The 69,051-nt window shown below is 38.2% G+C and overlaps 8 protein-coding genes across 15 annotated transcripts in view; 1 reads left to right on the forward strand and 7 right to left on the reverse strand.

The window, feature by feature from the left end:
* Positions 1-3,666: 3,666 nt before the first annotated feature.
* Positions 3,667-4,828, reverse strand: LOC121653457 (transmembrane protein 275-like). Its single transcript, XM_042006969.1, has 2 exons — positions 4,305-4,828; positions 3,667-3,949 (listed from the first exon to the last, which is right to left on the reverse strand). The coding sequence occupies exons 1-2, from the start codon at positions 4,791-4,793 to the stop codon at positions 3,851-3,853; spliced, it is 588 nt and encodes a 195-aa protein (XP_041862903.1). The 5' UTR covers positions 4,794-4,828; the 3' UTR covers positions 3,667-3,850.
* Positions 4,829-6,841: 2,013 nt separating this feature from the next.
* Positions 6,842-13,202, reverse strand: mknk1 (MAPK interacting serine/threonine kinase 1). The gene is made up of 14 exons (XM_042005464.1): positions 12,927-13,202; positions 12,252-12,314; positions 11,677-11,767; positions 11,461-11,559; positions 11,249-11,346; positions 11,055-11,134; positions 10,892-10,965; positions 10,669-10,773; positions 10,531-10,586; positions 9,957-10,052; positions 9,664-9,858; positions 8,392-8,556; positions 8,213-8,256; positions 6,842-7,957 (listed from the first exon to the last, which is right to left on the reverse strand). The coding sequence occupies exons 2-14, from the start codon at positions 12,303-12,305 to the stop codon at positions 7,738-7,740; spliced, it is 1,377 nt and encodes a 458-aa protein (XP_041861398.1). The 5' UTR covers positions 12,306-12,314; positions 12,927-13,202; the 3' UTR covers positions 6,842-7,737.
* A 506-nt stretch (positions 13,203-13,708) lies between these two features.
* On the reverse strand, positions 13,709-21,705 carry mob3c (MOB kinase activator 3C). 6 transcript variants are annotated; one of them, XM_042005470.1, is made up of 6 exons: positions 20,836-21,241; positions 20,595-20,728; positions 19,562-19,601; positions 18,531-19,117; positions 16,893-17,095; positions 13,709-14,143 (listed from the first exon to the last, which is right to left on the reverse strand). In XM_042005470.1, exons 4-6 carry the CDS (start codon positions 18,946-18,948, stop codon positions 14,114-14,116), a joined length of 651 nt encoding a protein of 216 aa, XP_041861404.1. In that variant the 5' UTR covers positions 18,949-19,117; positions 19,562-19,601; positions 20,595-20,728; positions 20,836-21,241; the 3' UTR covers positions 13,709-14,113. The 6 variants fall into 6 exon arrangements, with proteins under 6 accessions (XP_041861404.1, XP_041861406.1, XP_041861402.1 ...); XM_042005472.1 differs by lacking the exon at positions 19,562-19,601 and having other exon boundaries at positions 13,709-14,139; positions 20,836-21,247; XM_042005468.1 differs by lacking the exon at positions 19,562-19,601.
* A 2,178-nt stretch (positions 21,706-23,883) lies between these two features.
* Positions 23,884-37,616, forward strand: elovl1b (ELOVL fatty acid elongase 1b). Of its 2 annotated transcripts, XM_042005465.1 has the most exons (9): positions 23,884-24,136; positions 32,161-32,241; positions 35,122-35,224; positions 35,321-35,511; positions 35,673-35,753; positions 35,858-35,914; positions 36,008-36,113; positions 36,421-36,557; positions 36,759-37,616. In XM_042005465.1, the coding sequence occupies exons 3-9, from the start codon at positions 35,146-35,148 to the stop codon at positions 37,107-37,109; spliced, it is 1,002 nt and encodes a 333-aa protein (XP_041861399.1). In that variant the 5' UTR covers positions 23,884-24,136; positions 32,161-32,241; positions 35,122-35,145; the 3' UTR covers positions 37,110-37,616. The 2 variants fall into 2 exon arrangements, with proteins under 2 accessions (XP_041861399.1, XP_041861400.1); XM_042005466.1 differs by lacking the exon at positions 32,161-32,241 and having other exon boundaries at positions 23,885-24,136.
* An 855-nt stretch (positions 37,617-38,471) lies between these two features.
* Positions 38,472-48,689, reverse strand: zfyve9b (zinc finger, FYVE domain containing 9b). Its single transcript, XM_042005463.1, has 16 exons — positions 48,481-48,689; positions 46,357-47,147; positions 46,121-46,220; positions 45,775-45,977; positions 45,509-45,620; positions 43,567-43,689; positions 43,239-43,394; positions 42,902-43,126; positions 42,733-42,815; positions 42,496-42,600; positions 42,119-42,269; positions 40,601-40,681; positions 40,180-40,342; positions 39,779-39,884; positions 39,504-39,683; positions 38,472-39,166 (listed from the first exon to the last, which is right to left on the reverse strand). Exons 1-16 carry the CDS (start codon positions 48,542-48,544, stop codon positions 39,005-39,007), a joined length of 2,805 nt encoding a protein of 934 aa, XP_041861397.1. The 5' UTR covers positions 48,545-48,689; the 3' UTR covers positions 38,472-39,004.
* A 232-nt stretch (positions 48,690-48,921) lies between these two features.
* Positions 48,922-52,692, reverse strand: btf3l4 (basic transcription factor 3-like 4). 2 transcript variants are annotated; one of them, XM_042007333.1, is made up of 6 exons: positions 52,587-52,692; positions 52,122-52,183; positions 51,839-51,952; positions 51,536-51,737; positions 49,439-49,498; positions 48,922-49,259 (listed from the first exon to the last, which is right to left on the reverse strand). In XM_042007333.1, the coding sequence occupies exons 2-6, from the start codon at positions 52,173-52,175 to the stop codon at positions 49,213-49,215; spliced, it is 477 nt and encodes a 158-aa protein (XP_041863267.1). In that variant the 5' UTR covers positions 52,176-52,183; positions 52,587-52,692; the 3' UTR covers positions 48,922-49,212. The 2 variants fall into 2 exon arrangements, with proteins under 2 accessions (XP_041863267.1, XP_041863268.1); XM_042007334.1 differs by lacking the exon at positions 52,587-52,692 and having other exon boundaries at positions 51,839-52,013; positions 52,122-52,175.
* Positions 52,693-53,872: 1,180 nt separating this feature from the next.
* ptgfr (prostaglandin F receptor (FP)) lies at positions 53,873-56,752 on the reverse strand. The gene is made up of 2 exons (XM_042006777.1): positions 55,958-56,752; positions 53,873-54,368 (listed from the first exon to the last, which is right to left on the reverse strand). Exons 1-2 carry the CDS (start codon positions 56,750-56,752, stop codon positions 54,069-54,071), a joined length of 1,095 nt encoding a protein of 364 aa, XP_041862711.1. The 3' UTR covers positions 53,873-54,068.
* Positions 56,753-66,426: 9,674 nt separating this feature from the next.
* The window catches only part of st6galnac5b (ST6 (alpha-N-acetyl-neuraminyl-2,3-beta-galactosyl-1,3)-N-acetylgalactosaminide alpha-2,6-sialyltransferase 5b), an 18,705-nt gene continuing 16,080 nt past the window's right edge, over positions 66,427-69,051 (reverse strand). Inside the window, exon 5 of the mRNA XM_042007368.1 lies at positions 66,427-67,939. Within this exon, the coding sequence (XP_041863302.1) occupies positions 67,696-67,939 (244 nt within the window). The 3' untranslated portion in view covers positions 66,427-67,695. The remainder of the gene's footprint in view (positions 67,940-69,051) is intronic.

Genomic DNA, 69,051 nt, shown 5'->3' on the forward strand with positions numbered 1-69,051 from the left:
ATTTTTATACAATAATGAAACAATTATTAAACACAGCAATGCAACCACATTACTCTGTAATATTTTCCTCTTGTTTAAATTCAGAAATAATCTCATAAATTTAAAAACATTTTTATCAGTATGGGAGTCATTTCTTACAGAGGACAATTAGTCGTCTGATGTCTATGAAAATATATTCTAACCCATTTAGAAGATGATGGTCCACTATTTTCCACCACCAACATTCAAACATTTACCCAACAAAGAAGCAAATATCTTTTGCAGGAATGAGGTTCAATTATTCAGATAAGAGTTCAACAGACTTGCAGTCAGTACTTCAGCCACCATTTGTATGAATTTGTTAATACTTATTTTCCCCCTTTGGATTGTTTTTTATCTGTATAAGGCTGACCATGCAAGACATATTACAATAATCAAAACGTGTTGAAGTAAATGAACATTAAATGAACATTTTATTAATAAATTGTTAGTTTCAAAGACTAAAATTCAATATATACTTTCTTTTTCAACAATAATAATAATCACCCATCGTATTTACACCAGGTAGAGAAGAAGGACCTCTCCGCTGTAATTTGTTGGTATTTTGCTTTGGTTGGGTGTATCTGTTAAGTGGCAGAGTTTCCAAAGAAGGAAATTACTGAAGTATAGAATGATAGAAACAATGGATGAAAAGGTGTTCGGCTACTTTTCCGTTTAAAATTAAATAGGAAAGCGGAAAACTACACCAAATCAAACCAATCAAGTTGTCTCACTTATAAATAATCGTCAACCATCTGAGTATGAAATATGAATGACGATACTGCCCCCTGGTGTCTGAACACAGCAATGCACAATACACGTTAATATTTTCCTCTAGTTTGAATTCGGAAATAATCAGATAAATTGATATTTAATAATATACAAAATGTTGATTAGAGTATAATACAAAAAAACTTTACTATCAGTGCACATTCAAAACGCAAAAAGGGGACTGTTTCTTAAGGATTTATAGCTGTAAGGAGAGACATTTCTTGTGTGATGATCCATGCTGTTTTCTCTCCACAAGGTGGAGTCATAACATCAACTAGTCCACGCTGATTTGTCTGAAATCCTTTGGGGACATTTTTTTATCTTTGAATCAAATGAGTAGGTCCCTCAAACAGTAAGATATAGTTATAGTTCATTGTTTGAACTAGTGAACATGCACGTCTTTCTAATGGGATCTAGTTTCATTAGCCTGCACAATAGTCTTTTGTGAGTCGCTAGCTCAGTGACACATACGTGATTACTTGCCTTGTATCCACATTTTAAACATTATTAGATTCAGACATCATTACTTTAATGGGAGGTTGGAATTATATGAAAATTACAGCTCAAATTACAGTTATTTTATGTGTTTGCCAAATATCAAGAAGGTTTTACCTGACAGTGATATTGAATGCACTGTATGATTAACCAGGGAGGAAGAAAGACTGGTTAGGCCCCAGCATTATGAAACAGGTTCAAAGGATTACATCACCCTAACAGAAAATTGTAAAATTATGTCAAATTATCAGGAAGGTTCTTTCTTCAGTTTTTACTTACTTATTTAAAATTAACTATACATTTTACACTTGTTATAAGGATTTTGTGTTGACTGTATCTCTGATTAATCTGATTGCGTAATCTAATTACATACCCTGATGAAGCTTTGGTGTCATGAGGTGTCACCAATCGTGGTGAGTGATGCCTCTGGTATTCAGCCCTGTTGCTGTTGCAATGTGAAGAAACTGCTTGCAGCTTTGTTGCCGCAGTGTTATTGGAAGTTTTAAGCACAAGACAGACATATACAGCTCAGGATCTCACTTTGTGTTGCTTCCAAAAGGAGGCAATTTTCTTCTTTTTCGGTTAATTTAGTTTTTTACAGAACTATTAAGATACTATATTTTTGTCTAGTGGTTTACTGATGATTTGTTTCAAGTTAATGCGAGGTGGTTTATACAAGTTCATCACATCATACTTGCCACAAAACAGTGTTATTCATATTAAGTCACTTCTCTGCAACAAAACTAGATTATTAACAGAAAGAGCTTTTGATGCCCAGAACACAGTAAAAAATTATTTTACATTTAAACTCTAACATTTCAACATTTGAATTTTATTTTTGTGTGTGTGTGAGAAAGATGGCTTGTTCCCTGGCTATTTTCTCAGAGGTAAGTAGTAACAAACAAATGGCAGCCCAACATGGAGGCTGAGAAGCATCCCCTGGAGGCTGTTTCAATTCTGAAGACTTTCCATGGAAATCTCTCCCCAATGATTCCACATGATGGCCAGCAGGCTGCCAGCTGTGTGCAGGGGTTGGAGCCAGCTCTAGGTTTAGGAATAATTTCATCACTGGCTCACATAAAGCAAGAACAAAACACCAAACCTAAATAACTTGATCACCAAATATGTGAATTTAGGTAAATAATAAATAACAGTGATTAGTAAGATGGATAACAAGCATAATTGTAAATCAACACTTTTTATGCTACATATCTAAGAATGAAAAAGAAAAACAAAATCTGTACAATGTATGTACAACCATTACTAAAGTTATTTTTACACATGACATTTGTCACCGTAAAATGTTGCACGTAAGTAAGACTTGATGAACTAAATTTACCTGAATCGACAACAGATGCTAAATGAGTATCATTTATCAGATTTTCAGGTGGATCCAGTGGCCTCAGGTGCAGCGATGCCTGCACTACAGGAAACTTCAAACTTGTGGCACAAATATGGCAGCTGCCATGTACGTGGACCTATGGCATGTAGAAAAACAACATAACAGCTATTTTAGTAAAGTAATTAGATGCTGCCTGGGGGATCATATGTCCAGTTTTGGTCCAAAAATTCCTTTAGATTCCTTGAATAGTTTAATAATATTGAGCTCTGTAAAGGGGGATTTGTGGAAATCCCTAGCAAGCTTTCTTTAAGAACTGTTTTTGTTTTTCTCTCACATTGGTTGACAAACTGGAGATCCTCTACCCATCTATGAGCCTTTTCTCTACTTTTCATGGATGCTTTTGCACCAAATCATAAATACAATCATCTATTGACATCACATTTTAATTAACATATTTTATTACCTCATGAGCAGCACTTAATCTGAAACATTTTTATATCAATTAATTAAAAAAAATCTTACAGATGGAGACAATCTGTTTGAAAAACAAGAAGAAACTATATGAGCACAAGTGAAATACATCTTGTGTAAAAATTGCTGCAGTTTCCAGCACGCTGCCAAAGTTAACTATTTTCTGAATGAATCCCTTTAACACTCAGAGCAGCATGACCTCATTACTAGTTGAGTAAAATTGAGTTCAGGTTACCAAGACATGTCATCTTCCTCACACAAACACTATCAGTTGTATTTCTAAGTGATTTGACACTCACAGAGCCTCAGTAGCATTTCATTCAGCTTGATCCATAAATACAAAAAAAGACTCCAACAACAGCAGGCAGTGGGGTTTGTCTTCTTATCCAGCAGTTGACTTGTGTGAGGAAATCACGTGGTTAATTTTGCTCTGTGTGTGAACAGCAGATGATGAGTAAACAGGTCTCTTCCTTTTGTCAGCAGCTGTTGGGTCTGATGCCAAGTAATGGGCAACATTTGGCTTGTAAGGAGAAACAAAAAACTTTATTTAAATGGCACAGTAACACAAGTGTTACACAGCTCAGCACACAGCAACAATTATGTCACGGTTTTGTGAGAAAATGAAGCAGAGGTTTGTACAGGAGCAGCTTTTACCACTCAGAGAGGTTTGGTGGAATCTCTTCTCTCTGCAGTGTAGTCCTGCAAACACTAACCACATTCAGTCCAGGGGATACTAATACAGGAGAATCTCTTTTAAATGGATGCTGCTTTTTTTCCGTTTGGTTTTTTGCCCTTTACATAAATAATTATACGAACAAGCTGCCATTTCCTTTCCTGGCCCTGGAACATATCCTGGAACAAAGCAATAAACACATAACAATATCCTGTAACACAATAATAGTCACAAGGGTTGTAGAACACATTTCAGTCTTCAATAAAGTGGCCCTGATGTGTGCAATTCAATAAAGCCAAAAGCCCAGAGAGATTTTAGAAATTCAGAATGACGTTTTTGTGTGTGTAGTGCACCTTAAAGCCACCATACTATTGTCTGTTGGTCATTTATTAGTGTTTAAAAATATCAATAGGTCCTGTCATTTCTATCAGACATATCCATTCTGTAAATAGATAAACATATTCATTCCATGCTACGAATCAGCTGTGTGGAAGTAGTCTCCTTGATTTCAGAAGTGACACACAAGTCAGACACCTCTGATATTTGCAGTTCATCGGCTTCATCCTGACAGGAAGGAGGAGCGGCGGCAGCCCCGTAGATGGAGCCAGACTCATGAAAGGAGTTAAGGGAGTTTGTAGGGCTCAGCTGAACAGCTGTCGTGTCCTGAAGAGTGTGCTCACTGGTTTCCATCTCAAAAGCTGCTGTCCCCACACCCATCAGTCCCCATGTTTCCCCACCTTTGGTTTTATTAACCATGTGAGCCGGGCGTCTTCTGCCAACCACACAGCATGCTGTAAAGAAAGCCAGCGCTACTAGTAAGAGAAGAGGCCCTATGATGATGGGGGGGTTGAAGGTGCCAAAGGCAAAAGCTCCCACCAAGGTGATGTTGATGCCAGCCAGCATGATACAAAGGCCGCAAGCACAGCACAGAGCCGGGGAGGGCAGGTTCTGGTGCCTTAGGGCATGCTGCTCTCGGATCTTCTTGGGAGCAGATGCTCTGGAGGTTTTGTCAGGCAGCACCATGTCTCATCAAAAGCCACAGATCAGACGATGAGAAGGGGGCTGAAGAGGAAGGGGTAACATGAGAGATTTTACAAGCTGAATATCTTGTCACTTAAATGTCTCAGACATTCAACTGTGGCTAAAATTCTTTACAACTATTTATTTTAATAATCTATTGAATATTTCATAAAATATTTAAGCTCTAGACATGAATAAAGAGCAGTTATTGAAAACAAAGTGTGCTGAATACATAAACTATAAATGTTTTTAGATTCTTATATGGCCATGCTGGCAGTTGTGCACAAAAAAGAAAGAAAAAGAGGACACAACCATTAACAAAACGTTTTAAAGCAACCAGTCAACAGTATTATTAGCATTATTTTGAATAACTTACCTTTTTTTCAGACTCGTAATCCTGTAGATTGTTTTACCGCGTTTCGTCCCTCCATCGTGGTAACAGGAGCCTCAGGGTGGATGTGATGTCTCCCTCCTGCAGGTGAACAGCAGCGAGCTGCTGCTGCACCGCTCATCACTGACCGCTAGGGGCACTATAGACTTTCACCAACGTAGACACTTTTAAATCGAGGTTAAAAACATTTCTTTTCTCATGCGTGAAATCTGCACGGTAACTTTTAAGTTATTTAGTTTTTAAACATTTTAATTTAATTTCTGATTTTATTGTGATTTCTAATTGTTGCTGCCTTTTACTACTTTTTTAATGCTATCATTGCACCATTTGTAATGCTCTTAATGTAAGTTCAAAGCACTTTGAACTGTCTTGTGTATGAAATGTGCTATACAAATAAACTTGCCTTGTTTAGGGACCGTTCAGAAAAACAGCCCCAACAAAACGGGCCTATGAACTGATTAAGTTCAGCTTATTTGTATTCAACAAATCAGCATCTGACACTAAAAATATTTGGATAAAAGATGGGTAACAGTGCATGTGACGAAGTACTACTTCATTAATATACATTATCTAATTATTTAAGAAACTCATCATTCTGGGTATTTTGTCAAGAGGCCATCTGCTGATAAGACGCTTCACACATGCATAACTCTTTTCTTTCAAATCTTAACAAGGACAAAGCATGTCAGGTTATCGCCATCGTCTGTGCTTATCTAGAATAAAATTATCCTTACTGTATAAAGTTATTAATCAAACCATTCTATAATGGAAAAATAGTGTTTTGAGTGAGAGTTGGTCATAAATGGAAATTGTCTGAAAAGAAGCAACACAAATAAGACAAGATGCAACATTTCAATTTTTTTTTTCTTTTAATTGAGAACACAGCATGCCAATGAAATTTTGCTCCACATGACAGCTTTATGTATGTGACCCCATTAGAGCTTAGGACTCCATAATTGCATACCAATTATGTATCTCATTTGATGCCATCACAAGCTGACAGGCGAACAAACAAGTTCTTTTATGATTCATAATAGCAGTGCAAAGGCTTTAACATAACAAGTGGCTGTCTTCTGATGTGGTCTCTCAGCAAATCTCTGACAATTCCCGCCAGACTATGAAGGCCCTTAGTTGCTATAGGGATGGGTGTCCATGGCAACAAGGTGAGGTAAGGGGATGTGTTTTTTAAGACATAAAGATAACAGGGTTAAAGGAACTAGAACCCAAACACACTGCTATCAGAGACCTAGTTAAAACACAGGCTGGTTCCTCAAGTGATGAAACTAGAAAAAAAAACAAAGAAAAAGAAAAAAAAAAAGCCTTGGTTGTTCATCATTCTTTCTATTGGCACATTCACAGAACTAAATACAAAACTAAAAATACAAATACTCTTATAAAAATAAATCCAATCCCAGTATAGAATACTATTTCCTTGTTATCAAGTGTAACATCAGCTATTAACAAATCTGAGACCCCTTTAAGTTAAAGCACCAACAAATTTAAGTCATCCAGACTGAAAATTCTCTGCGATACCAAATCACAAAGACAACAAGCAAGTCCTCTTCCAGCTGTAATTTTAAAGTAAAAACTTAAGTTCAGTGAGAACTAGTGTTACCTCTAAAAAGGAGAAATATTACTATAATTGTCTAATTCATATTGTTGGACTAAAACAGATGCTTTAAATTATAAGATTCTTCGCATTCAGGTAAAAAAAAAAAACATTTTAAAGTACTTCAGTGCTACAGGTAGCTTGTGTTGAAGTGAAAGCTAGATATAGTAAGATCATCAATATCCCTTCTCCTTCCTAAACTTTATATTAGTTCTACCCGTGCTTTCAGGTAGTTGTGTAGTATATCATATAATCACTTTAAAAGATATGAATTTAAAAAAATATAAAAAAGCCCAGTCTCCTCCAAGTGTCATCCATCTCTATCTTTTAAATACACCCACATGCATTAAATCACATACACAAATATGCTTGTAAAAAGCAAAGATAATCCCTTTTTATCAGTAACTAAATAGCATTTAAGCTACAAAAAACCAATTCACAGCTTCACAAAGAGAGAAATAAAACCCATAAAAAAAAATGGATGTTGCATTTGGACAGCAAACGTTGCACAACTGTTCAAAACCTCTAAAATGCTGTTCTGGTAATGATATGTACTTTAATACAACCTGCTGGCATTGAGAGGTTTTTGTTGTTCTGGATCATCATAAGCCATAAATAAATCTGTACATAATTTTATATTCATTTTAAAAAGCCAATGGCTGCTCTCACATGAGACAGTTGTTGCTTAAACTCAGGCAGCTTAAAACTGTTTTCAATTAGGAAGTGGTAGCTGAGGATTAACGGTCTTGCTGGTGCCCAAATGCCATCTAGATGATAAGATTACTGGCCATGAAGAAGAGCTTTAGCACCAGAAACGGTCTGTCACCTCTGATAAAGTGTGGCTGATCCTACAAGGCTCCCTGTGAAGACAAAAAAAACACTCAAAGAGGTGCAGGTGGAAGCTGAAATCCCTCAGAAAACAAGATGGGCAAAGTTGTGCCGATATGCTAGGCTGCGGGGTCATCAGAAGTGGGTACGAAGTCCCTGCTGCGTAGAGCATTTGACTGTGCCCGTCTGCGGGCCAGTCTGGAGTTGGAAGGAGGAGACAGCCTCATGGAGCAAACAATAGCACCGACGTCCTCCTGCTGCTCGTCATGCTGGGATAGCTGCCGGTTAAAGGCAATGGCTTCTGCCGCAAACTGTGTCAGGTCTTTGGTGCTGCTATTCCTAGAAAACAAAAGAAGAAGAAATAGAAGATGCAATGTAATATATATCTACCAATTTTTTGCAGCATGTTTTCTTAATCCTACCTGGTCTTATGTGCTAATTAGAAATGTAATCAGCAAAATTCAAAAGAATGATTGTTAGCTCCTCTCAAATAAAAAATGGCTTATTAGAAAGTTCTGCAGAACTACTTCCTCAATTTGAAATGCATTTTTGTTTTTAAAGCACATTATAAACCTACAACTGTATAAGACAAACCTCTGTAGAACACGAGGAGTTGGAAGACCTCTCTCTGGTGCATTCTGTATGAAAATGGAAGAATAATTTAATGCTCACAGCTTAGAATAATGTAAAAGCAACATCAGATTAGTAGAAGGAATGCAAATAGAAAAGTCACAAAACAAATATTTTGACAAACAAATGCAGTGATAACCCACCCCCTGCACCCAAGGGTGCTTGAGAACCTGAGCAGCACTGAGGCGTAGAGTAGAATCCCGAACCAAAAGCTTGGAGATTAGATCTTTGGCTCCCTCTGTGATATGGGCCCAGTCCTTCTCTGGAAACTCATATTTTCCCTGCTGAATGCTGTCAAACAGGTGACTCTGAGAAAAGAGTCAGACAACATGCGGTGTAAGCGGCCAGCATCGCTGTAATGTACTTATATTACAGCAATGCAGAATCACAGATGTAGCCTTCTGCAAGTAAACATATGGATTAAAATGAAAGTCTCAGATTGTCAGGTGAGTAACATCTAACCTGAAGGCTACCAACAAATAAGAGCTGACATGCACAAATCCTGACATAACAAAAATGATTTAGCCAGGGTAGTGGGCATGAGATTATTTGAAGCCCATTTACCATCTATGAATGTACAATCTACACTCAATTCTTGTTTCCCTCTATTGATTATAATACATGTGTTTATTTCTACAGAGCATCAAGATTAAGATTATTTTGATTGTTTACTCCACCCATCATTTTCTGATTACACAAAAAGCAAAGGGGAAAAAGCCAATGCATGAACCCAGAACCCTTGCGTTACTCTGAAAACATATTGATTTGTTATGCAATCATTCCAAAAGTCACTGATATATCATTTGTTTTCATTTAAGATTAGGAAAACCTGAAAAAATTCCTGCTGTAAAAGCTGCAACCAAATGCATGGCAACACATGCATGCACACAAACCATTTCAGATACTTTCCTTTCAACCACCAGGAGTGGTCCAAACGTAAGGATGACATAACAATAATACTGATAGGGAGAAATATCACAATTATAATATTCTGATTCTGTTTAAACTGTAGCATTGTTCCAAAATTGTAGATGTGAATTTCTCAATATTTTGGTTTTTCTTCCGTTGTGAAATATAAATAAATCAGATTTGATTAGACTCTTCTTCCCTGTTTCAACCCTTAAAAATAATAATAACAATTGGAAAATTAGCCTCTGTTTTACCTATCTCTCTTACTAGAAGGCAATATTTTAGCACCCACTACTCAGCGCAGGTTAAGTCTTGCTCAGGGTTCACCTTCATTGCCAGGCCAGGGACTTGAACCTGGGTACTACAGCCCAAAGTCCACCTCTCTAACCACTAGATCACCACTCACCTCATTTGAGATAACTGAACAGTGTAGAGTTTCAGGATTGGATTATGAACATTTAATCTGGGAAACATGGAGCACAAAGAAGCTAATGGAGCAAGCATACCTGACACGCTCTGCATGTTTCTCCACGGTCCCAGCCACAGTCCGTGCCACAGTGGCCTGTGAAGGGGGGGCTTCCACTCAACAGGATGTAGAGGATGACACCAAGACTCCACAAGTCACAGCGCTTGTCATAAAAGGAGGCTTCATCGGTGAACACTTCCACTACTTCTGGAGCCATATACTCTGCTGAGCCACACTAAGAAAATGAGAAAAAACATTAGTGTGTGGAAGCAGCAAGTCAGTTTTTGCCAATAAGATTGGGTCTGTGTGGAATTTTATGCTGTAATATGTTACCGGTGTGGTGAGCTCTGGAGTTGTTATGGGAGTACAAGCACTGCTGAGCTTTACACCACTTCCCAGATCAAAGTCACAGATCTTTACTGGTGACACCTGAGTAGAGAGATGGAGGAAACAAACAAATTTTATTCTGTTATAATCTATACCTTAAAGCAAACTTTATGATCCTTTACCCCCAAGATAACATAACTGGTGTTGGCTGTGGCAAAGCACCCAGATGCTGAAAATCAGCTTTTCTCGCCAAGATCGGGACAAATTTGTGTTTTTAAAAAAAGACACCATAACTTTGGTTCTGGTCACCTGATGATAAAAAAAAATACTAAACATAAAGCTTTATTTCACAAATAAAGAAAATAAAAATGTTTTTTTTTAGTTTATTCAGTTCACCACTGTAACAAAGCACCTACATGCCCCAAATCTGCTTTTTCTGTGACATAATGCCAAATCTAGATTTTTAATATTTTTTACAATGATCTGGCAACCCCCTGAAATTATTATGAAACTCTCAGTCTGGGAAAGGCTGCCTTAAGGAATAACTAAAGGTTTCCTGAAAACTTTAAATGCCACTTACTTGATCAGTGTATTCACAGAGTATGTTTTCCAGCTTAAGGTCTCTGTGGGCAATACCTGTTGAAAATAAAACAGTAATCCCAAGAAAAAAAACAACAACAACAACTTTGGTAAAATAGTTGTTTGTAACTCAACCTACCCTTTGTGTGTAGAAAGTCAAGAGCTAGGGCAATGTCCCTGACTACCTTGCTGGCCTCCAGTTCATCAAAGTGCTTACGGTTCTGAATGTGTGTAAGAATGGAGCCTGTAGGAATAAAAGAGTCACCTGTTGTAACCTTTCCACTTTTATAGTAAATTATTAAAAAACATATATCTAAGTGAATGTGTAAAGATGGCATAATTGCTGCTTCATTCATACTTGCCTCCACGCAGCTTTTCAAATACCAAATAAAAGCAGGAGTTGTCTTCAAAGAACTGGATCAGCTCCAAAATGTTTCTGTAAAAAGTTTTTTTTTTAAATCTATTTAAAATCTACGCTTTTAGTTTTATGGGGAAAAAAAAGAAGCTCAGATCAAAGACACTCACTTGTTTCCTTGACACTGGTAGAGAGTCTCCACTTCTCGAAATACTCTGCTGCGACTGTGCCCCGCACTTTTTTCTATGATCTTTGTAAGATATAACACAGAAATAATGACTGCATAAAAAGTATCTCAATCTTACTTATCAATAAGAAAAAAGTACAAGTTTAAATCTTTAGAAACACAAGCATCCCCATATACCTTCACTGCAAACTCCTGTCCATTCTGCAGGCTCACACATCCTTGAACTTTAGCATATGCTCCTTGACCAAGCACCTCATCTGTCAATTTGTAGAGATCTGAAAAATAGTGCATGAGAGCTCAGTTGATGTTTATTAAGTAATAAATAAAGATAGATTTATCTTTCTTTTGCACACGCTGCCCATTTCCTGCTATAATCTCAGCTTTATTACCATCAAAAGTGCCTGTGGAGCTGTCTGTCGCTCTAGTTCGTTTCTTCTTCTTTCTTTTCGCTGCATCTGGGATGTTCACTGGCTGGCTTGTCGCCATCTCTGCAATAGCAAAGAAGAATACACATGCAAACAAGTTAGTTTCAAACTGCACACATTTTGACAGTGTCTTCTACAACAGTAAGTTGCATAACTGCACAAATAACACAGCTGGTGTACCTGCTGGGCCTTGGGAGATGTGCTGTTGTTCCTCTGTGGTGTTCCCATTCTCCTGTTTTCCCCCTACTTGGCCCATACCCAGGGAGTTACCCTGTAACAGAAAGGAGGCCGCATGAGAGGGACAGAGAGGAAGGGAAAGTGCCAGAGTAGCCAGAGGGATCAAGTGGTGGTGAAGCAGAGAAAGCACAAGAAACTGTGCAAAATTTTGGACTGACTGTTCACTACTGATAATTTAGCAATGTTTTTTTTATATTCTGAAAAGAGCCTTTAGGGTTGTAACAGAATCTTCAAAACAGGCCTGGATTTTAAAAAAAAAGATCAAAAACACTCCAATTATATGGTTGAATTTCTATTATAAAAACGTTTGTCTTTATCTTCCTCTTTCGCAAAATGCTATAACCGTGGGCTGATGGGAATCCAGGAAACACCATTTCAGGCCTTATCTAACCCTGGACAATACCAGAAGCCTTTACAAGCAGCGCATGACTCATGGAAAATGATGAAACATCCAAGTTTCAAAGCAGATAACATTGGCAGTATGTCAACAATTCTGGTAATAAGAGAGCAGATCAAACCTGGAGAGACTGCTGGATGGTTTGAAGCTCCGTCATTACGCTGTGCCTCACCATATCTACCAACTGAGAGTACAGCACAAAAATACTCAGTCACTAACACATTACAGAGGTTTCGTTGTAGGCAATAATAAACCCGTGAAAAGCGGTGGTAAGTCAAAGGATCAGAGTATAATACTACCAGGCTAATAATCACCCACGTACGTATCCTGGCGTATGTGTTTTTTATTATTATTATTATTATTATTTTACAATAATATTTTGTTTAATTTTGACTGTAGTCACAGAGAAATAAAACAGTCTACATACCAAACAGCTGATTAAATGTGTGGTTTAGCATCATACAAAGTAAATGTTAGCGAAAGCACTAGAAAATCAGTTACCAAACACGAAACCGCATCAAATCCAAGCTGTACTGACAGCTGGGTACTCAACAAGTATCTAGTCCTTAACTTAAGTAATGTTGCAAAGACCTAAATTTACCGTCGAGGAATAATGTGTTTAAAAATCACAATAAGGGTAGGTTTGCGTTAGCTTCTTTCTGAAGAATTATTGTCGTTAGCCCCAGCTAGCTAAATAGCTAGCTAGCATGAACACTTGTTAGCTTGTCCGATTATTGTCCATTAGCTTGACTGCATTTAGACTGCGCGGAAAGTCTAAACAATAAACTAGTCTAACCTGGGTTCCACACCAGCCAAATCCCTTCTGTCACAGCCTCTGCCAGCTGATGTAAGCTCCCATTGCTAACTGAGATCAGTCAGACAGCCAGTGACGTACAGGGCGGGAAAACACATAGAGTTTTGCTCCGCCTGTTTCTGCATTCCTGTTTTTTCCATTGGCTTAAAAGTCACGTGATTTGATTCGTCACGCTTCACGCCACGCAGTTGGGAATTTTAAAGCATGACGATGGCCTTTATTTACCCACATGCGCTCATTTAAGACGTTACTTATATACTTAACATTATTATTATTATTATTTAGTAATAACAGTAGTAGTAGTATTCATTAAAATCATTCATTGTCTGCACCAAAATGTTGCATATCTTTTACAAGTTTGTTGTGGAAAGTGCAATCAGCTTTCGCAGCCATCTGCTGGGGCAGCAGCATTAGTAGCACAGACTTACAGAGCTGAACCAACTGCTCAAGAAGGCTGGTTTTGTGCTGGGGATAAATCTGGAGTCAGAAAAAAAAAGAATGCTGCACAAGCTGCTGAAAATAATAGACAATTCTTCACATCCTCTACACAACACTGTGAAGAAACAGCAGCGTGTGTTCAGTAAGAGGCTTCATCAAGTCCATTGCAACACAGAAAGATACGGGAGATCATTCCTGCCAGTAATCATCACCCGTCGGAAAATAATAATAATAATAATAATAACTTTTTGAGTTTTCAGATTTTGAGTTCGAGATGTCTGACATTTGATACTACTGCAAATCAAAGTCTAATGCACAATATTATGTCCATTTAAAAGCATTTAAACAAGAAAAACTCATAAAATACTAACACACAGTAATCAAGCACTGTATGTCAAAACACATATAAGATCAAACCAAGCCACATGCACAAGGGAAAGGACAATATACAAGTACAGAAAATGCAGGATGGTGTCATAAACTAACACAAAGATGTATAAAGACATCACAGCACCATAATGAGTGAAGTAAAACCTTCCGTAAAGGTACAATGCCACCATCTGAAGAAGAGTGGTTATTTGATGGTCCTTCTGGGTATATATAGGAACCCATCCAAACAAATAGATATAAAGCTGTTTGCCTGGAGTATATTTTGTTTGTCTGGAGTGTTTTGAAGCTGATGTTTTCTCATTGGTCTCAGATAACAACATCTTGGAAACTCTTGGCTCTGTTCAGTTGCATATCTTCTCTGTCATTTCTTTCTGAAAAAAAGAACATATAGGATAAGTTAACTCATCAAATCTACACACACACACACACACACACACACACACACACACACACACACACACACACACACACACACACACACACACACATAAATATATATATTTATATCAGTGGTGTAGTCTTGGTGATACGCAGGTATACGCCGTATACCCACTAGAAAAGGTCACAAGTTTCCGTATAACTACTAAAAAATGTTCAAAGATACGTCACATGTTTTGTGACATAACTTTCACTTTCTCGGTCATAAATTAGCCACAAAGCTGGCCAGTTTAGACCATGAGGAATTCCGTCAAAAGTGACGTTGAGCCACCGCAGAGAGAAAGCAGCTTGGCCATCTGTCCTGATCCTGCCCTGCGTTCCTTAACAGCTGGTGGCTGGTTGCTAGACAACCACGAATTAAAGAGTGGCGGATGAGAGGAAGAAGAAGATGCAGCAGCAGCAGAAAAAGAAGAGGAAGATTTTTTGGGCAGTACGAGTAGTTAATGGAGAGGGAATGCAGAGAAAAAAAATGATAAGAAAGCAAAGTCAAATCACACTGTTTCAGTGTGTCAGTGAGTGTGTTGCTACTGGTTCTGTTTCCACTGTCGATTCGGGGGACACTACAGTTACACAGTTACAGGCAGGGAGGAGAGCCTGACGCTGTCGTCCAACCTGGGCCCCGTTTCAGAAAGCGGGTTTAGTGAAAACTCAGAATTGATCAACCCAGAGTTGCGCTTTAAACTCAGTTTGTTTAACCCGGTTTCTGAAATGGGGCCCCCGTGAGTGGAATTCGCGTGTTAAACAGCAGGTGATTGGCATATTAAATTATATAAAACTAGCTAACTAAAATGGTGGTTTCATACTGCTGTTCTCTCTCTCTCTGTGTGTGTGTGCTCGTAGAAGAGACTTCGACCTGGCCGGTCTTGTGGAGTGAGAATCAGGTAGGGGAATTTAAAAACAGGCATCTTTGGTTGGAGTGGAGAAATGGAAAGTTAGGTAAATGTTGGACATTTAAAGCTGGCAGAAACTATTTAAATGTACAAAGTTAATGCTATATTAGCCTGTTATTATGGTTATTATGGCATGGCTCAGCAAGGTAGAGCGGTCGTCTTGTAACCCGAGGGTTGCCGGTTCGATCCTCGGCCAAGTCAGGTTCATGTCGAGGTGTCCTTGGGCAAGACACCGAACCCCTAATTGCTCCTGATGGGTCGTGGTCGAGCGCCTTGCATGGCAGCTTCCGCCATCAGTGTGTGAATGTGTGTGTGAATGGGTGAATGTGATGTATAATGTAAAGCGCTTTGGGTATCATCCCAGGTACAGTAAAGCGCTATATAAATACGGACCATTTACCATTTACCATTTAAATAAAAATGAAGACAATTCATAGTCATCCTAAATGTCCATTAATAAGGACACCATCAAATAAATAACTTACGTGTGTTATGTGTAGTTGTCTCATTATTCAAGCTATTTCAAGAGTGGAATGTTTGCCTCTATATGTTTTCATGAATTTTTATTTATTGAAAATGGATTTATCTTGTTCTGTCAGTGGCTATTCAGTGGTTAATTAAAGTGCAGCTGTTAATCAGTTCACATCAAACTTAATTTATAAAGCATTTTTCTTGCCAAAGGCAACACAAAGTGCTTTACATGATGAAAAAAATGTATGCATATTAAAGTAAAACAAGCCTTCACACACTATATGACATAGCAATTTAAAAATACACCCATCATTGTCTCTCTCACAATCACACAGACGTCCACATGTATGACCAAAAAGAGCCATCCCCCCTCCCTACATTATACATAAACATGAACTCCCTCATTTCTGTTTCTTAGTACAAAAATAATAAAAGTAATAAACATCTGGCTTGACGCCGCTGTGAGGAAACAATATCTTGGGGATCTGATCACACCAAGAGCCAGCCCACCCATTTCCACAGAGGCCAGCACAGCAACCACCCAGATCAGGGCAGACCAGAGTCCACATCACAGCTGTAGGACTGCAGTGCAAACACCCCAGCCACTGGGACAAGGGCAATCACCGTGGCAACAACCCCCAGTCCAAAGCTCCTGGGGCGAAGGATCCCGATGAGGAAAGGAATGGCTGTTAAACATCTTGTGTTGTTTACATTTAGATAACACATAACCAATCTTTCATGATCTCAGTTATGTGTGGATGCAAACTTTAATAATTACTGTGGTGCTCATAAGCAAAGTATACATTTATGAGCAGTTGCTGCTTTGGGAAGGGTGCAGTGGGACAGAAGTTACACCAGGACATGATGTATGAGGGTGGGATGGTGGGGGGGGATCAGAGTATACCCACTAGAATAAACTAGACTACACCACTGATATATACATATATATTGTGGCTCGGTTTGCTGACATGATGGAAAATTGAGGGGAACAAATGAACATTAAATCCATTCCCAGTATCAGAAAAAGTAGTTGGAAATTTATTGTTGTGGGTACACATTTCACGTTTTGTAACCTCACAATGAAGCAGAGTGACTGTTTAGTCAGGGTGGGAAATTACTGTTATTTTCTTCACTTTGTACATACATAAAAACCTAACCCCATCTCGCATGCACAAGGTTATAAATGACAGGATGGCAGATATTCCCTGACTGGAGAAGGGCTATAAGAGTGATTCTGATAATTCTCCCATTTGGTAATGTTCATTTTTCTCATGCCCCATTACCTCTCACTCAAACATCTGAAGTCGCACTGATGACTCACCAGGGGCTCCAGTTCAGAGTTTTCGATGAGGCTGAACTCTGAAATGAAGTAGTAGTAATGCTTGTAACAGGTATTGATGTGGGCCTCTGCACCCATACTGCAGATGCTGTCAAAGTGATGGATGTAAACATGCACAAACACCCTGAAGAGACGACTCAGGATCTTCTTGCACACCTGTTGGAAATTCTTAGGAAAAGGGACTCCTAAAGTGAAGAAGGGAAACAGAAATCAAGGCTTCAGTGTATGAGTTCCACTCCTGTAACCAGCCAATACTTTGCAGCACACTGAGAAAAAGGTAGGGTCTATAACATAATACTTTACTGTTATTTTAAATTTCTTATAGGTCCTATCTAGTCATTTATACCCGTTTCATTGTTCTTTTTGATCATTAATTTGCACTGTTTTTATGCTTTTTTTTCCTCTCTTTTTTACATTTATTGTGCAGCACTTTGTTCAGCTGTTATGTTGTTTTTAAAATGCTTTAGTGGGACAGGTACTTTTACCAAAATTAAAGTTAAATCAATATTTTAATTGTGAGACCTCTCAGTTGATAGGCTTATCTCTGTGCTTTGTGTTGAAGAATTGACAAACGCCCTTTTTAGAGAAATATTATTACAAATATCTCTGTACAGGTGCAGTAGCCCAAAAGGTGTTATAGCCCATGTCCCTGCTCTGGCGTGTGGCTATGGTGGGATTACCTCTCTGTTTCCCTGCTAACTGAGATCTACACCTGCACCTCATCATTCCAATCTGGGCAGTATTTATTCCTGCTTGGCCTTCCAGTCATTGCCAGACTGCTGGTTTACCCAGGTGGTAAAAGCACTCGACCATTCTAAAATCAGTTTGTCTCAGTCCAGAATTTTTGCTAATCATTTGATTGTTCTTCTCAGGAACCTACAGTAAACCTGCCTCCCTATCACAGCCACTCCTTTCTTCTGCTCAGCTCTAGCAGAGAATAGTTTCCCCAGGTAGAATCCAATAAAACTGTTCACCTGTGCTCAGCACTGTCTGCACTTGGATCCTGGTATACCCCTTAACTGACAACAAGTGGTACATAAAGTCCTTATTTATACAATTAATATAATTAATCTAGCACAAAAAGGGTTATGAGAATTACTGGACTCTAGCATGCTGGTGTTGCTCATTCTACCTCAGGCTTAAGGTGGAAAGTGAGAATAATAAGCAAAAGGAGCTGAAACAACTTGCCAGGGGTTAATTAACACACAAAATCTACTCATATCTGTGGGAAGATTTATCTCACCTGACCCTTGTGTTGCCACAATGTTCAAAGGAAACCTGGGTCCTCTTATAAAAAAGTCGTACAAAATATCTGTAGATAGGTACTAGATTGTTGCAGACACAGGATATGTTTTTTTTAGTGCGAACTTCTGAGTTACACCTCCCATTATGTAGATAATTCTCATTCTAATAGCTGATTATTGTCACTGAAATAAAAATAATGGCATTGTTATCGATTCCACTCTAAATGTCAGCAGCATTGTTTAATTAACCGCTCATCATTGTTTTTGAAAGCTTAATGAAGAAGAACGGCACTGATGCAGCACAACATTAATGGAGATAGTCATTACTGAGGTTAAGCACTCAATAGCAGCATCATTTTACACTCCTCACACACACCTACTCTGGTGGGGAAGATGTCCTCATTATTGATGAGCGACTCTATCCAGTCCATCAGCAGATTCATGTACTTGAGAGCTGGCAGCTTGGTGGGTTTTTTGTAGTCATCACCATCCTGCCATCTGTACTCATACCTGAGTCCCCCGGACATGATGGGACATGTGCGCTCTGTGCAGTACTCACTCACGGTGCCATAGATTAGGTTGATCCTATTGAAAAAATCCACCACATGAACCGCTACCCAGTCATTCATGTTTTCTCCCTCCGGCAGCTGAACCACTTTCCTCAGGTCCAAGCCAGACTTGAGAGAAGCCTGAGCCTTCTTGTAGAGTTCGAAGCGCTGCGTGCCGGGCTCAAACCGCTTCCTTGGCCTGAATGTTTTGTCTTTGCTGAATACTTGGCCAAGACACAGTGCCATTGACTCAGTCGTTTCCCCTAAGATAAGGGGAAAATAGCTTCTCCAGAATAAAAATTAGGTTGAGTATGATAAAGAGAGGGAAACGGGCTGGCTGAAAGCAGGTCACAGGAGGTCAGTGTCTGTCATTTAAAGATTGCAGGGAGTCCTTGCTTTTGCTGGTGGGATGTCTCTGTTGAAGCAGAACAACAGAGATGTTAGTTATCCATTTCCTGTCAGCCCTCTGGTTAATTCTGTCACTGTCAAACCAAAAGATGTTTTAAAGAGAAAACCCTGCAAACCATAGAAACCATGAAATATGTTAACCTGAGTCATGCAGGCCTAAGTATAGTCCTGCACATTACTGAAGTTTGATATGTTTTGAATGTGTCTTTGCTCTATAAAAAAAATTAACCACTTACAGAGGACAAACCAAAAAAATGTGCCTTTATTGGCTCTTATGGTATTATGGTGTGACCAAGATGATTTTATCACAAGACTTTCATCACTAAAAATAGAAACAATTTTCTGGAGCAAGAACCAGGCAACTAAAATGAAGCATAACTTAAAAAGAAAAAAGAAAAAAATGTCTGCCACATTGTGACTCACTGTAAAAGAATCAGAGAAATCTCCTCACCTGAAAGAAATATCACTGTTTAATTTAGTCAGAGAACAATCTAAAGTTGGTGGAAAAAGAATAAAATTTACAAAAACAAGAGTCAATTTCAACCAAAACAAAACATATTACTAATTTTTCCCCCTAAATCCCTCATTGGTATTAAAATATAAACTAAATATAAGCATAAACTCAATGGCTAATTCCATAAAACTATCAAAATAATAAATAATCTTAATAAGATAGAAAGAGAAGATGAATGGATTAAAATTAAGGTTTGATTTTGTTCTGGCACCAAAGCAACATTTTGTTGAAACATGCATTTCAGTTAATTGTTTTGAGAACACATTTTGCCTTTACAGATGTGACGCAAAGTCACACTGAAGACTATGGTTGCAACATGATACTGTATCCGCATTTGTGTCATGTGTCCCATTTTGAACAACAGATCTCATTGTTTCCTGTGGTTGGTTGCTTTAATGTAGCTACTGTGACCTAAGTAAGCAGAAGTTTCTGTCTTTTAATAATCAGCTGTGCAAAAATTATACACCAAGCACTGTTGATAGTTTTTGTTGATGATTTTTCCAGAAGTCACACTCCACAGTGATGTTGCATGTCTCTTCAGTTTATGCTTGCCTGGGTTTTGTTCTGTACTGAGACTAAATGCAAACAGCAAAATTATAGACAAGGGGTGTGTTTTCCCGTCCAGCTTTCATAGTGTGTGATTGGAGTTAAAACTCACCACTGGGGGAGCATGAATACGTGGTCATAAGATGGTTCATAACAAAAAGGCTTCAGAAAGGCCACAGTTACACAGATTTGTTTGACAACTCAGGAAAACAACGCTCCAATCAATCATGAAACAATGTCAATGAGATTGACAGACAGAGCAACTTAACTTTGTTTAAATAGCACTTTTCAAGCTGAAATGAAACTCAAAATGGTTTACAGAGCAAAAGCAAAGCTTAAAAAGGACAAAGGGGAGGAATTAAACAGAATAAGGAAGATTAGCAATGACAAAATGACTTAAAGAAAAGGTGTGGGATAAATTTACTTGAGTTTTCCTTTCGTTGCATCTCTGCACGTAGCCTCAGGCTGAAGCATGTCTGATCACATACTCTGACTGGCAGATTCTTCATGCATGTTTTCCTGGTCTTTATGGAATTCACCATTGGACACTTAAAAGTCCTTATTCAAATGACAAAAGAATAGCAGCTCATAAAGATGGGATTCAGTAACCCGACAAAAAGAAAGAGCTGGAGGTTACAGAATGGAAAAAGCTTTCTGCACTGTACCTGATTTGAAATCCTACAGCAGAGAGCTGGAATGTGGTGGAAAGTTGTGAGGAGTTCAGGGAGGATTAAACTCCCAGGAGAGGTCAGGACCAACTCTTCTGTCTCCTATAGTTCCTTTGAATCTTCTCTGTGCTGATCACCAGCAGTCCGAGAGACTCCAAAATTACTCAGCAGCACAGACAACACAGTTACAAAAGAAAAAAAAATGTGTTTGGCTTCTCTTCCTGTAACTGATGTCACATCCTGACTTTGTCTACTGGGATCTGCTATTGTGTGTATGCGTGTCCACGTGTGGGTGTGTTTGTGGGGAACCTATAAACTGAAAGAGAAGAAGGACTGGAAAAAAAGGCCTTCCCAAATCCAGACTCTGCCCTCCCTCCTCAGTTTTTTTTTTTCTTTTTTTTTCCTTCCCTGTCATCATGTGAGCAGAGCAGCCATCTCACCAAAGCCCAGCCCTCTGGTAAAGGTCCTGAGAAAACAACCTCTTTTCTTGAGCCACATGCAGGACAGAGAGAGCAAGAGATCTCATAAACATTTCTGTATGTCTCGCGGTCCACATGGCCACCCCCCCCCCCCCCCCCCCCCCTCCTTTTTTTCTTGTCTTTTTTTTTTTTTTTTTTGCAGTGCCTTAGTAGTATATTATTAAAATTCCTGGCTTTTTAAAGACTCTGCTGTTGAACTTACAAGCGTACCCTTAAAAAGAAAAGCACCACTCACCACTGCATTTCTACTGAACATACACAAAAACTATTTTTCAAATCATGAACAAACAAGGCGTGTTTGACTGAAACTGTCTACTTACCCTTAGGGGGTTAAGTTGTTCCCAGGATAGCTGACTGTTCCCTTTGTCTTGAAGTGAATGAGTCCCACCGAAGAGTGGAGGATGTCTGTTTTCTCTGCTGTAAAATGAAACCCAACTTGGAAAAATAAGCTCTCTGAAGTCATTGTGTATGGATTCCCTTCTGTTCAGGCAGGATAGAGCTGTGGATAAACATGTAGCCTATATCATAGCTTGAGTTTCAAGCTGTTTCTGCAATGTCTGAAGTATTATCACATAAACTGAGCTTAGATATTTAAGTTTAGTGGGAAAATAGCAAAAATGACCATTAATCAACCTTCATATCCGCAGGCAGGTATTCTTATATTTTGTTATAAAAGTTCTTTAACATTTATGGGTATATTGTCCGTACAGTTCCCATCAATATGCAGTCTAAAATGAATGGGTTTATATGTCCAAACAAACACTGCATATCATGTCTTCTTAAAAAAAAAAAAAAGTAGATCTAAATTGCAGTAATTCAATATATCCACTAGAGGTCACCATAACAATCACTATACATTGTTTTTTTCTCTGGCTCTTTTTTTTAAATGACACCACAGTATAGTCTGGGCTATCAGGAAGTTATCAGTTTTGGGGGGCGGGGGGGGGACTTTACAGAGGCAAGCTGTTTCATATCCTTAGGACGTTTCACCATGAGGATCAAATAACAATAACTTACAGTAAAATTTGTGAAAGAAGTAGCCTAAGGGTTGGGCGGAAGTGGCCAGATTGCAATACTGCTACTATATTACAACACATCTGTCGCTAAGAAACTGAACTTCCACATCCGCTTCAGTATAATTCATTGTTCAAAGAAACTGTTCATTTCCATTGTCCCAGGAGCCTTTTAACTCTGGAACAACACAAGCTCGGAAGAATGCTAACATGATAAATTTATGCCTAATTTAAGTAAAAGAAAAAAAAGAAAGAAAGAAATAAAACATTTAGTGACTCCATTAAATTACTGAGTGATGTTTCACTGTAAACATACAACACTATTTATAGTTTGAGAAATCTCTTAACAGCAATGACACGTATATGATAACTCTATGCTTACGTTTTTTTCCTCTTTAATGCTTCTGTCAGCTTAAAAAAATGTGACACCATAGGAAGTAGAACCAGTCAGGCATTTTTTTTTGCGTATGACTGTCCCTCTGCAGGGTACTATGCCCTGCTTTGTCATTATTCACTGAAACCACGCTTCTTGAAATTATGAGTAAACTAACTTGGATTGCAGCTGTAATGTAAACCTTGAAATAAATCAATTATTTCCCTTAATACGTGCATACAAATGCACACACCACTGTAAAACATTTTGTCATCTTTCACCAATTTAGGGTACATTTAACACTTGCTTGAGTTTCTTTAAAGATAATTTTGCATATGTTTTTTTGTATTGAAACAAAGCATTTATGCTGTGTAACATATTGTAACATAAGTGACACTGGAGGAGTTTTCCTGTCCAGGCAAAAGTTCACCTTGTTTCCCAGGGAGTGCAAGGACGCAGCAACTTTAGTTGTTTACAGGTGGATGATTTATAATTCCACAAGCAGAGTAGGTGTCTGACACTTGTTGCACTTTTGCTGTAGGCACACTACACCTGAACTATCACTATAATCTCCCTGTATCAATAGACTAACCAGCAGGACAGCATCAATCAACCCTGACAGAAATACCTGTCCACTTACGTCACCTTAAAAGTCTGAGTGTGGAACTGCTTTACGTCACCTGTCAGGTCCCCTTCTTTAGATTTAACATGTGTTACAGAAACTGAAACAAACCTGACACGAAGAATGGTTTCCGGCTTTGTATGTAACACTTAAAATTGCTTTTGTTTGACAGACAGAAACAAGAGATTTTATCTTATCACATTGTGTTGAATGAGACACAGATATTTCTGAAAACTTTGTCCAACAGTGAGCATGATGAATTATAATGACTGTTAAAAGTGGAGGTTTGTGCTTCTTGTTTGCTATATTGTGCCATATGTATTATAATTGATTTTAGTATCAAAAGTCAGTTATTATTATTTTCAATTTAACTGGCCTCTTTGCTTTAACATAGGAATAAATTGGAACTAATTCTGTTTCATTCTTTTCTTTTGCAGTTGCTTTTTAACTGTTTTTTCTTGTCAATTTAAAAAAAAAAAAAAAAAAAAAAAGAAGCTAGCAACCCTTTGACATCACTAACTGTAGGCAAAGTGAAACTTCCAAAAAATCTTTCACTACCAAATACCATTGATAGATTTTGAGTTTGAGATGCCTGACATTTGATACAGTGGGTTGATTACGTCCATATTAAGCGACTGGATCACAGCAGTGTAGAGATGACTCCACCTTTTTCCAGCTCCATCAAAGGGTTGGGTCCGGAGGAAGATTTAAGCGGTTAGTAGGAGGAAGCTGAGCTAACTTCTAACTGACACGCGTTTCCTCACTTTATCAGCCATCTTTCGACAAACTCTGGAGTTTTATTTGAACATAAGTGAGTAACCTTTGACATCGTTTCAAGTACTTTAACAGTTGGCTAAATGTTGACTTCGTTTACTTTCAGGTGCGTTTCTTTGTTTTTTCTTTCTTTCTTTCTTCCCTTTTTTTTTTTTTTTTTCTGAAGTAGGGGAGTACGCGCACTGTCGGTTTCCTTCAACGTCTTAATGATTTATTCATTCATTCAGGCGGCTAAATGTTTTATGTTGTCTTATATATCAAAGTCCTGCCTGTAGCTTTTAACAGATATTAACTGTAAATCTGTTTTATGAATAAAAAAAGACGTCATCCTTGAGCTCATATCCGGTGTTGTGTCAAAACGTGTATCCCATCACAAAGTGTGCTTGTATGGTTGAATTTGCCATTTACCATTTACTCTTTTATATTTATATACTATTTCCTTTCTGAGTTTGCCTGATGCTTTGTTGTCTTCTTAACGGTTCCTAACGGTGAATTTACCGTTTATCTATAAAAGTATACCTCATGCCACTAGGTTTATTATTTTTTATGTCTAAGGACATATTTCCACAATATGGTGTACAAATGTTGTTGACCTCAGTAGAATAAAACCTGGCTGTGTGTGTGTGTGTGTGTGTGGTGGGGGGGGGGGGGGGGGGGGTGTAAGGAACATGCACTATATGTTTTTAACTCGTTTCCCAGATGTAAATGTATTTTAGCATTTCTGTTCTATGTAAAAAAAAAAAGTATGAACTACTCATTGATACTGCAGTTGTTGCATTAGTTTAGATAATAAAATCATATTTTTGTTTAAAAATAACAGTGAAGGTGAAAATGGCGAAGATGATTAATAGACACATAAATGACAATAAAATGTCTTTTTGTCTCTAAGTAGCCCTCATTAATGCCTTTTGTTTTCACATAATTATCTGCTCAGTTAGCCCACAGACCACTGACTATTGACAATGCAAACATTAGCCAATAGCAACAATGTTACTATAAAGACAAGGTCAACCATTTCAGGTGTGTCTCTTCCAGTAATGTAAACTCTATGGCAGTATTGTGATAGTTTCCATTAGTGTCCCTTTCTGTTATCGCTTCTCTGGTCTCTAATGTCAACATCCTGTCCGAATGGCTTTTATATTGAGGAGAAGATCGCGATCATGTTAAAGTAAAATGCTCAGAAAGTAGAAATGACTTTGGCTGGTTTGCTTGCTTGTTTGTTTGTTTGTTTGTTTATTTATGTATTTATTTATGTGCAGTTTGAGTTTGGTTTGATTATGCTATAGTTATATTTTCCACAGTCGGTCACAGACCTATCCATATGGTCACTTTAGTAGGTGCTGTAAAGTGTTTTGCAAAGTAAATTGAAATAATTCTTTTTATTTAACACAAATTATTAGCTGCTGTTTTTTATATTTTACGACCCTGCTACAACAAGAGTGTTATCAATATATTTCTGTATTTTAGATCAGTTAACTCGAGGCCCTGGTTAGCTTTTTAACAGATGGTATAATAAGACTTTGAACATTTTGAATCTTAAATAATAAATAACATACGTTATTTCCATAATGCTTATTGATTGAAATGACCTAAAGCAATGCAAATATGTTTTACTTCTTAGTTCTCCAAATGGGAGTTAGAGGTTGTTCTGCATATACATTTTAAGTAGCCCTTTTCAAACAAAATACTCAACAAAACATTTTGTGAGATGGATGGTGTCTTGTTTAAATTTTAAGGATTTTTGCATACATGTGTAAACATTACCATCAGCAGTCAGGGTTAACACTATCAGTTGCAGGTAGGGAATGGCTTATTGATGGTTATTCTTCCACAGGAAGAAGTGTGAAGTTTTCCAGTAACACTGACCTGCAGTCTGTCTGGTTAATGTTTGTTGTAACACCTCTTTGTTTAAATATTGTTCATAACGTTCTCATGTTTCAGTTTAGACCCATGTAAAGTAAGTAGTTAAATGCAGCATGTCACTTTTTTTTAAAAGGTATAGCTTCAGTTGGACTAACCTGTCTACATGTATCAACTCAAGTTCTTGTTCTTGTTTTTTTATTATATTTATTATTAATTATGTCATGTAAACTGGATATTTGAAGGAAAAGGGGGGAAAAAAGTGGTAAATGGACTGAACTTAGATAGGATTTTTTTTTTTTTTTTAAACCACTCAAAGCGCTTTTACACTGCGAGTCACATTCAATCATTCACGCACACACTCATGCGGTACCTCCTAGGAATGATCTATAAAGTTTTTTCACTATCACAAAAATTCACACACGAATGACCACATTGGTTGTGATGTTGGTTTCAGTATCTTGCCCAAGGATTTTAGTGCAAAGTGTATTAATACAATAAGGCTGCAAAAATAAGTTAGCTGTATTTATTATCAGGAGCAGTCCGATGCAGTGTGATAACTTTGGTACCATCTTTTTTTTTTTTTTTTTTATACAAAATGCATCATGTAGTCGATATGAGTTTGACGTAATTTGTCTTATTTATCAGATAGCTATGCAAACAGTTCCTGTGTTATTATGCAATCAAGGAATGATCCTTCTAAGTTATGATTTAATATCTTATCCTTCCTGTAAAGGGCCCCTTGTATAGCAACAACTATTTGTTTTGATTCGTTTATCAGGTCTGTAATAGTTTTCTGTTTTTTAAAAAGTAAAAACAAAAGTGACTGAGCAGTGTAATCATAAACACAGTGAGTGGCATAGACTGCTCATACTGCAGTAGACAGTAGAAGTATATTCAGACAGCCTGGGATTCATGTAACATCTCCTCGGCTTGTGGGGTGGAACTTGTCAAAGCTGGTGATTGGGAACAACACATTTTAAACAGCTTGCAAATGCAGTAAAGTTGAAGCGTTAAAGGGTTTGAGCTGCTGCAACACAAATGTTCTACTCTGAATTAAGTATAGTAAAAGCCAACCTTCTGTCAGGGATAACAAGTATTACAACAGCAGAGTTCAGCCTATTACCTCTCCAGGTTAAAAGAAACTTAGCTTTCAGACCCCTCTCATTTTCAGATTAACATAACTCACCAAAACTAAGCCACTAATCTCATTTTGTAGTTACACCCCTCATGCCAGCAGTGACCATAGAGGTTTTACTAATTTGTGGCTACACATATATATATGCTATGAATTGTTGCAGATTAAATGATGCAAAGATGCATGTTTTGGCATGTAAGGGTTTTTTTCATGCTTTTTAGGGGTTTTATTTGCATTTATACATTTCTTACTGTGAGGAGTCAATTTCCCACTTGGTAGTTCATTCAATCCATTAAATGCTAGTTTTAAGGGAATTGGGCTAAAGGTCAAAATGTAAAAAATGCTGAAATGAGAAGAAAACATGGTTTATTTGGCTTCCTGCTCTCTGCAGCATAAAGATTCACATCAGAAAAGTACTGTTTACAGCAGTTTTTAAGCTCTGAATGTGGAAGTTATCATAAGTGTCTAGGTATTGTTGACAGACATGGAGAGTTTCATTCCTGTGATCAATCTTTGATCATCGTAACCTGTCTACCAGGTTGGTTTTTCACTTATTTTGACAAGTGTGTGTGTGGGTTTTTTTTTTTTGGTTTTTTTTTCTTAGTCTTATTAAACATGTAGGGTATAAAAGATGGTTTTCAATCTATATCCACCCTCTTAGTTCCCTGGTGTGTGGATATATTCATAATACCAGTTTATTTCTGTTGTTCTTCTGGCCCCTGCAGAGGTGTTCAGCAATCTGAATGGCATTGTGCACGTTCATAAGGAGATGATACAATTATGGTTGGTTGTGGAAAGTTTCAGAAATCCGAGTCATTTGCGGCTGAGACCTGCCAAGAGAAGCAGGCAGAGGGAGGGGCATGAAAAGAGAGAACAAGATTAGTGTTGATAGTAGGTCTTGCCAAAAATGTGTTGTCCCTACATGCCCACCAGCCCTTCCAACTATGAACATCCAAAGAAAATAGGGAGGGATCAAGATGGTGGTGTAGACATGTCATTCCTGAGGCAAGTTTGGCAACATTCTCTTGTTGGTGTGGGGGGATTTTTTCTTTCTTTCTTTCATTTTGTTTTTTTTTTTAATCAATGCACCATGTCCTTTTTTGATCATCATGTCACCATAATTGCTTTTTTATTTAACAGGAATATCAAATGCATACTCCGAAAATTAGTTGGGAATTTGTAAGGTCATGGTTAGTGCCTCTATATTGTAATATGTCTTCATCTCAGAACTCTAAGCTGCTCATCATGCTACCTGATCTAATCCTAGATGTTATCACGTTTTAGAGCATCCATGTGAGGCAATATGGTCAATGGAAAATTAAATTCTGCATCTACTGCAGATACATTTGATACAGAACTAAATGCTGATTAACACTTTCACATTTCCCCGAACTAGATGTTGGTGGGTATATCAGATGTTACATGTGATGCAAAGTTAAGGTTGACCTCCCTGATTATGCAATAATGGTAGATAGTCCTTGCATGACTTCCCTGTTTTGGAAAATAAGTGTAGGGTATACCTGTGTACAAGCTTTGCAAGTGTTGAATGAATGTGTATCTTGATGACAAGGCTGCAGAACAAGTTGAAATGAGACTGAGTTGTAACCTGTGTGGAGTGAAACAAACTTATTTCAAGACACTTAGCAGATGCAACATGACCGAGAAGGCCTGGGCCCTCACTTCTGTCCCTGGGGGATGGGAAGCACACACACTACTAAATCTTTTGTGGCTGTTCGTTTGTCCCTGTGTAAGCATGACTGGCACGTGTGTTCTTGACTTTTATGTAACCATTTTATGCAACAGCTGTATAGCTTAACTTCCTTTTAACACAGTGGCAAGGCCCTTGGCACCAAGTCAGACTTATCACACTGATGTGTGAAATGCTGGTGGAAATTTAGGAAGACTGTTATAATGCCTTTTGCTGCACAAACACACATTTATACCTTCCACTTGGAAACTAACATTAGTTTACATTGTATTAATTAATCAATGTCACTATTTACGTTTGGATATCTTAAATATGATGGTTACAGATTAAACTTTATCACTGCATGGTCTAACACACTTTGAAATGAATATTCAGTCAAGTTAATGATTTAATATATCTTGTGCATATTCGTTGTAGGTGTGTGTTCAGTCAGTCTTTAGTTAATTGATTCGCAGGTTAAACTGTGCAGATATTTCTTTTGGCACATTGCCTAGGAAATATCTTTGCATATGCATGACACTTGAGTGTGGAATTTTACTAACTTTTGTTGTTCCTTTTTCCTGTCTCATTATTATCTCTGCCAAGGCCAAGGTTATGTTTTGTCAGCTTTGTTTTTGTCGGTCTGTCTGTCTGTTAACGTAGCTCAAAAAGTGATAAACAGATTTTGATTAAGTTTTCAGACAATCTAAAAAATGGCATCAGGAACAACTGATTAGATTTTGGGGTTAATCTGGATCAATGCCTGGATTCAGGATTTTTTTTAATTTTTTTATTTAACTAAAACTGCCATAGGCGGTCATGTTGACCCTTTTCCGATGAAGCATTAGAACAAAAGATGAACGTGATGTTTTCTTTTTTTTTTTTGTATTGTTTTTTAGTTCTGCATTCATTCTTCCGCTTTTGTTAATTTTTTTTTTTTTTTTTTTTATGTTTATGGAGACATTGGTTTGTCTGTCTGGTTTTTTAGCAACATAACTCAAAGTTATGGATAGATTTTAATTAAATTTTCAGGAAATGTCAGAAATGGAGTGAAGGAACAAGTGATTAGATTTTAGGACTGATCTGGATCACCTTCTGGATCCAGGAATTTTTTTAAGAATTTTTCACTATTGGGAGATTGGGATCATTTTGTCATTACACCTTATAACTCATCAGATAATGCCCAGAATCACTGGCAAAAAAATAAAATAAAATAAAATAAATTTTTTTTACAAATGACATCATGGTAGATGTTATAATCTAACATTGTTTGACCTGGATCATGTTAATATTCTATATCCGGTGATCCAGGAGGTTCACAGTATAGGGGATTCTGGGTGGGCTGTTGGGCCTTATGGGGTTTTTCTCAGGTGAGTGACCCTGTGGCTTTGTGGAGGTCTGCGCTCTAGTGCGCTCTAGTGCTTCTAGTTTTAAATTCTTACCACACATACTATAAATACAATCTAAAAAAATCTAAATTAAAATTTAATGGAGTATTTCTTTGTGTTTTCTCAGTTGTTGATGATGGGGATAGTATGAAAATCTTGCATTTATTCTCTCTGGTAAAATAGCCCATAGTTTTGTTTGATTTTTTTATTTATTTATTTTTTTCCCCAGTCACACACTAGCATAGTCTGAACGATGGCGACTTTAATCACCATCACATTTATAAATGAATCATATCAGCAGTAGGGAGTTTACTACTTTTGTAAACTGCCATAATTGGCATTTCTTTATTCTTCCATTTTCACTTTGTCTAGTTGCTCATTTTGGATGGTGTAAAGGGATTATCGCCTTTACAGAGCCAGATACCATCTTAGGTAAAAATAGTTAAGACAGTGACTGGTGCCTGAGATTATTTATTTTGTCGGGTGTGTTTTGGTATTCGGAGGAGGGTCTGAAGTGCACTGGAATGCTACTACCACCGCCCCCCACCCCCGGCCCAAGGGCCAGTGTTACAGGTAAAACCTGCTCTGGCAGACAACAACACGGAAGAGGGCATTTACATTACAAACTCATGTGTACCAGATTTTCATGTGTGATTGGAGCACCCAAGTTCAGCTCTTATCTAATGAAATGGGAGGGAGGGAAAAAAAAAGCTTTTTTCTTTGTTTAACAAAGACTTTAGGGGGTATTGTAGATGCTGCTGGTTTGTATTTCAACTTTTTATCTTTTTGTCTCTGTTGCAAAAGCCTAATAATTGTTAAATGTATTAACAAAACTGAAGATATTGTGAATGGAAACATGACTTCCCCATTTTTTTAAATTAATTTAGTATGCAAGTTATTGTTGGCAGAATTAAGAAGCTGTCATCAAAGAATGTGTCTAAATACTATTAATATTTTTTTCCGGATTGTAATGCTGGGTGTGGCTGTGACATCCAAGTGATTTTTATATTTTCTTTTTATCAAATGGAACAAAACCCCCTAGAACATCAAACACTGAAGAATTTTAGGCGTTATCGTATGAGTTACATTTGCCTTTCACCACAATCCTTTTTACTATCCAACCCTCAGTAAACATCAGTTTTATCTTGTCTTCCAGCTAAGATGAACTAGATTTTTCTGTGGAAGACAGTCATATTGTACTTATTGTTTTCAGTACATACTGTACACAATGCTTGGAGTAGACAAAGCCGTAATGTAAAGATTAAACTGAAAGTGTAGTACTAGTACAGAAAATATGAGGTTCTTAATCAAGCAAGAAAATGTCTCATAGACTGGAGCAAATGATGCGTTGTGCACCAGCTACTTGACGTTTTGCTCATATCGATTGTTCCTCACTGCAGAGAAAGAAATGGAAGCTAGTTTATCTTTATGGGTGTCGGCCGGGTAGAGGGTCAGGAAAGGCGTAACAATGGCCCCTTTATAATAACAGAGTCTCCACTGATTTCTCGCCCGCTCCCTGTGAATAATATCATCAGCCCACCCTGAGAGAAAACTTAGAGGGCGACTCCAGAGCCGTGTGTTTCAGTGAATGAGTGCAGGGTGTGACCATGAGACCAAAAAGGGTGGTGAACGATGGTCGTTGAGGTGAGGGTGGAGGTCATTTACAAATCAGCAAGTTGCTTTTTCATTTTGAGATATTATTTGTAGTGTGGGTTTAAATAGGGGCTCTCTCTGTCCCTCTAACCCCAGTTGTTGCTATCTCTCGAGGATGCGCTCACACACACTCTTTCCCCCTTCTCTCCCTCCCTCTCCTTCTGAGAGCTAGTTATTCATCCACAGTGTGAGTCAGGGAGGGTGGGGATTTGGAAGACTGCTGTACCAGTCACACTTTGTCAGTTTACTTTCTCATTCCTTACCCTGTCTCCATCTGTCTTTCTCTTCTTTCTTTGCTGTTTTCTCTTTTTGCTGCCGCCTGCCTGCCCTTCTAGCTGGAGAAGCTTTCCCACACTGACAAGGAAGAATCCGCTTGGCTTTTGATGATTTAAGGGAAGAAATTTGTTCTCAAACAGGTAAGTTTCTTAATGTTAAATGGAAGTGAAGTAGCTTGTGTGAACTCTGCTAACGTGACTACTTTCTTTGGATAATGTTTTTGCTCTTTTGGTGTTTGACAGTTTCAGGGTGCTTTTGGAAAAAAAAATCTTTTTCACAAAAGGATACTTCATAATGTTTTAAAAAGGTTTCAGTGCTAATATCTTTTTTTCTTCTCCCCCCCCCCTCCTCGCTTTAGTCTCTGCTCTGTTTGTTCATCATTAACTCCTAACTCGTGAATGTGAGCTCCATTTTCCATCCTTATGATTCACTGACATGTTTCTCTGAAGACATGTTCTTCCCTTTTTCCACGGTGTCTCTCCTTGGTAGACGTAAACCAGCCACTTTCTTGCCACAGTCAGCTAGTAATGAATGGTTGATTGTGTTGGGAAATGCAGACTGAGCAAATGAGATTTGTAGGATTTTACCAACTTTATTTTAGCTTGGTTAATAGAAGTGATCTGTGTATGGGTGACAACTGTTAACTTCTCTCTGCTGAGGACAGAGGCCATTCTCTGCGGTGCTTTAGTGATCACATGTCCACAGTTAAATTGCATCACTGTGTCATGGGTATACTAGACACTTTTAAATCCCTCTCATAGTCATGAGAAAGTTTTTGTCCTCCTGTGGAGTTTTACAAGTGTTTCTGATGCATTCTAAATGAGGACAAGCGGTGTCAAACACCAATTTGCAGCAGAACAATGTTCATGATACAGAAATTGTTAAGTTTCAGAGCTAAAAGTAATTTGTCTCAGTTTTTCTGATGATTTTAAGTGGTACTATGGTTTTAGAACAGTGAGAGACTGGTCATGTAAAACTGTCTTTCTGGTTTTTTTTAAATGAAAGGGGCCTCATTTTCTAAAAGCTATCTTCATCTGGGTGTTAGAAAATGGGGAATGTTCTTTCCTCTTGGGGGTTTTTTTTTGTGTTGTCATGATCACAAGATTATTCCCCTGACCTACATGATAATTTTTATTGGTCAATATTTGTTGAAAAATTCCACTGTAAAAAAATCACATGCTTCCTATTCACACTTGAAAACGATTAAGACTTTTATTTTATTTATTAAACATCCAAAATTGAATTCCTGCGGGATTGGATTGCTCAGAAATTCATTTTTGTATTCATGACAAAACAAATGCAATTTATTCAAGTAAAGTGGTAAAAAGAATGACACATCGGCTTCAGTTTTCCACCCAAAAAGTAAAATGGAATCTGAGCAATTTGATGCAGTACAATTTCAATTTAACAAATGTTCACTCAGTAATGGATCATTGGCCAATGGGGCAGACGTGGCTCTGGAAGCAGAGTGGGTGTGGACCCCAAAGGGCCCCCAATCTGCTCCATAGGTGTGCAAGTAAGTCCCCTGCAAGTCACTTTGAATAAAACATCTGCTCAATGAGTACTTGTAAATGACTTAATCACATTATGATCTGATCAATCTTGCTGTTCAGCGATTTTTTTCCTCAGAACAAGACAGACTCTGCACAACTGACATGACGGTCCTCTGAAGCGTGAGGTTCCTCACCATATGTCTCAATGATGACTCAGTAACAACAACTTTTATGTATGAGATTTCTGAAATGCCATGTATCTGGCTTGTTATGGCACAGCAGAATGTGCACGCTTAGTGACAACATTGGGGTCTGCAAAAAAGAACACATTACAGTTTTCATCACACCAACCGAAGCAAGTCAGTCAGTACTATGGCTGTCACAAATAAGTCTGGAATGCTGATCACACAGAAGCCTAACAGGGAAGATGGTGAAGTGTTGGCAAAGCACTGTGGTGAACAATCGGAGAATTAAGAACAAGCTGCATGTGGCATCTCTTTTTACTTTTAGCCTGTACTTTTCAGTTAGTTTGGTTGTGACATATGTACAAAATAGAAAGATAAAACATCTAATCTGCTGTGAGATTTATCAAAAATGGTCCTTTTTATTTACTAAGGTGATAAAGGGATTATGTTTCTTTAAAGACCTTGAAGTGAAATTTCTTGATGTTCTAGGATAAGCAGGATATCAAGCAGGAAATCCTTTCTTTTATGGCAGGATCTTTATTAGCTCTGCTCAGACCTTCATTCAACAGCTTGAAATAAAGGAGGACCGTGGGCAGTGAGAACCCAGAGCATTGTAGATTGTATATCAAACAATAGCTCCCTCTGGGCAGACCGCACCCTGTGTGTCTTCTACTTGCTGAATGTTCTTTTCAGTTTACATTTGATATGATCAGCCTTTGTCAACAAAAAATATAACAATAATTGTCGGTGTATAATAATTTTGAAAATCATACTTCTCCTTGGTGAAATCATTTTTAAAGCACTTCTAACGTAACTTAACCCCCCTCCCCCCAGTTGAGTTTCTTTTCTTTTAGGACAGTTTGTATATTGTGTTTTAATCTCCTGAGTTTTCTCCTGCACACAGTTGGCTTTATTGTGGGATACGGGATGCCCTCCCAGTTCCCTGTAGCACCTCCTCTCTGAAATCAGACCATGTGTGATGAGTGGCTCGAGCTAGGGCAAAGGATTCTGGGATTTTTTTTGGGAGTGCTTGTTTGGTGAGGGATCAGCTGTCCCAGTAATTACATTTCAGTCCTGCTGAATCAAGAACTTTTCTACCTTAACTGCATTTATTGAACACAGGTGATCACCAGCAAGGCAACAACAGACCCTGTATTTTTTTTTTTTTTTTAATAACTAAAAGTTTGTCTCTGAATATTAGAAAAGCATTAACTTACAGTGTTTTTATCACACAGGATTGGTCAAATATCATCTGGGTTGAGTGATAATAAACTGTCAAGGGGAATTGCTACTGTTTGACTGAGAAGCTTAAACTAATAATGAATTTGTTGGCATTCTTCAGATATTTGGGTCACAAGAAGGGAAGATGGTCAGTATGCTTCGGGAGATTCAAGAGTTTGGCTCACACGCCATGGATATCTATGACTACCTCTTGGCAGGAATTGGTATGTGATTTATCTGACAAAAAACTAATCGAATCGTGTGATTGGGATGTTTTTTTTCCCATTATTTGTTAAATTTAATTTAATTCATTTTTTCAGATCCACGGCTGAAGGGGTATCCATTGATGCAAAGTCCTGTTCCCATGACCGCAATATTGCTGTGCTACCTTTTTTTCGTACTGTACCTTGGACCTCGCATAATGGCCAATCGGAAGCCCTTCCAGCTCAAGGAAGCCATGATAGTTTACAACTTCTTGCTGGTGGCACTTTCGATATTCATTGTGTTTGAAGTAAGAGTCTGTTATGTCATTCAAAATATGAGTTCTGGATAAACATTTAAAGCTTTCTCACTGGATTTAGTTAAATTTTAGTAGGTTTGCAGTAAATGAGTCTTTTGGTTCCTTACTTGGTAAATATATTGCTTGACCTCAAATCAAACCTTGTTTTCTAGTTTCTGATGTCTGGATGGACTACAACATATACCTGGAGATGTGATGCAATTGATACCTCTGACAGTCCTCAAGCTCTCCGAGTAAGTCTGCAAATTACTCATGTCCTGTTCACAAATGATTATTTGGTGACTTTGGTTTTGTTTGAAAACTAGCCTGCTGTTAAATTGAGGCTTTTGATCTCTAGATGGTTCGGGTAGCATGGCTCTTCTGGTTCTCCAAGATCATTGAGCTGATGGACACAGTAAGTCCAGTCCTTTTCACTTAATGTCTAAATTGTGAATAAAGTTTTGGTCAGCATTGCTTTGCTTTGAACAATCATTTTCTTTCTTTTTAGATGTTCTTTGTGTTGAGGAAAAAACACAGCCAGATTACTTTCCTGCACATCTTCCATCACTCACTCATGCCCTGGACCTGGTGGTGGGGAGTTAGCTATGCTCCTGGTGAGTGCATTTGGTGGATTTGAAAATGATTAATGGAGGGATAAAAGCAGCCGCAGGGCGTGGTGTACTTGGTTAACCTTGCATACCAATCTGTTACACACAAACTTTTACAATCAGCCACAATCTCATCTGTTTGATGGCAGTTTCTCAGAATATCAAGAAACCTTGTATGGCCTGATTGTAAATTAAAGCTGTCGGTTAAGTCAGAAAATGACTAACCCTGAATTAAACTGGGTCTGTTTTTGTTGTGCAAGTCAGACATGAGACAGCTACAGATTTTGATCTGATGTTTTTGTTGTCCTTTTAGGTGGAATGGGATCTTTCCATGCCATGGTGAATTCTTCTGTCCATGTCATCATGTATTTCTACTATGGCCTTGCTGCCGCTGGACCACGTTTCCAGAAGTTTTTGTGGTGGAAGAAATACATGACTGCCATTCAGCTGGTAGTAAAGCCTCATACTCTGTTTATTTTTACTTGTGGCAAACCTGAGAAATGAGCTGCAGGATGATATGTCATAGCCAGTGTATTAAACAAATTAAACATAAAAAAATATATACAAATTCATTTATGTATTCTAAAGACATCAAGACAAATTCTTCTTTTATCTTATGTACTTGGCTAACAACTGTTTTTTGCCCAACAGATCCAGTTTGTCCTGGTCTCTCTCCATGCCACCCAGTATTATTTCATGGACAGCTGTGACTACCAGTTCCCCATTATCATCCACCTCATCTGGATGTACGGAACTTTCTTTTTCATTCTCTTCTCCAACTTCTGGGTCCAGGCTTACGTCAAGGGTAAACGGCTACCAAAGCAGGACATTAAGCAGCATCAGAACAGCTCATCTGTCTACACAAACAGCAAACACCAGGAGAATGGAAAACACCACGAGAATGGCAAACGTCATGAGAACGGCATCAACCATGGAACCAGCAATGGTTCTGCACATCACGAGAATGGTAGCGCCCACAATGGCAAGATGAAAAAGGCCTAGGTCCTCTGGAAGGAGATGCTGAAAAGATATGACCCAGATAGTTTGTTAAAACTTCTACGGATTCCAAAGATAATTTGACTGTTTTCCAGTTTTAAGCTTCTTGTGTAAAATATGGAAGAACAACTTGGTCAATGATTTCCACAGCCAGGGTTCCACATGGGTTGGTTTATTGGTTTCTTTGCATTAGCAAACCAACTAAGGAACACAATATATGAAGAGAAGATGTTTTTGACCTAAATCAGTCTTCACTGATGTTGCAAGCAAACTCTTAGCTCAGTTTCACTCTTAGTGGCCTTTCAACCCACTTGCTGACTTATTCGACTCCCTCCCCCCTTCCTCCTCCCCCTTCTGTGGACCGATGACTGTACAGTTTCTATAAAACTTGAAAATACAGTTTTGTAAATAGTTTTACAATAAACAAAAGTAACTAATTGGTGCGCTTTAGACTTTCTAAATTTGTCACATTGTGTATTTAAAATTTAATTACCAATAAATTGTTTTAAATTATCTTGCTTTATATTTTGTGTCCATGTTTTTGTCACTCAGCAAGCAGACTAAGTAGTTTTGCAGCGGGGATAACTCGCTAAAAACATTTTCAGGTCAGGATGTTGGATCGTTCAACAAGAAGAAACTATTTGTATTACTTGCATGGGCCTCTTGTCTAGGCTATCCCAAGTATGTGAAGTAAGTGGGGGGTAAACAAGAGATCCATTATGCTTTGTTTTTCAAAAAAATGTGTGGCATGAGGCAGAAAAAGGCATCCCTCAGACCAGATCTATGTTCACCCGCCTCAACCATGAGTTTCTTCTGGAGGGTCAGAAAAAGGGTTGTATCATTAATGCAATAGAAAGGCTTCCTTCATCAACATTCAAGCTGCAAACAAAAGCTCAATCATCCTGATCATGGTTAAATCAGTGAGTGGAATAGCAGCTTTATTCTGAAGTGTATTTACTCAGCTGTAACCATCTCTTAATTTTGTTTTATTAATCAAACCTTAACGGATAAAAGTGACTTTGGAATTAAAATTGGATTGGAAGACATTTCATAGCAATTCATTCATTCTCTGTACCGCTTATTCCATGACAGGTCGCGGGTAAGCAACGGGTTTCATAGCAATGGATCTGTTAATATACCTTGGTAATGGTTCTTAAAGAAAAGTACAAGGATCTCTTAGCATAATAAAGGATAATAAATATTGTAGTGTTTAGCCATTAAATTCCTAAAAGACAAACAATTTTTAGAAATGAATTTGTATATTAAGTTTCACAATCATGAGGGGGAAAAAAATCAATGTGAATATTGTTGATTAAATTTAAAAGTAAAAATGACCACAGATGCAAATCTGGAGTAAAACTGCAGATGGTCTTTTCATTGTTGCAAGTTTAATTCCAAGCTATTGTTACAATTCATGAGCAGTCAATTAAAATACATCCAGTATGAAAACATTCTTCAAGCATTCATTCAATGTGCATCAAATTGCTACAGCTCTACTAAATACTGTTTTTAAAGTCATTCTCTTTTTCTCTGCTGTAAGGTCAAAGGGCTGAATCCAGCTCACCTTTAAGATATCTCCATTTAGAAACATGTGCAGAGCATCATGACGTGAATGATCAGTTATGAAGATGCTACTACTGTGCAGCAGCTGCACTCGGATCTGATCTGATGGTCCATAAGTTTCATGCATAGCCTGGTTGTCCATGACTGAATGGAGTGAGATCAGAGAGCTGCTAAGAGTCTGACCACTTGTCTCATGTGAATGGGTGACATCCAGGATTGACTGAAATACCTTTGGTGCTCTGAAAGAGATGGTCACGCTGACCAGAGGTGCTGGAGACAGCACCTTCATAGCCTGACTTATGACTTATGAAAATGAACCTGTCTGATCCCTGTGTGCTCTAAGTGATGTTCTCCAGGATGTAAAAGATTAACTCCATCACAATAGGCTCATCACCCCTCTTGCGCCCCCTGCTGTGAATGACGGGAATCAGCACACTATCGAGGGCATTTAGGTACTGAGCTGGGAGCGGCTGTCCATTACTCCCTGCCACAAACCCCACCTGAAATTACAAGACACCACTGATTACATTTATTACATACAGGACATTGTATCATAAACATTGCAGCTAAGTATCACATGAGTCAGATTTAACAGGCTGACAGAACATTTTGCTTTCATTTGAGGCTGAGTAGAAAATATTTTAAACTTTAAGGAAACAATGAACACTAAAAAAAACCAAACTGAAGTCTATATTAATGAATATATCACAGTGTGAGCACAGCAATTTACAATAGAGTGTGTTCACTTCTTTAGCTATTTATTTCATACAGCTGCAAAAAAATCGTTTCCATTTAGAAATTAATCAATTATTATTGATTTCATTAATCTTTTCTGACCTCTTGAGGGTTAAAAGTGACACGCAGCCCCAGTTTGGCCATCCCGTCTTCCTTCAGAAGTTTCAGGTGAGGACACAATGCCAAGCAGAAAGCCCGGGCGATGCGCTCTGTTAGCCGGCTGTGTTCAGCAGAGTCAGTCACCCCTCCTGTGGGGTTCTGGCCTCTCTGCAGGAAGAATACCTGCAAAGAAGATTCATATGAATAATAAAGAGGCTGGCTGATTCAGATGTAAATGTCTAGGTATTTTTAATATTTTAGCAGATCCCCATATGTACTTCTGTCCAGCGGATGATCTTCCCATTCTCTTTGTATTCTGATTTCTGGAACATCTTTGTACTGCTGATAGACTCCATGGATTTCCCATCGATGGGGCTTATGATGCTGGAAAACACAAATGTTTATTTTTAGGTGAAAATATAAATGAACACTCACTGTAAAGGACCATGAACAATATTTGTTTTGTTTTTGTTTTGTCTTTTAAATCTTCGGTTCTTGCCAGCAGAGGACTGGTGAATTATCCTACAGACTTTGGCAGAGTAATTTTTTATCTCATTTTTTCTTATTTTGCAATCATTATCTACTAATAATGAATCATTTGAATTGTCCCTTTGATCAACATTGCTGTGTCTGACTGAACACATTAGCCACGTGACTTCACACAGGTGGACACACTCACCCCTTATTCACAGTGCATTTTTCCTCCACCCACTGTAAACAAACAAGCTCTTGGCCCTCTGGTTGGTCAAGCCGGCCACATGTGACAGTGTAGTCTTTCATCTCCCGTAGCGACCTACGGATCTCCACCATAGTTTCCACGGTGACCTGAACCATAAGCCCATCTGGGGACAAGGGACAGCAATACAGAAGGAACACACAGACACACACACATTCACGTGCATCAACATGTATACACACCTTGACAAACAGTTTGTTAAAATGTACACAGACAAACACACACATACAAAGATCAGCACTTTCTAAATAAACCAGTTTTGAGGCAGGGATGTTCAAATTTTGCTATTATAAAAATAAACTCCCTGCAAGCAGGAAGGTAAAAGTAAAATCAATTTTGCTTCCCTTTTTATCTGATGTCCTACCCTCTACGATGCTGGACTTGGCCAAGTATCCTGCAGATGCTTTCAGGGCGCTACTGAATATAAAAAAGCACGATCCAGTAACTGTAAGGAAAGATAAAGAAAAAAGATTGTGGTTTCAGTTTTGTTACAAGACAAACAAACTCTGCCACCTAGTGTTAAATAATCAAAAGTGTGGAATTTCCATTGAAGACAATAACCTACTTGAGCCTTTGTTGCTGTGGCCAAATAAAATTAATGTTCATATATATACATATATATATATATATATATATATATGTATATATATATATATATTGTTTGAAAACTTCCTTATAAATAAAGTTGACTTGACTTGACAACACTGTGTAGTTCCAAATTCCATGAACCACTTCAACTGCATCCATCTTAAACTCAAACTCCAATTAAATAGACACGTATGAAGTTGTAGCAGGAAATAAGTCTGAACTGTCATATTTTTGAGCAGAATGATTGTAAAAACATACATCTTTATGTGGAAAAAACTACACAATTTTGAATTTATTTAGGGTTTTCTGGATTAAATATAATGTCAAAGTTGCCCAGTTTGATAACACTTTTCTGGGCAGAATTATTAGTTGAATTAAATGAGCTGTTTTCCTGACAAATGGCAGCTGGGATATCATGTTTTATCCTAAACAGGATAAAGCAGGAATTGGGAATGGATGGAAGGTTTCCTGATACAAACTCATCCTTTGAACAAAGCCTGCATACTTTCAGTATGTTTGAGGTGAGAACTTTCAGAATGCAACATCAAAAGCTTAATGTTTCTCTTCTTTATTACAACTTTGATGATTGAGATGATGATGAGATTCAGTTCTCCACCTTCATTCACCCCAGTTTAACATCATGATGCTACCACCACCACCATGGTGAACAGTTGAAGCAGAGGCTTCTTTCATGGACAGCAGTCTCCCAGTCCACAGTGATGTAAAACACAGCTGACTGGGGACACTGTTAAAGTTGACAATAGTGTTGAAGCAGCTTCTAGTTTATAGAAAGCTGTTGTTCTGGATCTGAATCAATTCTAGTCCTCTTTCTAAGAAATGCAGTAAGCTCCTTGGGCTTTTTTTAATTTTATTTTTTGGACTATGTAATGACAAATCCAAAGACACCTTTCTAGATTGGCACACACAGTGTATTAGCTGAAGTATATCATGGAAAGTAAAACAAAAACTGACATCTTGGAAATCAAACCACTGTTGAATTATTTTTCAAATATATCAATATTTTTAGTTAATTGATTTATACACTATGTTGATTTCAGAGAAGCAACAATTAATAAAAACACAAAGAGTTTTGTATCAAAGAAGCATATTCTGTCTTTATTTTACCCTAGAATAGTTTAAAGAAATGACTGAAAGCCCACTATTGTCATTGTTGTATGCAAGCCTTGGACCACAACTGTAAACCAAGTAGATTTTTTCACTAAATCATGAATATCCTAATGACACTGCATTGGATTTAGAATATCATTTAAGTGTCAGTGTCTGGTGAAGGTACCTTTACGTGGCTGATTGTGGATGCTGATGGCTTGGGTCTGGTACTGGCCATCATCTGTTTGCACACAGATGAGGTGAGAGTCTGCGGTCTCATTGAAACACGCTCCTACGGCCAGCACGTGTTCATTGGACTTGTTCATGGCCTTCATAAACTTACATGAGAAAGGTGTGTAGTAAAAAAGAAATAATTACAGAGCAAATACAGTACCAATCAAACATTCGGACCCATCTAATCATTCAATTTGAATGGGTAGGTGTTTCAAAAATTTTGATTGGTACTGTACAGAAGGAGTGCAATGAAACTAATAGGAACATGATGATTTAATCATAATGATTTGATCATATATAATATATATTGTATAAACAGCTCAGTCCTACCTCGTTATAACCAGTGGTTGGTATCTTTATGCGAGTCTTCTGAGCCTCTAGATCCACAGTAAGCCCCGGTACCATTGGTAGGCTGTAACGGTAATTCCTAAAGTCCTACAAAAAAATTTGGCAAAAGGTCAATAAGGGGATAAAGGAAGTTTAGTAGTTATGACACCCAACTTCCTACAGATGCAAAGAAACATGGTTTTGCAAAACATGAAAGCTGTTGCAAAATGCCTTACTTACCACTAGCAGCCTCATTATGGTGTGACCTATTTCCCCAAACAAGGGTTTCCTGAAGCGCACGCTATACAGTGGACATGGATAAACTGGACATAAAGAAATAAAATGTTGTGAATGAAGAGGAAATTTGTTTTGCTGCAGCTCGTAGATTTCATAGAGCTGTTTGGCTTACATCTGTACTCAGCTCCCAGGCGCAGCATCAGCCGCAAGGGAAAGGTTTTGGCCCAGGCCACCTCTGCTCTGTGGACCAGCAGGCCAAAGAGGTAGGGCTGGTTTGGCAGAGGTAGACCCTGAAGGGACTGGAGAGTGGAGCGAACATACAGGAAGCCTGCATGTTCCCCACTACCTAAGAAACGGCTGCCAAACAGGAACAGTGACAGGTGTTTTACAACCTTCCCTATAGAAACAAGGAACAAAAAGGACAAAAGAGTCATGATGTGATGGGCAGTACTTTGAGAGACAGGAACAGCATGACTGTGAATAAGTGTCTTAATGTGTGAGGCTCTGACCTGTGATGGTGTCCCTGTACAGCTGAATGAAGTGACTGAAAATGTCTTTGGGGAAGCTTTTTTCTTCAGGTAGGCACTGAAGCAATACCACCACCTCCACCTGACCCACAGCATGCATCCCCTTTGTTGTCACACACCAGCACTTCCTGTTTACATCTATCACACAATGAGGGCACATCCTCAGTGATCTTACAAGGACATTTTACTTGAAGAAGACAACTTCCCAAATGGACCAGAACATACCTTATTCTTCATTTTAACAATTATACATTCTCTATGCAATTTATGAGAAGCAGTAATAAGAAAAGAGAACAGAAATAGTACGTACAGTTGACCAGTTTGACCATAGCAAGCAGGTTGGCATTGAGTACAAACACCAGGGGCTTTGGCCTTCCACTTTCCAGCTCCTGAATAAGCAGCATTTCAGAGGGCTTCTCCTCCACAGTGTAGTCTGAGAGGAAGAAAACATACTTACAAGTGCTTCTGCTTACTGACCAAGAGAGCTAGCTTAATTCTTTCCTAAGTGTGTGAGGCTCAATTACTTTGAGTGACTAACTAGCTAAATAATAATAATAATGCTATTATTCTTTCTGTTTAGAGTAACAGCACTAAAATATAGTCACTGAAAAGCCCCAACTCATAAAAATACATTCAAAATGGGATCTGCTTTTTTTGTATTTTACTGATAAAATCACAGACTTGCACAAATAAGTCATGTGCACAAAGTGAAACAGTTGGATGGAGTTCACGATCATATTTTAGATCATGGCTGAGCACTGGTGCATATAATGGCTGTTTTCCACTTCTGCTGTGGGACATGTTCACTGGCTTGCATGCACGAGCGCTAAAGTGGAATGTGGCCCTTGTTAATGTAACTCAGATTAGCATCATATTTTGAAGATCTTTTTTATAAATTGTAAGTCATGTTGCAATATTCAGCTATGTTATTGCACATAGTCCACATAGGCTAGCAACTTAGTGGAAGAAAATTGGAGGTTGGTGCAGAGTGAGTTTGGTGGCAAATAAAGGTGTGGACCTAAACATTCTGAGTCCCAGCAATGTAAACTGGGTGACCCAGAACATGCTGGAGGAATTACATCCCATCTGGCCCGGGATAGCCTAAGGGTCCCTCAGGAGGAGATGGAAAGTGTAGCTGGGAAAAGGAATGTGTGGGTTTACCTCCTGGACCTGTTGTCTCCATGACCTGAGTTTGGATTAGTGGATGAAAATGGATGTATGCATATCCCAGGTTTTCCTAATATCATGCAGGCCCATTTGAAATTAAATGAGAATAGGATTGAACTGACTATTCTTTTTCTTTTTGGTTGCAAATGTAGTACATATTTAGTTAGGCCAGAAATATTTGAATACCAATGATGTACAGTAACAGGACCTGGAACAGGAAACACTTCATTAAATTTTTAAAGAACTACTGACATCTAGCGGTAACAATGGGCATAAACATAACTACAAATGCCTGGCCCAGTTGAGAATAGACATGGTCGTCAACTGCCAAAATTCTTCCTGACATTAACATGTTTTCATCTGCAAGTGGATCCAGTGGCCTCAGTTGCAGCAATGACTACACTACAGGTACCTACTCAAAAATTATATACATGCCTACTGTGTATGTGCCTTCTAAGGCATTACTTATCCCACACAGTGCCCCAGCATCTACTAAACAAAGCCGGTGCTGCCGTTTGAAAACTCAGAGTTTTGTCACTTCACGTGCACAGTTGATTGTTCATTCAGAGACAGCATAGAAAAATGGTGGCACAAATATGACAGCTGCTATGTATGTGGAATACAGCTGCTACGTATATGGACCCACGACAAATGGATATAAATGGCTCATTCTAAGAGATCATATTTATTTTAGTAAAGTGTTTAGGTCATTGAGCTCTGATTTTGTTAGATGTTGCACTTTTAAAAGCATTAATTTATGATATTCAGCAAGTGCTGCTCTCACTTTACTTCTCTAGCTCTTTATGGACAACCTGACAACATGCTGATGAAAGTCAGAGACCAAATATAAACCCTGTGCTGTGCTGCCTGGTTTGCATAGAAATATTTCTTTGTACATCCCCTTTTATGTTTGCACACTGTGCAAGACCTTACAGTATAAACACAAGGCGGGTAAAACACACACACACACACACAAAAAACAAACAAAAAAAAAACAACAACATAAAGTATATTTCAAGGTTAGCAAAATGCCAAGAAAGCATTTAATTATAGGTTTGACTCTTGCTGTGATGTCATAAACTTACCTCCTTTGACTCCTGTAGAGGTGAGGATGGGTGGCAGGCCAACCAAGGGAATGAGGTTGGCAGAGTTGCTCCTTAAAGCTGTGGTGCCCCAGCCATACGGGCCACATGCCTCCTAGAGTTGAATTGAGGCAGATGAGTTATTTTAACTATCCCACACATGCAGGACCTAAATACTGACAGGTTTAATTTGTTTTCTTCTACATAAAATAACAACAAAATGTGTTTTCTGCAGTGCATTTGTCGTGTTATATTTTGGGTAGACCCACACTAATAGCTGTCCCATGTGGCCCCATGGTTCTCCTCATCTGGGGGGAACCAACGGGACTCTCAACAGGTCCGCCCAGTGCTCGTCTCATCAGCGGTGAGAAGGTGGGCCCCCTCACTGGTGTGGTTGGAGCAGATTCCGACTGCTGATCAGTGACGATTTCATCTGCAAACCACACCCTCCTTTTTCTCCTTGGAGGTGTCCCTGAGACAAGATGTGAGAGTTATATACAGTATATATATATATATATATATATATATATATATATATATATATATATATATATATATATTAATAATAATATTGTGCATATTTTAGTGAGTTTTTTAAAGAGCAAAAGAGCTCACTTTTGATGAGGGTTGAATGACAGGAAACACAAACCCGTCCCTCCTTGCCATCCAGATGTGTAAGTCTGAACTTCAGATTGGAACAAAGTGCACAAAAAACCTGACAACACACACGTACACATCACTGAATACAGGCACACACACTCACTTCACATAAACTAAGCCACTAGTTGAATTTCACTTCAGATTTAGTTACGAAAAAATATGTAACTTGACAAATGTTATGTTTCCCTCACCTTCCCACAAGCACGGCAGTGGTGCCTCCTCTTTGTAAATGTAAACTTGACTCCACACTTCATGCAGACCTGAGCTTCAGCATCAGGGATCCATACTGGAGCTACCTCCCCAAGGACAGTGCCTCGATCCTTGGAGAGAATTCCATTAGGGCTCATTTGGGAATCGTTATCAGGATGTGCCAGTGGAGCTGCACACTCCCCCATCGCTCCCTCTCCACTGACTGCCTGGGATTTGTTATCATTGTTATCGGCTACCTCAGATCTGGTCATCTTAAACTGGCTCAACTCCCTACCACATGTCTTTTCCATTGATGGAGCGGAAGGTGCTCCAGTTGCATCCAAGCTGCTGGAATACTCTTGCTGCTCCAGCCCACTTTCTTCCAGCTCCTTCTCCTCAATCACAAAGTCCTCTTTTGATGGGAGAACTTGAGGCTTTTTCTCCTCCACCTCTTCTTCTTCCTCCTCTGGCCACACAGCCTCTGCAGGGCTCAACATCAGGGAGCTGGACGACTCCCTCTCACCCCATGTGGAAATGGGGGTCACAGTGCAGCTGCCCTCCTCCAGCTGGGAGTGTGAGGACAACTTGGTGGGATGTTCAGATGGTTTCTGCTCACATGGTCCTAATGTACCTCTGACTGTTGTGTCTGAGGGGGCTTTGGATGGAGATTCTGGCCTGATTTGACTGGTGCCCAGGCCTGATTTTGAAACATCTGCATCTTTGAGGACAAGTAGGCAGGGTCTGTTTAGCCAGTGCTGCTTGGTGTCCTGAAGAGATGGGTTGTCACCTTCATCTGTTTTTGAGCAAATCAAAGATGATTCAATTTCTATCTTCCATCATCAAGCATATGTACATGTTTACACACATTTACTCAGAGCATGATGCATTTTGCTCATAAATGTCTGCTTAAGTGGAAATGATGTGGTAACATGTGACCTTTAAAAGTAATAACTGGAACAAGTGGAGTGAGAATGGAATCCTAAAAACATCTGTTTCTTTGTATATTAATGTAATTAAAGATTAATTGATTTACAGTGTTAAGTTCAAGCTGAGACTTTAACATTATAAGCAAATATTTTATTCTATTTGTTTTATACAACATGTGTAAAAAAAAAAAAGAAAAAGGAATAAGAAGGGAGAAAAATTTCAAGTCATGGAATTTTTTAAAACCAATCCTTAATATTATAAGCTGTTATGCTTTGCTTTGGGTAAGTAACTGATGACACTATAAAAGCAATTGTTTCCCAGAACAGATGTTTAATGGTGGTCTTGTGCTTAATAACCTGAGTGCTGATACAATCTGACTGTTCACGGAATAGTTGAGTCTGTGTCAGTGCCAAGCAAACTTGCAGCCACTCCATTTATTACTTCAACCTGAAAACCAGCAGCTGTGTTTGCTGCTCCTCTGCTCTTCTCAGTTCATTAGCTGCTGGCAATCAGAGGGAGTTTAAGCACGTCTGGTTTGCTGAGCTGTAACCAGACTTATTATGAGCAGCTGGGATGCAACTCGAGACCAGGACAGGGCTGCTGATTTGATGTGCCTTGGTTTTATACTGTAAAACCGATTCAGACGGAATTGAGAATTTGAAGTTGCGAGTAAATCTAATCTGATAACTAACTCTGCAGTTTGAGCTGCATTGCAGCTTTGTTAAGAAGAAGAAGAAGAAGAAGAAGAAAAAAAAAGGCGGGCGGTGTCGTTCCTGCTGCAGGAATCAAAGTACAGATTTTCCAAAAGCAGCCGATGTGGGGGCTGCATTGATCCGCTTCGCCGCGCGCTCTCTTCCCGGGACAGTGACGCATTCATTTAGCGCACGTGCAAATATTTAATCCGCTCGAAACCTAGGCCGACGGCGGCATTACAATGCGACATCCACCCGGTTACATCACGTCAAGCCGGACACCTACCTGGAGGTGTCGGTCTCTCCAGACAGCTCTTACACGTGCTGGAAAAGTGCGCAACACGCACGCACGCTTCAAACGATGCGGTCTGTACGCTCAAGCCAAGTGCTGTATCAGCGATTTTTTTTCTGTGGCAAACACTGTATCATCATCCTGCAACGCACAAGCAATGAATGGATGGGACAGCATGTCTATCGACCCCCACAGGAATCCATGCAATCTCTTACCCTCTGTTATTCCTCCCAAAAGGCTTTCATTCTCGTCATCCCGTGGGGAGAAGAACTTGAGCATTTTATCCTGTTACATCTGAGTGCGGAGGAAGCAGCAGTGACTCGCTCACAAGCTGAAAGAGGGATGATTTCGCTTGTCTACCCCCCTCCTTCTCTGTGAGATCTCCCTCCTCCCCTGTGTATCTCTGCAGCTCTTGAAGAAACTCAAGAGGTGTGCAGAAATGTCCCTCCCCAGTTTGCTGTCCGCACAACCCGCAGGACGCTGTGCCAGCCAAGATCACAGAGCTGTGATGCCAGACATACTGCCCAAATCTAGCTGCATGCACAAGGCTGAATAAATTACTTAGCACCCGATTATATGCCAAAATGAAACAAAATTGTCTGTTGGGTGGAATAGGAAGTATACAAAAACCCTTAATGACCACAGCACCATATAAAAAATGTTAACCACCTTTATTTTGAGTTATAAACAAACAAGCAAAAAAACATTAAGACTTAAGACAATCCTAGAGACGACAATTTGGTGAAGGGATTTAACTGTTGACCAGCAGGTTTTCCACCAGTGCACAAGCCAGTATGACTTGGTGGGTCATCACAAAGCAGTAAAGGTCAGTGGGACTGTTGAGGAAGATATTTGATAGGTCCCAATAATTAGACCTAAAAACACAGGGGAAGGTTTCTGCTTCTAGTAGCGCAGTCCAGTCCACGTGCACACAAAGCTCATGTGTGTCAGTTTGCCTCATTCTTTGATGCCTCATCAAAGTTCTCCACCAAATCTACAACAGCAGAGCAAAGTGTTAAATACATGAGAAACAGCACACAATGCTCTTCTTGCTCAACTAAATGACAAAGTAATATTAAACATGCAAAACTGAATTTGAAAGGATTACAGCAGACAAAGGGAAACAGAATTTCCTTTTTCAAATGAACAACATAGAATTTATAAATACCATACCTGGAACATCGTCATCCTCTTCCTCGATGTCCTCCACTTTGGGTGCCTTGCTGTCAAGCGCTAAGATGGAATAGACCAAAAATAATAAGCTTAGGCTATTAAATGATGGTAACTGCCTATTTATTTTTGTTCATAAGGAAATAATCCAGTTATATTCTGTACATGAGAGAACTCACTAACAATCAACTGACAGGAAGATCAGGTACCATCTTTTCAGGTAAATGCAGATATATCTGTTTAGCAGAACTTAGCAGCTCAATGAAACAGGACATTTAAATTCCAACACAGGATATTTATGGTGGATCATCATTTTGTGCATTCTAAGCAGCATCAGCTGATGTAAAATTCAAATGCCAAAACACACAAACACTCCTTTGTAAACACAACCAGGAGTTGTGTGTCAAGATGGCATTAAAATTTGCCTTTCTGTTAATTGAAGTAATATATGATTGTTAGAAAAAAATACTGAAAAACCACCAAGCTAGATTTTTTTAAAACTAGCTTGAGGGTTAAAACAAGGGCAAAGGAGAACTTACTGAATTTTGGTGCAGATTGGGATAACTTGAGTTAAAATGTTGAAATACAGCACTGGTATTTAGAAGCTTGTAGTCATAAGAACTCAAAAGTCTAAAATATATGTCTAAAAAGACTCCAGAAATGTGCACTATGGACAGAGTACAACATAAAAAAATACAAACTTTCCAAGAAACAAAAATCAAGAATAGCAACTTTTTTCTTTCGAGAACGACAGAAATCAAATAAATATATTTTTTTCCTTTTAAATCTGTGGTATCAGGCTCTAAAATTGACAAATGGCTGGTCAATAACAGGCTAATGTGTTTACTCCAGATTCATAGCTGCATCACCTAAAAAAAACTTCCAGCAGAAAATATTACACATAGAGAAGACATGAAAATTCAGAGTACTTCTTAATCATCATAATATCATCAACTCATAATGATGCTAGACTTGATAAGTAAAAAAATAGAAACGAGACAAAACCTAAAGTTTGAGCAGGACTCTAAGTATTATGAGAATTTAACATTCAGCCTCCCAGCAGTGAAGCATGGGGGTGGCAGAATTATTCTGTGGGCATGCACCTTCAGAGGCAGGAAAACCCAGTAACATCTGCTAACATCATGAAAATGTTGAAACTGCACGTAGACCAGAGTCAAAACTCTCCAGCAGATGTTTATTTTTTAAATTGGTACTGACAAACACACTTATTTGCATATGCTAATTTTTTTAGGGTGCTGCAGTCAGGGGAAAAAAAGCAATGTAATGCCATCCCTTTCATGTTCTAGTCTACAGTCATTTAGCAGATGTTTTAAACCAAAGCGACTATGTTGTCATAGCTACGAAAGTATCAGCTGGAAAACTGTATAATTTTGGGGGCTGGTTCTGGATCTACTGTAGCCCTCAGAAAACTCAGAGTAAGATTACAACAGCAAAAAAATTAACCAGCTTGTTCAATAATTTAAAAAGCTACTTTTGGTGTAAAAAAATAGCACAAGTACTCTAAAGATGCTTGTTCAAAGTCATCTGAAGACTACAGTTAACGGAGAGGATCTACCAGGAAAGATAGGCTTAACTCCAACACAGGCATGCAAATAAGCACTTTAAGATTAGTCAAACACATTAAATACTGCCAAATAAGCTTCTGAGGGTCTAATTACTTTTGTTAATTAGATGCTTTAGTTTTAGATTTATTATATTCTTAATTTGTTATTAAGGGGAATTGAATGTGAACTAAAGAGAAAAGGGTATAGCTGTACATCTAAAAGTGATAATCGACAACAATATAAACTGCAGAAGTAGTGAGGTGGTTCAAGTAAGCAAATTCAGCTCCATTATCATCTAACCCACAAAGTTACTGTTGGCTAATGTTATCTTTCGCCACAGGAAACAAGTGAATGTGAAAGTAAACTCAAATGCACTAATTTACTGCCACCAAAAAGCTCAGAAAGGAATGTCCCTTTAAAACAAAACAAAAAACACTCCGTCAAACCCATTAGACTTAGCAACCATGAATGCAACTCCTACTCTTTTACATGAACCATGATGCACCAAAGATCAACCAGCTCCAGACACACCAACCTTGCCGAGGTAACTGCTCTGCCAGTTTGCGCAGGCTGCTGAGGCTGTCGGCTCCCAGCTGACTGAGGATGCCAGGAAGCATCTCTGTTAGCTGCTTGGTCTCAGCGTGGCCTGTGATAGCAAAGGTGTTGGCAGACAAAGAGGCCTGAACTTTGGGGTTGTTAAAGTGGATTACAGTTCCGTCATCCTTGATCATGTTCACCTGTGAAGAAAACACACCTTAGTTCTTAAGCATATGAATAAATGTAAACAGATTGCTCATTATTGAAAATGTGGACAGAAGTGACAATCTTTTCAATTTACCTCCTCAATTCCAGCTATGTTGTTGACAGCTAATTTCTTTAGTGAAATCTGAAGCTTTTTGTCATCAGCTGTTGCAGTTCTGTGCACCACCTTCTTCTTCCTGCGTGCTGAACCCTGGCACCAACGCATACAGAAATAACAAAAATGAAGCCTTTGTTTTTCCCTCATGACCTGTCTGAAATAATAGATTGTCATTTAAAAGTGCAACTTTATGATCTGGAAAAAATATTATAATGTGGCTTTAAAATCATAACAATATGCCTCTTCCTGTTTGCCAGCTTACCTTGCCTCCTATCCGCACCTGGGCTTGGAGCTTTGCCAATTTTTCCTGATTCATGTTTTTACCTGTGACAGGAAAATATATACATATTGATACGCGCGATACACAAAAAACAGATTTTCTAACAGGCTGAAACGATCGCGTGCTACTATTTTCTCTGTCGTGTACGAGTCGCAACATTAGCTGGAACAGCACCATGAGCTAAACCTTCCAGAAATTAAGCGTCTTAGCAGAACCGACTAATACTAAACCACGAACACAGGAAATTATAGTAAAATAGCCCTAAATAATTAACGAGCAGACAGTCTGGTTAGTCTGTGTGTTTGATGCCTCTGGCCAGCAGCTGATGCAAACACAACACAGACACAGGTTGGACACACAACGAATTGCCGCTCTGCTCCCACCAAACAACATCACGGCCCACAAACGCCCCATAGCTCACACAAAACCACATTAATCAGAACAGACCTGCAAAAAACTCTCCTAAAGAATACAGCACTGAAAGATGGAGGTTATGGGGACGGTATAACGTCACGCTCCATATGTGTTTCTGCTCTTCTTCGCTTCGAACCAGGCAGAGACCTCGCCCTCTGCTGCCACCTAGAGGCAACTTTGTAAATTACAACAACAAACGCCTGATCCCTGCAAAAGAACTGCACAATAATAATAATAATAATTTCACTGTGGCAGACCTGAAGTGCTGAAGCTTTTGAGAGCATTTGCTGTAAAGAACCATTTTACATGGACTTTTATTATACTTATTTATACCTCCACTACATGTATAAGAAAAAAAATATCTACCTTTTATTCTTCTACATTTACATACAAGCTACATTTTCAAAGGTACTATACAGTTTTATATTAAAAAAAAAACTTTAGCACTTTCGCTATTCTTGGGACTCAGACTTGCTATAAATGTGGGTTTTTTTTATACATTATAAAGACTAAAAGATAATAAACATGCCATATTTATTGTTATAATAAACATATTTTAATAAAAGTGATTTATGAAGCTAGTGTTTATTTATTTAATTTATTTTAGTACTGTTCTTTTTTTTGTATCAATATTTTACTGGTACTTTTAGGCTTTGCTATGTTACACTTTTTGTATAATTTTATTCTGGTAATCTCATTATTTTATTGACTTTTGAACAGAAGGACAGCAGGACTCTTACTTCTCCTTTTCTCCTTTCTTGTTTTCCCAATTTTATTACACTTTTATTACACACTACTACACAAACGTTGCAACAAGGGTGTCAAAGATATGACATGATACACATACACTGAAACAATAGACTGGTCTTCAGTTTACACTATATAAACATTTTACCGGAATAAGGTCTATTAGGAAATTTCAGAGCGTTTCGACAAAACATTAATTAGTTGATTGTGGAAATAAAATATCAAAGAGTAACTAGAACCTCTGGCTCAAAATTCATTATGATTACTTGGAAATACAGCAATATGTACAGTACTTGCATAAAAAAATGAGAGACTGGACTGTGATCATTCTGTATGATCTCTGTGTTATTATAATTTTAAACCACATGGCATTTACACTCCAATCCAGAGTGAAACAAAAAAAAAGGCAAACTACAGCTCAGCTATCTTACACTGCTCAATATCACATTAACCATTAAATGTTGATGCCTTACAAAGACGCCTTATATTACAGACAAAAATAAACAAATAAAAATAAATAAATAAATAAATATTCTGCATTTGCTGAGCTTTGTGACAATTACAGATGCTCATGTACACCACAAAAAACAAACAAACAAACAAACAAAAAACCCCAAAGCAAAACAAAACAAACAAAAAAAACTTCTTCATTCAACATTATAAAGCAGAACCCAGTACTGCTGGTTCATGCCAAAACTTTGCAAAGGTGACACGGAAATGCATCCCCGTCGTGTTTTCAGGTATCAGATGAAAACTTCAGACCACGGATCAGGTGATGGATTTAATGGCAGTGTCTGGGAGAGGTAGTCTACCACGGCAGTGGCAGTCAGATTTGCTGGTTACTGCTGACTTTTCATGTATACTGCACTGCCAGAAGTGTATGTTGCGATGCTTTGAGCCACAACAGCCGTGAAACAACATGAACATTTTCCTCAGAACAGCCTTCCTCAGCAGGATGTAAACCCAGGGATCCAAGATCTGGTTCCACGTTGCCATACGTACCATCGTCAGCAGACTGAAACACGTAGACTCACCTGTGGCTCTGGTACTCAACAGGAGGATATGAATCTGGAGGGGTATTCACAGAATAATGAGCAGTCAATAAAAGTAAAGTTTCTTTGCAACAAAAATAAATTCTTGGTTGGAGTTTGTGGGTAAATTCTTCAATCAATACTTTAATAAAGAGAAAGAGAAGTAATAACAATGATTTTAACTGAATTTGTTTGGAGACCCCCAAGCTGCAATGATTTCCTTTTTCAGAAAATGTCAATAATTTACCAAATACCCTTTAAAGAACCACAACAGTGGATAAAAGCTGCTTTTAAGTTGTTAATCAGGATTTTGCTGAAAATTAGTGACATTAGTTGAGTGTGTCACATCAGCCACATAATTGAAACTATCCATCCTCATACAACCAAAACACCTCTGACCTCCTGAGGCATGGACTCTACAAGTCCTCTAAAGGTTTTCTGTGTTACCAGGTAACAAGATGTTAGCAGCCGATCCTTTAAGGCCTGTATAATGTGAAGTGCTAAATGACTTCTTTTGCCAGCACATCTTACAGCTCTGAAGTCAGACTGGGAGTTGGGGAAATTAAAACCTTTGTCATTTTGTTGTGTTCCTTAAAACATTTGTGAGAACATCTTACAGCATAGTGGGTTGTATTATTCATCTACAAAGAAACTATCAAGGAGTACTGCTGTCTTGAGTATGTTCATGGAATGCAACATTACCCTCCAACAGCTTTTATGCCTATATTGCAACTTGCAGCCATTTCTCGCCCTTGTAAAGGATGCACAGACAAACAGAGAAATCATGATTAATCTGATCAAGTCACCTACAGTATTTGCATTGCTCCAGTTCTGGCACTCCCACCTTTCTATCATACCCAGCATCAAGGTTTTCAGCAGTCTGGGCTGCAGCAGCTCTTCTCTGAGAAGAGGCCACATGTTTGTTGGCTCTCAATCCCAACATGCATCATTGATTGTGTAGCCTGTTCATCTGTTGTCTTTTGTTGGACTGTGTTTAGGTAGTAACCAATGCATGAGATGTGGAGGTGCTTTGAAGCATTGTGTAGCCATCACAATTTTATACTCCCTCAATGCTGCTTAGATTTGAATGCTAGCCCATTTTTCCTGATTTCAGCACATCAATTTCAAGGACCAACTCTTCACTTGCTGTCAATCCCACTGCTTAAGAAGTAAAATTGTGATATTATCAGAGTTATTTAATTTTCCTGTCAGTGGTTTAAAATGTTGTAACTGACTGACACATCCATGAAACATGAAATAAGCTTTAACCTAAGTTATTTTTCTCTCACTGTAACATAACAAAACCTGTCAGATCACTGTCTTATTTCAAAGGTCTTTTTTATAATCACCAATGGAAACTATGAACTATGAAGTATTTAAAAAAATCCATGAAGAAGTCATTAGAAATGGTTTAAAGGTCTGAAAGCAATACTAAATGGGGATGTTAATGTTTCATTGGATGAAAAGGAGACTGATCGATTGGTACATTATGACACATTAAGACTTTCATCTCATTCTGGAGGCACTGGGTTGCAGGGAACATGTGACTTTTGAAAACGCTCTTGTGGTGCTACTGCACACTAGTTCTAAAATTCTTAGGTTGAAGTTGCACTGAGATGTTATTACCAGTAATGGACCCCAGCACACGCAGGAAACCAGCATGATTACCAAGAGCTGGCAGATCATCTCAATGTGGTGAGAGGTGCCTTTCGAGCATAGTTTGCGGCGTAGTCTACCCTGCAGCAAAGCACAACTTGCAAGTGTATTGCAAACAAAGGAAAGCATTAGTGCCAACAACCCCAGCACTGAGAAAAGCAGAGGCAGCAGCACATCCAGCCAGTCTTTGGGTTGCTCCATATGGAAAAAGCACCAGCTCCTGGAGCTCTGAATCTTATAGGGCCTCTGCAGCAGCACAGGCAGCAAAGCCACCAGGGCAGCTAGCAGCCAGGTAAGCCCTAGAAGCCTTTTACTGTAATGGGAAGCAAGTGCTGTGGAGTGAAAGATGGGCTGGGTGACTCCGATGCAGCGCTCCAAAGCCATGACACTTCCCAGGAACAAGGGGCTCAGGCCATAGAACACCATGCATACCCCAAAGATGCTGCACATAATGCCATGAGGGTCAAAAGTCTCCCACTTCCTTTGGTAGCGATACACATAAAGCACCAGGGAGCCATTGACGAGGTGGCCCAGCAGGTCTGTTATTACCAAGCTACTGGCAAACAGCAGGAAGGATGCTTTGGACTTGATGCGGAGGCGGTTGTAGGATTTGAGCAGAATAAGGAGAGCAACACTGTTGGACAAGATGCCTGCAGCCATTGAGATGACAGATGCTGTGACAGACAGTTCTTTATGGCAGCAGGTGTCATTGGTGGCTCTGACATCTGGCCTGCAGCCTGAGCCTGAGCTCCCATTGACTGACATGACTGGACTTAAATCTGTGGAGGAAGATTGGAAAGCAAATGTATTACACATTAGATGGCTTTTTTCACACACACACACACACACACACACACACACACACACACACACACACACACACACACACACACACACACACACACACACATATATATATATTCTGATTTTTTTGACAGAATTCAATTTAAACTACATTTTTAAGACAGAGTCCAAGTTCATGTTCGAGTGTAACTTAGATGAGCGCACTTCATGATGATGAATATTAGCAATAGTATTCAAACAATGAATAACGGTATTTTCACTGCGGTCAAGCCAGCCGCTGTTTGCTAGTGCTTGGTCAAATCAGCCGCCCCTGTATCTCGAATGCGCATTACAACTAACATTTACGGTACACGCGGAGCTGCTGTCCAAGTACCCATCATTGTTCGAATTGATGTATTTCTGTCCAACTTTGAGGAAAGATTAAACATCTTCTGTCCATAAGTAGTCAATGATTTTGATATTTTCAGATACAGTACTTAGTTTACTACCACCACAAGTCATATGAAGGTCTTCTACTGTGCACTTTTAGAGTAATCAGCTGTCAAAGTACCTATCATTGATGAACTAACTGCATGCTTCAATTACTGGAATTCCTTTAATACAATAAAAACACACACAAACACTTAACAAATTTCAAAATATAACTTAATCTGAGCTTTGTTGGATTTCTGTAAACAAGAAGATTAATGTAACCCACAAATTAGCCTGTAGCCGGTACTAAAGGGTCTGTCTCTCTCCAAATTTTTTATTTGCTCCATGTTGGGATCTGCATGACTGTTCACTGAGCGCCCATGAATGCAGTGGCCAGAGCTCTACACTAAATGCAGACCGAGCAGCTCCAGTCACTTGCCCTGGCCTTTAGGAGTTGCTTTTCGTCCATCCCAAGGCACTGTTCATGATACCACCGTTCACAGGTATCACACTGTATCTGTAAAATAAAATAAATTTTAAAATAAAAACTATATTTAATTAAATTAAATTTTATTTATACAGTATCTTTTACAATTGAAATTGTCTCCAGACACTTTACAGAAAGACAGAGCCTGACCCCTGAGCAAGCAGTTAAGGCGGCAGCAGGACCTGGCTCATAAAGGTGACCTAAAACTCACAAGCAATCATACATTCCTATTTCTTCTATATACCTTATTTTTTGGACAATTGCTCTTCTATTAATCTTCATGGAAGATTCTGGGATAATGATACTACGATATACTGTAAAGATACAAAAGTAACAATTTCTCAAGTGCATGGTAATGGCTTTAAAATGTACACATATAAAGAATAGAATATAAGTTGTGATAACACATTTTAATTTAAGGAAACAGACTTTTCTAATTATATACACAATGAAAACTTTAAGTTGATATTGATAATGTGTTTTAAATTTTTTTAGTCAAGAGTCATCATTCTAGGTGTTGGGAGATTTAGAGTGATCAATGATTTAATCAAATTAGATACAATACGGAATAATTTTCAACATAGGGTATATAGAAGAAATAGGAATGTATGATTGCTTGTGAGTTTTAGGTCACCTTTATGAGCCAGGTCCTGCTGCCGCCTTAACTGCTTGCTCAGGGGTCAGGCTCTGTCTTTCTGTAAAGTGTCTGGAGACAATTTCAATTGTAAAAGATACTGTATAAATAAAATTTAATTTAATTAAATATAGTTTTTATTTTAAAATTTATTTTATTTTACAGATACAGTGTGATACCTGTGAACGGTGGTATCATGAACAGTGCCTTGGGATGGACGAAAAGCAACTCCTAAAGGCCAGGGCAAGTGACTGGAGCTGCTCGGTCTGCATTTAGTGTAGAGCTCTGGCCACTGCATTCATGGGCGCTCAGTGAACAGTCATGCAGATCCCAACATGGAGCAAATAAAAAATTTGGAGAGAGACAGACCCTTTAGTACCGGCTACAGGCTAATTTGTGGGTTACATTAATCTTCTTGTTTACAGAAATCCAACAAAGCTCAGATTAAGTTATATTTTGAAATTTGTTAAGTGTTTGTGTGTGTTTTTATTGTATTAAAGGAATTCCAGTAATTGAAGCATGCAGTTAGTTCATCAATGATAGGTACTTTGACAGCTGATTACTCTAAAAGTACACAGTAGAAGACCTTCATATGACTTGTGGTGGTAGTAAACTAAGTACTGTATCTGAAAATATCAAAATCATTGACTACTTATGGACAGAAGATGTTTAATCTTTCCTCAAAGTTGGACAGAAATACATCAATTCGAACAATGATGGGTACTTTGACAGCTGATTACTCTGAAAGTACACAGTAGAAGAACTTCATATGACTTGTGGTGGTAGTAAACTAAGTACTGTATCTGAAAATATCAAAATCATTGACTACTTATGGACAGAAGATGTTTAATCTTTCCTCAAAGTTGGACAGAAATACATCAATTCGAACAATGATGGGTACTTTGACAGCAGCTCCGTGTGTACCGTAAATGTTAGTTGTAATGCGCATTCGAGATACAGGGGAGGCTGATTTGACCAAGCACTAGCAAACAGCGGCTGGCTTGACCGCAGTGTATTTTCGTTTAAACGAAAACATCCCATTAAAAAAAATATCCCAGCCGCTCGCGTTTGTTGAAAATGTTAAATGGTCAAAATCAGGTTGCAGGAAACTCCTTACCTCAGGACTGCTCTCTCCTCTTGGAAATAGAAGCTTTTAAAATATCTGTTTTTGAGATAGTCCGCAGGATCAAGGTGCGTCTTGTCAGTCTGTCAGTAAATGCTACTGAACGTCCTAAAGCTCTCCTCCGAGTTTCTGCCTCCTGCGCTCAGCAGGTGCCAAGCCTCGACGAGAGCGCGCAGATGATAAAGCAGCTTCAACTCAGACAGTACACAAGGGAAATTGTTTCTGTGGGGGGGAAAAAATCTCGACGCTCTGTCTCGGGATAGCATAAAATAAAAAATAACGGAGTCCCGATATGTAATTCTGCCACGTGTCTGCGCTCATTCACTTTAAACCTGTTGCTGTCGTGTCCCTGAAGTGGCAGCATTGCAATGAACCTATACAATTCACTTGATTTTGTTTAATTTTTTTTGTAAAAAGAAGCACCACATTCAACCCATGTTTATTTCACGTGTAAATTCGACCAAAATGTTAACTTTTATAAGCTCTTTGTTGTTGAATTCCAACGGGATTAATAAAGTATTTCTGATTTCTGATTCTGATTCTGATATGATTGAGACAAAATCCCTCTTGGGCTGGAGCTATAGACTAGACCACGTTAGATGATGGGAAAGACAATTTTCCTTTTGAAATATACTGGTCTTCCAGGATACTTTACCAGTTTTATAACAATCTATTTTATGTATAAAGTTACAGTTAGATGAAAAAAAAGTTAATGCCTACATAAAATGGTAACAGAATGAGCTGATACCTCTACTTAAACAGAATTATTATCAGTAGCAGAAATTCAAAAACTTTAACATTAGAAACAATTTCTATTCTCATTTGATCAAATGTTACATAAACATAGTGTACTTATATGGCAGCCATATACAGATGAGAATGACCAAAAGGAAGAAAAAAAGTGTCACACAGGAAAACCCATATAGAGACGTTAGTGCCTGGGCTGCTCCTGACTCACCCTGGTTGCTCTTATGAACATTTTCTGGCTCAAACATGGACATCCTTCTCAGGTCTGCAGTGAGCAGCGTTGATGTTACGTACTGTGTATTGGTCAGTTCAGTGAGTGCTGTCAAAGAAACCACTGTTGCAGACAAACCACTAACTTCCGATTTTTATTTATTAATTGTTTTTAAACGGAAGAAGAATTTTGTTGAACTATTTTGCTTTAGGAAAAGAATAGGGCTCATTCTGGAGCTTTTTAGTTGAATACACAGTATTGATTCTTCTCTCACTTTCTTGAACACAAAGTTTTGGTGCTGATCTGACCAAGAAAAGCACTTTCAACCCAGGAGGCAGAAAAAACCTGATGGTTTCTGAGTGATGGACATAATGAACTCATTTCTCACAGATGTTATAGAGAATCAACCACATTGCAGGGACTGCAGATTTCAAAACCCTGAGTTCAACATGTTGATTGTTGGTTTCCTGAGGTCAGTGCAGTGCCTGAGATGGTATACTGAAACACTAAGTATTACCATTATATGAGTTGCCAGTCAACTGAGTCAGACAACCTGTGGGAGTTTGTGCACTTCAGCCAAACTATTCCTCATAATGGCCACAGTATAGCACAATGGAGCCGTTTCATATACAATAAATGAGTTTTTTAAATACATCAGTGCATCAGAGTAATTCCCTTTAACTAATCGGCTTTGCTTTAATCTAATTTAGCTGATGTTCAATCATTCCTAAGATACTATTCTATCTTGAGTGCCAAGTGTTTTAATAAAAGTTGAACTGAAGTTGAGATTGGATTAATTTTCTCTTCATCCTAGTGACATGTGCATGTTTCAGAGCCTTAATCATTTATCTTGCTTGGAATAATCCCTTAAAAGTCTATTTCCTCTGTAATTCATAATTAAAATGAAGTTATGCACATTTTTCTCTGTTGCAGTTTCTCTGTGCAAAGTAAATTTGGAGAGGAGGATTCTTTAAAAACCTACAATCTCCGTGTGTATTTTTATATAGTTACATTCCAAATATTTGTAGAGATAATAAAACATTTTAACGGAGGTGTGTGAGAATTTTAGAAATCCATCATGTGGTACATAATTGCTTGTGAAGAGTTTTTCTGAAAGTGAGTCAAAAACAATGCTGGATGTTTTGTTTTTCATTCTACATCCAAATGTCATTAATTTTTTCCCCTTAAACAACATTTTAGACACAAGTTGTCACAGATAGAAAGAAGCATTTGTTCAGTTTAATGACATTTTAAAAAGTGTTTTGACAAATCTTTCAAAATGTTTAATCTCTTTCAAAAACAAAAACAGAACACGCACCTTGAAACGAGGGGAAAAAAATCATACTTTTGCTAAAAAAATCAGTCATTTTTAGTAAAAGTCACTTAATTTTTCTTATATCATCCTTTTATCTTTGTGCACCCACTTTCTGTTAAGTTTAAGTTCACAGTCAGACGTTCTGATATTTTCTTGTTGACTCATGAACATTGGCGTTTTCTAATGAGAGAGTGGCCTCAAAATGATCAGAAGTCACACTAAGTTTCTTTGTTAACTTACTGATGACTATTAAAGTTGGTCCACCACTCCTGGGGAGCAGAACAGCAATGCTGAATTTACTGACTGTGGACTGGCAGGGTCCAAATTTTTGGAGATGTTTTGGAACCTTTTTCCAACATAATGAGAATCGGCAACTGTTAAATATATCCTGACGCTCAGGCTTTGAAAGATCTCTGTTAGTTGAACTAAAGAGTGCGCACACACCAGATCCTAGTGATCCCACTAGTAGATCTACAATATCAGAAGCATTGTCTCAGTAAATGTGTGACCAGGTTGAATACAAACATTTTTTTTTCACAAACTCTTACTGCAATCTTCATATTATATTTGTACTTATGTCCAAAGAATGAAAAACTATGCATTAGTTTAACACAATAGCTCTTGATCTTTTCTGTCTGACCTCATTTTTTGTGATGCTTTAATTATGCTAAATGTACCCCGTTGCACAGATCATACAATTTCTCTTTATAACATGCAACCGCGAGAAAAATATCATGTAGATTTTTAACACAGCTCATAGATGTGAAGAAAAGATAAAAGAAGCATTCTAATCTTTCATTCACAAAAACTTGTTTTCATTTTATTCTAAGATTGAATTTCACACTTTCTGTTCTCATTGTCAGGACATCTTGTCATCTTGAAGTGGTAATGAAACCATTCCCCAACCTTTCTTATTTGGCCCATTGGTCACTAATTACCCAATCAGGTCACTCCTGATGCAATCATGTCAGGTGACATTACACACTTGAGTGTGGTGTCATACTTATAAGGAGAGGAGAGCCTGGTAACAATGCGAACTGAGCACAATCACATTCTTTTGTTGGCTGCATCAAATGGGCCTACTCTAATAGACTTGCTGCCTCAGTAGGGTTCAGATGGAACCAGGAGGAAATTGAGCAAAATGGGGAAATAATTCATAATGGAGGCTTTTTGCCAGTAACAGAGTTACTTCCTTTTTTGTATCTCCATCTAATCACAAAAAAAACAACCACTCCAGAGCTGAGATTTATAGGTAACAAACAGACTTTCTGTTCTTGTACATTTTTTCTGTCCCATCATTTCTTGTTACTACCCATCATCAAATCTCTGGCACCCTGACCCACATTGTTAATTGAGCAAAGTTGTTGCAAAGTGGTGGAAGTTGAAAAATGTGTCAAAGTCATCAAGTCAAGAGAGGACAACTGATGAGAACAGTGAGCCCAGAGAAAGAGAACATCTTCAAAAGGTTGGGTGAGGGCCAGATTTCTCACATTTACTCCGTGTTCATGCACAACACAAATGTGAACATGCAAGGTCACAACACTTGAGTAGCAACCGGATTATCTGACACAAACAACAACTTCAAAGAAACCTGTCGGTTCCCAGCATCCATCAAATAAAAAGCACAGGGAAGAGATGCCAAGAAAACCAAACAGGGGATTGGATTGTAACAGAGTACAATTTATCCTGTAAACCTAACACTTTATTTTTATGAAGGCATGAAGTTTGGACGTTTAGACAATCTGCTGCATTTTTTAAAATCAAAATAATTGTCAAATCCTCACACTTTAACATTTATTTCATGTATTTTTTGTGAATTATTATAGTTTAGCTTTTTATTTAATTTCTATTAACCTTTTTGAGTTTGTTTTAATGTACTGTACTTTGTAATGCTTCCTCTGTACCTCGAAGTAATGATTTTAATGTTTCACGTTAAGCACTTTGTCATTAAATGAGCTATACAAATAAACCTGCTTTGACTTGCATTGCTTTTGGGCAATCAAAATGCAGATTATATATTATTTTTTGAAAACAGGAAGAAAAAACCCAGTCAACAGATAGTAATTTTAGGGTATTAAATGTAAAAGTAAGCAAGTAATTGTAAAATTCATTATGGTGCTACAGCAGGGGAACTTAGGTTCATGTTCATTAACTCCACAAAAAGGTCCCCAATCAGTCTTCTGAAGAGTGGTCAAGACAATACCAAAACATCCCTGCACACAGACAGCTACAGACTGATGCTCTGTTGTTCTTTTTTTTTATCATTTTAGTTTGCTAGGAGGTTTCCCTCCACATGTTCTGGTCTCTGACTCAAACCTTTTACTTCTCCCAAATTCAAGGGAATTTTCATCCTCAGTGTATTGCAGATGTGTTTGTCTTTATATTCTTTTATGTACAAACTGTACAGATGTGTGTAGCAATTGACTTATTTGTGCCTTAAAATACAAAGACAATTTCAGATTCCTCCCTTGTGGAACCAGTTCAAAGTATTTGGGTAGACACACTCCTTACATTTAAGATAAGATTTAAGATTTTAGTTAGGTCAGGTTCTTTTAAATCTGGGTCATCTCTTTTTCTATTATGGTGTTGTAGGACTAGGCTGCCATCCTTTCTGTAATTAACTTTGTGTTTTTCTTTTCCAGTCATGGTCCAGGTGTTTTAGTGTTTGTGTCTCTGTCTTGTCTTCTCTCTCCACACCCAGTTGAGGTAATTTACTAGAATGCAACCTTTTATTAAACTGGCATTATGAGAACACAACTGTAATTGGACTGCTGATCTTTTTTAGTCTAGCCTCATGTTTTTGTGAACTTATGAATAAATGTGATTGCTGGATTTCTCTTGATTGGATTTGTATTAACTTGTTTAATTTCTCTGTAACAGGGATAAAAAGAAAGGCCCAATTTCTGAAGGACGAGCTACTTACGTTGTTAAAATGGTTATAATCTGTGGTTTCTAATGTAATACTTTGTTAGTTCATATAATTTATTTCAGGTTAGGATTGGTTTACTTGTCTTCATCATTTAGGTTAAGTTTTATTATATGTTCTGTGTTAGTTACCTTTACACCCTGTTTTATTTCTCATAAAGCCTATCTTTTGTAAATTGTTGTTTCACAGCTTGGCTTGGTTTTGTAAAAAAACCAAGCCAAAAAATTTTGCCTTTATTAATCAGATAACATATTTATCCCATTTAAGACCTGTTAACAACAAGCTAATTTGTATTTTTTTTATTACATCCTGATATATAAAACCATAGATAGCAGGTGTATTTTCTTTTTCACAGTTTTATAGCTGCATCTTGGATTTAATTCAGCTTGCTTCAGGAGTTAATTAATATTTTTTTAATGGTCATTTGATTAATAAAACACCCAGAATTCTTTGCATGACTATAGATGAAAAGACAACAATAGCACTATTAAACGCTTAAGGCCAAAAAGATAGCCTTGAACCATCCGGTCTGCATTTGGCCCACATGAAGTCTTTTCTGATCTGCATTCCAAGCCTGAAACATTTTTAAATGTGATTTCATATCTACTTTCTGCACATTATTAAACTTGCAGACCTTTACTCAATGTTTCTTTTCTATTATAAGGATAAGTGCCATCCAATGCATGCTTCCTTTCCCGTTAGTTATAGTTTGAAGTTAAGGATACAGAAAATGCAGAGAACAGAAGAAGCCACTAGGTGGCAGTGCATGCTCAGAACACACTGTTTTTCATGCTCATGATGTTCAGTTTCAACACAAAGTAAAAAATGGATTCTGGTTTTCTATAAATAAATAAATAGATAAATAAATAAAAATGTTGTGTACAAGCTGTGGGAATGATCAGAATTGATCATGTGCAATGAAAAAGGTGCTCATAAACTCTTATCTCTAAACTAGCTCAGCGTCATAGGATGGTGGTATTTTTCAGGCTTGCTGATAAAGCTAAGCTGAAATGAACAGGGCAGATCTGTAACTAGGCCAACATTTCATGCAGCTCTTATCAACATTAGGTATGTGGTTACAGTATATGTGATATGTGCCATGGTGGGAGCTGCTCCTGAGAGGATGAAACTGAGTTTATCCAGTGAATGTTTTACTTTCTGGTATCAAAGCCAAACACACAGGGAGTGTTAAAGATGGGCTAGACTGGAATATTGATACTTGGAGGTTTGGGGAAATGAATAAAGCTTTATTACATGTCCCAAACTTTCTGATGGTCTGAGTTTAGACAGTATGTATTAAATCTGTATTAATGTTTAACCATAAGCATAACAGTTTTCAAATGAATACATTTTTACTGAGAGAAAATATTTGTTTGTGGAGTCCGTCACAAAGCAGACAAATCAGGATGAACATGTTCAGCCAGTCACCAATTAGTCAAAATAGAAAAAAAGTGAGAAAGAAAAAAAGATAAAGGGTTTTCCATTAAACAACAAAACAAAATAAAGAAAAAAAACCCAAAACATTTGACTTTAATAACAGCTGAACACAGCAGCCAATGCCAGACTCATAGATTGGCAGGGTTTGCCTAAAGAACATCTGCACCAAAAACTCTCATAATTGTCCATGTTCTTTTAATCTGGATTGTATATAAATATGATTTACATTAGAATGTACAAATGTATGTGACATGTATCCCAAGGCTGTACAATAAAATAGTTTCAAGCTCGGGTACATGACTGGGAGCGATAAGAAGAATACGCTTTTCTGTCACAATTTTGAACTATTTTCTTAAATAAGATATACACTTTCTTTCCATCTTATTAGGTACACTTTGCTAGTACTGTGTTGGACCCCCTTTACCTTCAGAACTGCAGTAATTCTTTGCAACATGGATTTAACATGGTGTTGGAAGCAATCCTCAAAGATGTTGGTCCATTTTGATATCATTGCTTCACACAGTTGTGGCAGATTTGTCTGCTGCACATCCATGATGAGAATCTCCTGCACCACCACATCCTGAAATTTCTCTATTGAACTGAGATCTGTTGATTGTGGAGGCCATTGCAGTATAGGGAGCTCATTGTCATGTTTAAGAAAACAGATTGAGCTAGACAGTAATTAGTGAAACGTGGCAATATTTATTACCAAATATTTGTAATATATTGAATAACATATCTCAACAAAATGTAAAACCTGTAGGGTTGTGGTGGTTTTATCTAGTCAAAATTATATTATTTCAATTCTTGACCATTTAAATTTTTAGTTATTAAAAAAAATATCCTTGTTTGATGTCTTTGCCTAAACTTTCAAAAAGTTGTGCAGTAAAAAGTCGTCTCTGCAGTGTTGCTGTCAGTCAGCTGCAGGATTCAGTGGTCTTGTGGTCTTCAGCTACTTGACAGCAAAGCAATTTTGCAGGACTAAAATGACTTTATATGCATTTTTTAGTTTTACTTCCAGACGAAGCATATCACAATGACTCAAACCTTTTGAGAAACTGTCAAATTAGGTACAAATTCTGTACAAAGTGGATGAATCTCAGTTTATTGCTACCAGGAAGCTGACACTGGTAGATGGATTATCAGGTAATTTAGCTCTAATGTTAATGTTCCATTTAGGATAGATAAATTGTAATCACTTTGTTTAAACATAAACATTACATTATTCACTCACACAGTACAATGGACATGATGTAGTATCACAAGTATTGGATCAGCCATACTATCGTCAGAGTAATATACTTTCCCATCAGTTATCGTCATTCTGACATCTTAAGTGGAAACAGATTTGAGCTAACTTCCATGACATTGATTCCACCATGAAATTCTTCCCATTACAGTTACATTTTCACATTTTTCTTGGAGGCTTTGTGCTGCTATTGTGCCATGATCCCACCATGCCAAGTCATTCAGATACTCCGCTAACAGGCACAAGCAGGTTGTTCTGTCCTTCTGCTGTCTCATATATTCCTAACAGCCAGAGAGGAAATCTGTGCACTGGAAATTGTCCACACACATATCTCACTTTTGTTGGATCAGCTGTGGAATGGGCATCAGGATCCAGCTGGAATTATAGAGTGTGAGCTGTTTTCATTGGAGATGACAGCAGCGGGCTTCCAGTCTGGCTGGTAAAAGTGGATGTTAAAAGTTCGAGCCCAGTTTGAAAATACCCTCTTCTCTGTAATGAAGCGGTGATGGCTTCCACGTCGACTTCTCTCATGGGAAAGGTACATGGAGCATTCGTCAGGCCCCAAGGGCTCATAGTAATGATACGGCACAGTGGGATAGGAGGAAGATCTTTGCAAGAGAGAGGAGTGAAGCATGAAAAGAGAGTCAAAGTGCAAGGGAGGGATAGTTGGAATAGTGTGGGGATAATTATGAGATGCAGAGATGGAGAGGAAGCCAGTCACAGTGGGGAATAAAAGGAGACAAGAACACAGGAGAACAGATTAGAAGAGTCTGGGCTCAGAGAGATGCTCATTATACATCGTCTTATTCTTGTGACGTTCTCAGCCACATTAAGCTCAGTGGAAGAGTTTCGTGTGAAACACAAGAGCTGCTGCAATCTGCCCTACATAGTTCGAAATGCCTGTTGTGTCCTTTTTGCTTAATGTAAAAACACTGAGTGAATATCCAGTGACTGAATGTTAATATGACCCACATGCACGTTTTCCAAAACCTTGTGATGTGTTAATTTGATTGTAAAAACGCTGAGATGAATGTTTGTAATGGTGCTTAAATCAGTCATTCCCTATCCTGACTTCATGTCAGTAATAGATGCACGACGCTGTCACTGGAGGCAGTATATTTTTACAGAAACAAACCCATGTTGTCAGCACACAGTAAATCACAGAGTGAAGTTGCTAAAGAAGACATTGTTCTTTTTCTTCAAGAGCTATTTGGCTCACTTGTTTGAAGAGGAAGTAACAAACTGAATCTTTCCAGAGGAGATATCATCTCTGTGCTGTCTTGAATTTAAAATGTAATATTTAAAACTACAAGCCAAGGGGAGAAAATGGTTATAGGTCTTAATTAATAATAACATATATTGATACAAGCCATGTTTGTATAATTATTTGCTTTGGATGCCCATTTTGTTTCCCTGTTAGCAAAAATATTTATATGTAAACATACAGGAAACAGTAATTCTGTACAAGAAACGTACAAGGTTTTCCAAGACCAGTCTGGAGATATGTATGTAGTCCCTCCAGCATGTCCAGTGTCTTCCCCTGGGTCTTCTCCTGGTGAGGTGCGCCCAGAATACCTCAACAAAGAGGAGTGCAGGGGGCATCTTAACCAGATACTGGAGCCACCTCATCTGGCTCACGCATCTCAATGCAGAGGAGTGGCAACTCTACTCTAATCAGACTTACTGCAATGCAAACCAAGCTCTGGCAACAGTCGTAAAG

The sequence above is a fragment of the Melanotaenia boesemani genome, chromosome 14 (genome assembly GCF_017639745.1).
Source record: "Melanotaenia boesemani isolate fMelBoe1 chromosome 14, fMelBoe1.pri, whole genome shotgun sequence".
NCBI lineage: Eukaryota > Metazoa > Chordata > Actinopteri > Atheriniformes > Melanotaeniidae > Melanotaenia > Melanotaenia boesemani.

Excerpts from the sequence above, each read along its gene's own strand:
- LOC121653457 (XM_042006969.1), bottom strand. The coding sequence starts at position 4,793 with ATGGTGCTGCCTGACAAAACCTCCAGAGCATCTGCTCCCAAGAAGATC. Across the intron at positions 3,950-4,304 it reads ATGAACTGCAAATATCAGAG|GATATGTTCCAGGGCCAGGA; the intron begins GTGTCTGACTTG and ends GCTTTGTTCCAG.
- mknk1 (XM_042005464.1), bottom strand. The coding sequence starts at position 12,305 with ATGGTGAGGCACAGCGTAATGACGGAGCTTCAAACCATCCAGCAGTCT. Across the intron at positions 11,768-12,251 it reads CCATCCAGCAGTCTCTCCAG|GGTAACTCCCTGGGTATGGG; the intron begins GTTTGATCTGCT and ends TTTCTGTTACAG. Across the intron at positions 11,135-11,248 it reads GACAGGAGTTTGCAGTGAAG|ATCATAGAAAAAAGTGCGGG; the intron begins GTATATGGGGAT and ends TATCTTACAAAG.
- mob3c (XM_042005471.1), bottom strand. The coding sequence starts at position 18,948 with ATGGCACTGTGTCTTGGCCAAGTATTCAGCAAAGACAAAACATTCAGG. Across the intron at positions 17,096-18,530 it reads CATCTTCCCCACCAGAGTAG|GAGTCCCTTTTCCTAAGAAT; the intron begins GTGTGTGTGAGG and ends TCTTCACTTTAG. Across the intron at positions 14,144-16,892 it reads ACTCTGAACTGGAGCCCCTG|AAAGAAATGACAGAGAAGAT; the intron begins GTGAGTCATCAG and ends TCTTTTTTTCAG.
- elovl1b (XM_042005465.1), top strand. The coding sequence starts at position 35,146 with ATGGTCAGTATGCTTCGGGAGATTCAAGAGTTTGGCTCACACGCCATG. Across the intron at positions 35,225-35,320 it reads CTACCTCTTGGCAGGAATTG|ATCCACGGCTGAAGGGGTAT; the intron begins GTATGTGATTTA and ends TCATTTTTTCAG. Across the intron at positions 36,114-36,420 it reads GGGAGTTAGCTATGCTCCTG|GTGGAATGGGATCTTTCCAT; the intron begins GTGAGTGCATTT and ends TTGTCCTTTTAG.
- zfyve9b (XM_042005463.1), bottom strand. The coding sequence starts at position 48,544 with ATGCTCAAGTTCTTCTCCCCACGGGATGACGAGAATGAAAGCCTTTTG. Across the intron at positions 40,343-40,600 it reads CAAGTCCAGCATCGTAGAGG|ATGGGCTTATGGTTCAGGTC; the intron begins GTAGGACATCAG and ends CCTTGTCCCCAG. Across the intron at positions 39,885-40,179 it reads AAATGCACTGTGAATAAGGG|CATCATAAGCCCCATCGATG; the intron begins GTGAGTGTGTCC and ends TGTGTTTTCCAG.
- btf3l4 (XM_042007333.1), bottom strand. The coding sequence starts at position 52,175 with ATGAATCAGGAAAAATTGGCAAAGCTCCAAGCCCAGGTGCGGATAGGA. Across the intron at positions 51,953-52,121 it reads AGGTGCGGATAGGAGGCAAG|GGTTCAGCACGCAGGAAGAA; the intron begins GTAAGCTGGCAA and ends CGTTGGTGCCAG. Across the intron at positions 49,260-49,438 it reads AGAGGATGACGATGTTCCAG|ATTTGGTGGAGAACTTTGAT; the intron begins GTATGGTATTTA and ends CTGCTGTTGTAG.
- ptgfr (XM_042006777.1), bottom strand. The coding sequence starts at position 56,752 with ATGTCAGTCAATGGGAGCTCAGGCTCAGGCTGCAGGCCAGATGTCAGA. Across the intron at positions 54,369-55,957 it reads TGTGCTGGGGTCCATTACTG|ATTCATATCCTCCTGTTGAG; the intron begins GTAATAACATCT and ends ATACCCCTCCAG.